This window comes from Silurus meridionalis, chromosome 6 (genome assembly GCF_014805685.1).
Source record: "Silurus meridionalis isolate SWU-2019-XX chromosome 6, ASM1480568v1, whole genome shotgun sequence".
In the NCBI taxonomy this organism is placed as follows: domain Eukaryota; kingdom Metazoa; phylum Chordata; class Actinopteri; order Siluriformes; family Siluridae; genus Silurus; species Silurus meridionalis.
In genome coordinates this window covers 20,939,763-21,011,851 of record NC_060889.1, presented here as the reverse complement: position 1 = coordinate 21,011,851, position 72,089 = coordinate 20,939,763, and the positions used below count along the sequence as shown (strand labels likewise).

The following is a 72,089-nucleotide window of genomic DNA, read 5'->3' as shown; positions in this document are numbered from 1 at the left end:
ACCCCTGCGGAGACCCGGAGCGGAACGGCGTCCTGGGCGGAGACAGGAGGCGGAGAGACGACCCCTGCGGAGACCCGGAGCGGAGCGACGTCCTCTGCGGAGACAGGAGGCGGAGCGACGTCCTCTGCGGAGACAGGAGGCGGAGGCGACCCCTGCGGAGGCCCGGGCGGGCAGCGCCCTCGGCGGAGACAGGAGGCGGAGAGGCGACCCCTGCGGAGACCCGGGCGGGCAGCGTCCTGGGCGGAGACAGGAGGCGGAGGCGACCCCTGCGGAGACCCGGGCGGGCGGCGTCCTCGGCGGAGACAGGAGGCGGAGCGGCGTCCTCTGCGGAGACAGGAGGCGGAGCGACGTCCTCTGCGGAGACAGGAGGCGGAGCGACGTCCTCTGCGGAGACAGGAGGCGGAGAGACGACCCCTGCGGAGACCCGGAGCGGAGCGACGTCCTCTGCGGAGACCCGGAGCGGAGCGACGTCCTCTGCGGAGACAGGAGGCGGAGCGACGTCCTCTGCGGAGACAGGAGGCGGAGAGACGACCCCTGCGGAGACCCGGAGCGGAGCGACGTCCTCGGCGGAGACAGGAGGCGGAGGCGACCCCTGCGGAGGCCCGGGCGGGCAGCGCCCTCGGCGGAGCCCAGGAGCGGAGCCATGCCCTCAGCGAAACCCGGCTGCTGAACGACCTCCCCTGCGGTGGTCTGGAGCTGAGAGGCGGTAGCCCTGGAGACCTGACATGGCCAGACGTCCCTGGCAGCAACCTGGAACGGACCGGCGTTACCCAGGAAGGACAGGAACAGGACCTCATTACCCACGGGGACCTGGAGTGGAGAGACAACCTCGGTGACTACTGGAAGCAGGGCATAGCTCTCGACGGGGCTTACCAGCTGGAAGGCCTTCTGGACGGAGCCCGGAGATGGAGCGACGTCCCTGACCGAGTACAGCGGTTGAGTCGCGACTGCCAGGATTCGCCGGTGCGACGTCAACTTCCCTGGAGCTCAGGAGTGACCTGTCTTCGTCCAGGAGCTTGGAGACAGGATGTCACCGTGAGAGGGGTCCCGAGGCGAGCCGTCACCTTGTGAGAGGCTGTGGGCGAGCCGCCGGATGAAGCCAGGAGCAGCGGTTCGACATCCCTTCGCAGTCCCGAACTGAGGTGAGAGCTCTGGGAATCCCTTGGGAAGAGAGACGGTCTGTGACGTGGTTTCGCCTACTGAGTGCTCGTGGGCGAGCCGTCACTTGGGAGACTGTGGGCGAGCTGTCGCCGGATGTAGTCCGGGCAGCGGCTCGACGTCCCTTCGCAGTCTTGGAGTGGAGTTGAGAGCTCTGGGGAACGAGAGATGGCCTCGCCTCAGGGAGACTGTGGGCGAACCGTCGCCTTCGGTGGAGCCCGGGGCAACGAAACGACTTCCTTCGCAGTCCAGGGACTGAGATGTGAGCTCTGGGGATCTCTCGTGGAAGCGGAGCTCTGAGATATGGCATCGCTGTCTGGGAGACTGGGGCGAGCCGAGCCTTCGGTGACGCCTGGGCGACGGGTCGACGTCCCTTCGCAGCCTCTGAGACGAGTTGTGTGCTCGGGACCCCTTTGGTTGAAGAGATGCATGGGCTTGGAACCGAGCTCTCCTTGGGACTTGGGAGCACAGAGGAGCTTACGTCAGGAACCGGGAGGCGGGCAGCGTTCTCGTCAGGGACCTGAGCAAAGAGGAGCTCTCCTGGAAGCCTAGGCGCGGGAAGGGAGCCGCCTGGAAGCCTAGGCGCGGAGAGGAGCTCGCCAGGAGGCCCTGGGACGAAGCTGAGCTCGGGACTCTCTGAGCGGGACCGAGCTCGGGACTCTCTGAGCGGGACCGAGCTCGGGACTCTGAGCGGGACCGAGCTCGGGACTCTCTGAGCGGACCGAGCTCGGGACTCTCTGAGCGGGACCGAGCTCGGGACTCTCTGAGCGGGACCGAGCTCGGGACTCTCTGAGCGGGACCGAGCTCGGGACTCTCTGAGCGGGACCGAGCTCGGGACTCTCTGAGCGGGACCGAGCCTCGGGTCGCTCAGGGACAGAGAGGAGCTCACGGGTCGCTCAGGGACAGAGAGGAGCTCACGGGTCGCTCAGGGACAGAGAGGAGCTCACGGGTCGCTCAGGGACAGAGAGGAGCTCACGGGTCGCTCAGGGACAGAGAGGAGCTCACGGGTCGCTCAGGGACAGAGAGGAGCTCACGGGTCGCTCAGGGACAGAGAGGAGCTCACGGGTCGCTCAGGGACAGAGAGGAGCTCACGGGTCGCTCAGGGACAGAGAGGAGCTCACGGGTCGCTCAGGGACGGAGAGGAGCTCACGGGTCGCCAGGGACGGAGAGGAGCTCACGGGTCGCTCAGGACGGAACGGAGCTCTTCGAGACCTGAGCGGAACGGAGCCTCTTCGAGACCTGAGCGGAACGGAGCTCTTCGAGACCTGAGCGGAACGGAGCTCTCTTCGAGACCTGAGCGGAACGGAGCTCTTCGAGACCTGAGCGGAACGGAGCTCTTCGAGACCTGAGCGGAACTGGGCCTCTTCGAGACCTGAGCGGAACTGGGCCTCTTCGAGACCTGAGCGGAACTGGGCCTTCGAGACCTGAGCGGAACTGGGCTCTCTTCGAGACCTGAGCGGAGCTGGGCTCTCTTGGCGACCTGGGACGCAGCAAAGCCCTCCTGGAGGTCCAGGTACGGAGCCGAGCACTCACGGAGGTCTTGGGACGGAGCCGAGCATTCATGGAGGTCTTGGGAAGGAGCCGAGCAGTCACGGAGGTCCTGGGGCGGAACGGAGCTCTCCTCGGGACACAGGAACGGAGCTGGACCCACCGGAAGGTTCTGGAGCAGAACGGAGAGCTCCTGGAGGTCCTGGAATGAAACAGAGCCAGCCTGGATCTCCTGGAGCACGGCGGAGATCCCTTGGAGGACCTTCGGCGGAGCAGAGCTGACCTGGAGGGCCTGAAGCAGCGTGGTAACCTCCTGGAAGCTCTGATGAGGAACGCGCTCAGCAGCGGGGGAGAGGAGATGGAGATCAGCTGTGGTTATCCCGAGTTCCCTGGTGAGAAGCTGGAGGAACTGGGTGCAGGAGCTGAACTCGCCCGCCATCGTGCTCCACAGCTCTCTGGCAAGGGAGAGATTCCTCGGTAGAAGAGACATGTGGAGGCGATTTTCGCCTCTTCAGTGGGATAACCGCTGGGTTTAACTCCACATATTGATCCACGCTCCTCAAAAATCCTCCATTCGGCTCTGTTGCCGGAGAAGCGAGCCGGGAGTCCTGTGACGTCATGAAGGGGGCGTGGCGCTGCCGAGCGTGCCCGAGAAGCGGCTGCGAGCTTCCGGGTTTTCCCGGGGGCGGAGCTTGGCTGCCGCTTGACCGCGGCAGAACGAACCCGACCTCCGAGACACGGCTCGCGCCGGGACCACGGCGTTAACCCGATCATGTCCTTTTCCTTTTTTTTTTTTTTTTCCTTGTCCGATATTCCTATTTCAGGGGTCCGTTATTCTGTTAGGCGTGGCACAGAGGCGGAAGCCGGAGTAACGGCAAACAGAGACTTTATTTAAACAAGGGCAGAGCCAACACAAAAACACCCGTGCAGTTCGGGATAATCCGGAAACGGAGCAGTTCAGATAATAAACATCCACGGTGCGTTATGGAGGAAGCGCGGCACGGAGGGAAGCGACGGGGAAGCGTCGGTAGTCCGAGGCGCGCGGGGGAAGCCGAACGCGGCCGTGGAGTGAGCGAGAAGTCCGGGCGAAGAAGGCACGTTGCGGGAGAAGCACAAGCGCGAACACACACAGCATAATCCTGCACGACCACGCACGAACGTACAATAACGGACCCGGAATGTGGGTGAGTGAGTGGTTTATATGGTGGCAGGAAATGAGAGGATAACGTGCTTCAGCTGTGTGCGATTTGCGCTGCGTGCTTGGGAGCGCGCAGCGGCAAAGGCAGCCTCTGAAGGAGGCGTGGCAGGCGGATTCCTGACACTAAGCGCCATGTTTTTAGCTCAAGCAATTGCAGTAAAATTAGAGACACTGCTTTTGTCTTTAAACATGTAAAATTCAGCCATTTAAAAGAGTTACAATAATAAGTACCTGTTGAAATTTTGTCATTTAAATAAAATAACTTTTCTCTGTAGATTTTACTGAAGTTTTACAGAAATTTACAGATTCATAGTGTTTCTAATAACCACTACACACTTTATAATAGCATGATGTTAAACACATATACTCCCCCATTCTATTTAATTATGAACACGATGATAATACTGGATATCACTCGTATTAGTTCTAAGAACAGTCATTTCCTTGTTTTCGGGATTTCAAAAGGTGTTAAAAACTTTACCTGATGATTCTGGTTGATTGCAATCACATATAAGAGGGTCTAATATGTGTCCATGTATGGCAATAAAATGTTACTTATAGCATCACACCAACACCATCAGCCTGATTAATTAACACAGAACAACTTTCCTGGTGGCACCATATTTTTGATATTGGTGACTAAAATATAGTAAGTGGTGTTTTTTCTAGCTTTAATTGTCCAGTTATGATGATTCTGTGTTCCTCTTATTGGCTGACATGATTAGAACCTGATGTCATCTTCCTTTCATCCTCAGTGTCTGACCAGTTGTTTGTACTGAGATGTTTTTCTGCTTACCAGGATTGTAAAGAGTAGTTAGTAAAGAGTGAGATGTTACCACCTGAATAATTTCTGCTCACTGGAACCTTCTTGTTTTTTTACACCATTTTGTGCAAATCCTAGAGATTGTTGAGTGTGAAATTTCCCAGAAGGCCAGTTTCTGACATTCTCAAACCACCCGATCTGGCACCAAATCTCATGCAACTGTTAAAGTCACAGAGAGCACCCATTCATTATCCCTCATTCTGATGTTTGATATGTACATGAAGCTCTTGACCTGAATCTGTGTGATTTTATGCATTGTGCTGCTGTCACCTGATTGGCTGATTACATAATTGCATGAATGATTATATATTCCTATTTAGGTGGGTGGGATTAGTTTGCTTTCCAACATTTAAACATTATGCAAGTTCATATAGGGTTTGAATAGTAAAATGTGTTTTGATTGCGCTAGATTTTACATTGTGCTAGTACATGTAATGCAGCTCATCATCCAATTGCCAGGCCCTTAATGATTAATCAAGTTTGTTAGCGTAGTAGAGGGAACACTCTGTTCTCTAGTGTTGGTCCTGATCTGAGAAATGTTGCACAAGATGGTTGATTTTGAATATTAGATTTGCTCTCAATTATTCCTGGCCTTGGCATGCCCCCTTAAATGCTTAGTCAAGAATAATGTGCAGAGTAGGATGACAAAAATACCAGAGCAGCAGAAGAAAATCATTATGGCTCATGTTATCTTGATCATTAAAAGAAATAAGAGGTAAGCATCTTGTCTTGTGTTGAAGACTTTGTGTAAATCTACATGCATCAATTAATTCAGTATTTAATTATCTGCTTTTGTCAGCATGCATACACATTTTATATATAATACATTTAGAGAAAGACTGGGCAAATCATACATCTGGCATGCTTTTGTAGCTGATCCAAAACCCAGAAAGACACAATTATAGTGATTGTTCAGAATATTCAGCTGATGCTTGGTTTATGTATCATTTTCTTTGCAGGGTTAGGATTTTTTTTTTTCTAGGTCAGGGTAAAAAGAATAGACGCAATATCTGTCAGTGAAGTTCTCATGCTGTCACTTTGTCCTATACTGTCACCATCACACAGACACTCTCAGTGCTACTCTGAGAAGATAAATAAAGCGAGACATCTGTGTGTCTCAATCTGCCATTGAACCTATGAGGAAATGAGGAGTTTGGCAGTTCAAGATGCAGCCTTTTTTATTACATATTCATTGCAATACAGTGAAATTATTTTCTTTGCATATCCCAGCTTCTTATGAGGTTGAGGTCAAACCACAGAGTTAGCCATAATACAGTATTTTGGAGCAAAGAAGGGTCAAGGGAATTGCTCAAGGGCCTTACAGCTTGAACCCCTGACATTCAGATTTTTAACCACAAGCCCTAAATGGTGAATGCTGCCCATTAAACTCTTAACAGTTGCACACGAGTTTTGTTTTTTTTTCCACACAAGGATTGTAATAAAATATAAATCTAACAATAATTCTTCTCTAAATAAAGGAGTTTGGCACAGAAATACAGCAAGATAAAGAAAAGCAGCAATTGGAGCTAATACATGTTGCTTTTTTTAAACCGCTTATAAGACAAGCCTGTATCAATTTCACACTCCATATATATTAACTGGCCATTTTAAAAGGAACTGATGTACTCTGATCAGGCATAACTTTTCGACCATTTACAGATGACGTGAATAACCCTGATTATCTCTTAATCGTGGCACCTGCTAGTGGGTGTAATATATTAGGCAGCAAGTGAACAGTGGTGAACCGGAGACAGGGTCATGAGCAGCCAAGTCTCATTGATGCACGTGGGGAGTGAAGGTTGGCCCTTGTGGTCCGATCTTACAGATGAGCTACTGTAGTTCAAATTGCTGAAGTAGCTAATGCTGTTAATGCTCGACAGGTCAATACTGTTTTGACAGCAACAAGGAGCCAACACAATATTAGGCAGGTGGCCATAATGTTATTCCTGATCAGTGTGTCATACTCAAGTTTAAATACTATTACTTCCAGAAAATGTAGTGTGAGTAGAAAATAGGAACCTGTCCTAATTACTACTCAAAGTACGTTTAATAAGAAAGCCCTTTTTAAAGGTACTCAAGAGTAGTGAGTATTATGCTGTGAATGTTATTCTACATTATACCTTGCACATTAAAAATGTAGCTTACAGTGTCATTCTTTTTTATGGATGTTTCTCTGCCATCAGCTTCAAGTTTTGATGCCTTGTGCATTTTGAGATGATTTTCTGCTCACCGTTGAAGTGGGGAAAAAAAGACTAATAAAGTTACCATAATCATTTTCTAAAATGCTCAAACCAGTCCTTCTGTCACCAAAAACATGTTATCACATGAAGCCTCCGAAATTCTGCATGTTGCAATGCTTTTCCCTGACCTCTATTATCAACTTCCACAGAATTTCCATTCACTGGCTCATTTTTGTTTTCTCACCCTTCTGCAAAAACTTAAAATAAGTTTAAATAGTAAAATAACAGTTAAAACAGTAAAACCATCTCATCTGGCACAAAAGACAATGTCAAGACTATATTTTACTTCCCATTCTAATGTTTGCAGTGAACATTTCAGAATCAGATTCAGAATCAGAAAAAGGTTTATTGCCAGGTATAGCAAAGATTTCAGCAAAGAGCACGTTACAGTACTAGGAATTTGTTTCGGTGTCCGGCGCAAACATATACACAGATACGAAATGTGTACACGGTATTTTCAAAATATATTACTAAATCTCTTGACCTGTATTTAATCATTTGCATTTTGCAGCTGCCAGATAATTGGCTAAAGAAGCTGTAGTACATTTGATCCCTCATTAGTTCCACAATGATTCTGATGTAAGAAACATACAGGAAACATACAGGAAGAAAGAACACTGGGAATTCAGTACTCCCACAGCAGGCATGTTGAGCTCCATTGCTAGGCCAGTGGGAGCAGGAACATTAAATCAGAGCCATTAGAGGTACATTGTAGCCTGCACAGATGACAAAATGGCCCAAGCGGGAAACTTGTTCCAGCATTTTAGGGCTATCAAATTCACAGAGAGCACTTCATGGTCACAAGCAACAAAAACAAGCTACAGATTACCAACAGATCAGGTTTCACTGGAAAAAGAGTGAAGCGGAAGAGAGGCATAAAGACCCGCCTGGACAGAGGGAGCGGATATATAGAAGCGATAGGAGATACTGGGGATGATACAACAGGAAAATGTCTACTCCATCAAGGATCTGAAGCCCAATTAGAGGCTGGAATGGGCTGGAACTATTCTCTGAGCTCGGATGCTGAGAGAGAAGCATACTGGAATTATACGGGACATTGATATCTGTTCAACACTAAAATTCAAATACACACTAATGCAAGCTCTCAAAAAAAAATTATTCAATATAAAAAAAGTTAATCAATATAATATAATTATGAATCACTAATTGTTAAGCCACCATTCTTTTTTTTTCCATTTACATTTTCTTTCTTTCGGTTTTATGATACCGTTTTAAAAACCTTGACATTATGTTGAAAATGTAATTGTTAAGGTCTTGTGGCATCTGCAGACACACAAATGCATTTAAAAAAAACTATTAACATATAAAACTAACACATATGGTAACATTTACATGCTCTATAAACATATATCACCCATAATTAAAGTAGGGCTACTTCTGCTTCTAAATCCAACATATGAACAAGTATTTTCAACAAGATACAGGTGCATCTGTGTAATAAATTACAATATTATTAAAATTTGATTCATTTTAGTAATTTTGTGAATTTCTAAAAGTGAAACTTGTATATTATTTAAATTCATCAAACACAGACTGATATATTTCAAGTGTTTATTTCTTTTAATTTTGATGATTATGGCTTACAGCTAATGAAAAGCTAAAATTCAGTATCTCAGAAAATGTTAATATTGTAAAAAAGTTCAAAATTAGATACTGGGTGTCATACTCTTAACAGCTAATTAAAACCAAACACCTGCAACGGTTTCCTGAGCCTTTAAATGATGTCTCAGTCTGGTTCAGGCTACACAATCATGGGGGAAGACTGCTGACTTGACAGTTGTCCAGAAAACGATCATTGACACCCTGCACATGGAGGTACAAAAGGTCATCGCTAAAAAAGGTGCTGTTCACAGAGTTCTGTATTCAAGCACATTAATGGAAAGTTGAATGGAGGGAAAAAATGTGGTAGAAAAAGTTAAAATGAAGCCCATTCAAGAATTTGGGGAGACTGCAGCTGGAGTCAGTGCTTCAGGAGCTCCTACACACAGACGTATCCATGAGCTATAACTGACGCATTCCTTGTGTCGAGCCACTCCTGAACCAGAGACAACATCAGAGGTGTCTTACCTGGGCAAAGGACAAAAAGGACTGGACTGTTGCTCAGTGGGCCAAAGTCGTCTTTTCAGATGAAAGGAAAGAATATTTAGCATTTCATTTGAAAATCAAGGTCCCAGAGTACAGAAGAAGAGAGGTCCAGTGTAAAGTTTGCACAGTCAATGGTGGTTTGGGGAAACGTCATCTGCTGGTGTTGGTCCACTGTGTTTTATCATGTCCAAGATCAGCACAGCCGTCTACCAGGAGGTTTTAGAGCACTCCATGGTTTCCTCTGCTGACCAGCTTTATGGAGATGCCGATTTAATTTTCCAGCAGGATTTGGCACCTGCCCACACTGCCAAAAGCACCAAAAGTTGGTTAAATGACCATGGTGTTGGTGTGCTTGGCTAGGAGCAAACTTACCAGACCTGAACCCCCTAGAGAATCTATAGGGTATTGTCATGGGAAAAATGAGAAACAAGAGACCAAAAAATGCAAATTAGCTGAAGGCCACTGTCAAATAAACCTGGGCTTCCATACCACCTCAGCAGTGCCACAGACTGATTACCTCCATGCCACGCCGAATTGAGGCAGTATTTAAAGCAAAATGGAGCTCCTACCAAGTACTGAGCACCTATACAGTAAATGAACAACAACAATTCACAAAAAAATTATTCTATTTTTTTTGAGAGAGTGAATTGGTGGGTTTTTAGTTAAACATGAGCCAAAATCATAAAAAGTAAAATAAATAAACACTTTATCAGTCTGTGTTTGATGAATCTATATAATATACAGTACGAGTTTCACATTTTGTATTAATTCCTAAAATAAATAAACTTTTTAATGATATTCTAATTCATCTAAATGACATGTATTTATTACTATGCTGTGCAAAACTGAATCAGGGAGGATCCTGAATGATCGGTTTCTTCTTACTGCATGAAGAGTCTTTCAGAATAGGTGCTGTTTCCTGATTTCTAATTGTAGGAACCAGCAATGCTTGAAGACAGTCATCCCAAAGGTCATGCTAGACAGAGTTTATTCACTTTGTTGGCTGTCAGTGGCACTAAATCATTGAGATGGGCACAGCTTGATGGCACACACTAACGTACAGGCTGCACCGCCTTCATATTACTCTCTAGCGTCAGATCAATCTCAAGGTGATTCTCTCAAGTGCACAAATAATGCCGCTCTTTCGACGACGCCCCCAGGTGCTTCCTGCTTTCTCGCACTGAAATAATACAGTTCCACCTCCACAAGCAGAGAAATGAGAAACTTGAGCAGGAGAAATGGAATAGCTAGTGTCAGCTGCCTGATTAAGGTGCTCTGTAAACAGCAAGGGCATATCTTTTGGGAAAAGGTTAGGATAGAAATTTGCACAGAGACTGATCTAAGATCAGGACTTCAAAACAAAGTCACCTCAACCATAAAAGCGTTTTGTCATTGCCTGTAAGCACCACGCCAAGTCACACACACAAACACACACACACAATCTATATCTGCTTCAATTGACCAGCTTCCATCCTGAACACAGAGACTGTTTATCATCTGCCAAGTTACTTTAGCAAAGTCAGTATTTGAAAGACAACATTGAGGTGCATTATAGCACCGGCCTGCAGTTGGAGAGGTGTTTTGTTTTGGGTTTTTTCCAATTTTTTCATTTCCATTTACTGAGAGAGATCATTCTCTATTTAAAAAAGCTGTACTGAAGGTAATAGTATCTTTAGCCTGCATTTTTCTTATTTGTATTTAATGAGATAAAATGAATGCCATAATTGAGATGGTGTCATATAATAATTAGGAGAACGGATGCAAGCGTGATGCAAGTGAAAACAGAACAAAATCATTTTAATGAAAACACAAAACAAAGAGACAAAGACAAAGAAATTACAACCTGGACAGTGGAAAAGAACCACTGCAAAACCCATGGGAGACAAACATGAGAAAATGAGAGCTGTGAAGGCTGAGTCTATGTGTAAGAGCTAATCAGCAGTGAATTGGAATTATGTGTGTGTGTGTGTGTGTGTGTGTGTGTGTGTGTGTGTGTGTGTGTGCCTTCCTCTTTTCCTCCCTTCTGGTGGCTCCATCCTCAGCATTCTCCTACCGATATACCCCATGTTCCTCCTCTGCACATGTCCAAACCACCCCAATCTCGCCTCCCTCACCTTGTCTCCAAAACGTCCCACATGCGCTGTCCCTCTAATGAACTAATTTCTAATCCTGTCCATCCTCGTCACTCCCAATGAAAACCTCAACATCTTCAGCTCTGCTACCTCCAGCTCCACCTCCTGTCTTTTACTCAATGCCACTGTCTCTAAACCATACAACATCACAGGTCTCACCACAGTCCTATAAACTTTCCCTTTCACTCTTGCAAATACTCTTCTATCACAAATCACTCCTGCCACTCTTCTCCACCCACTCCACCCTGCCTGCACTCTTTTCTTCACTTCTCTAACACACTCTCCATTACTTTGCACTGTTGATCCCAGGTACCTGAACTCCTCCACCTTCTTCACCTTTTCTCCCGGCAACCACACCACTCCACTGCCCTCCCTCTCATTCACACACATGTACTCTGTCTTACTCCTACTGATTTTCATTCCCCTTCTCTTAAGTGCATATCTCCACCTCTCCAGGCTCTTCTTAACCTGCTCCCTACTCTCACTACAAATAACAATATCATGCGCAAACATCATGGTCCATGGAGACTCCTGTCTGACCTCGTCAATCAAACTGTCCATCACCACTGCAAACTGGAAAGGGTTTAAAAAAAATTAAACCATACTGCTGCTCTTAGATGGTCACCTCTTCTCTCAGCCTGGCTTCCACTACACTTTCCCATAAGTTCATGGTGTGACTGATCAACTTTATTTCCCTGTAGTTACTGCAAGTCTGCAAATCTCCTTTATTCTTAAAGATATGTACCAGCACACTCCTTCTCCATTCCTCAGGCATCCTCTCATCTTCCAAAATCCTGTTATGCAATGTTGTTAAAAACTCCACTGCATCTATCCTAAACATCTCCATGCTTCTACCAGAATGTCATCTGCTCCTACTGACTTTCCACTTTTCATACTCTTAATCGCTGCTCTCACTTCCTCCTTACTGATTTTATCCACTTCCTGCTTCACAATCTTCACACTATCCAACCTTCTCTCTCTCTCTTATTTTCCTCATTCTCAACACACTCTCCTCACTAGTCAACACATTTCCATCTAAATCCTTTATTGCTCTAACTTGCAGTACATCCTTCCCAGCTCGGTCCCTCTGCCTGGCCAATCGGTACAAATCCTTTTCTCCTTCCTTACTGTCCAACTTCTCATACAGCTCCTCATATGCCTTTTCCTTGGCTTTCGCCACATCCCTCTTTACCTGCTGCCGCATCTCCTTGTACTCCTACCTACTTTTTTCATCACTCTGTCAATCCCAATTCTGTATTGTCAAATTTCTTCTCCTTATGCTCTCCTGCACTTCCTCATTCCACCACCACGTCTCTTTGTCTTCCTTTCTACAAACCCGAGGGACACTGTACAAATTGTGAAAAAAAAGGGATGCAATAATTTACAAATTTCATAAACATGTTTTATTCACAATAGAATATAGATAACATATCAAATGTTGAAAGTGAGACAATTTTGAATGTCATGCCAAAAATTGGCTCATTTTGGATTTCAAGAGAGAATCACCAATTCCCCCAATGCTGCAGCGAAAAATAGTGGAGCAATATCAGAAAGGAGTTTCTCAGAGAATAAATGCAAAGAGTTTGAAGTTATCGTCATCTACAGTGCATAATATCATCCAAAGATTCAGAGAATCTGGAACAATCTCTGTGCGTAAGGGTCAAGGCCGGAAAACCATACTGGATGCCCGTGATCTTCAGGCCCTTAGACGGCACTGCATCACATACAGGAATGCTACTGTAATGGAAATCACAACATGGGCTAAGGAATAACTTTCTTTCGGCTTCTCCCATTAGGGGAGATTTGGCACGTTTTTACGCTGGATGCCCTTCCTAACGCAACCCTCCCCATTTATCCAGGCTTGGGACCGGCACTGAAAGTTGTTTGGTTTGGTTCCCTGACCGGGGATTGAACCCGGGCAGCAGCGGTGAGAGCGCCACATCCTAACCACCAGACCACTAAACCACTAAACCGTGCCACTCGCCGTTGCCGGCTAAAACTCTATAGGTCAAAAAATAAGCCATCTCTAAAAATGATCCAGAAGAGCAGGCATTTTCTCTGCGCCAAGGCTCATTTAAAATGGACTGTGGCAAATTGTTCTGTGGTCAGACGAATCAAAATTTGAAGTTCTTTTTGGAAAACTGGGATGCCATGTCATCCGGACTAAAGAGGATAAGGACAACCCAAGTTGTTATCAGTGCACAGTTTAGAAGCCTGCATCTCTGATGGTATGGGGTTGTATGAGTGCGTGTGGCATGGGCCGCTTACACATCTGGAAAGGCACCATCAATGCTAAAAGGTATATCCAAGTTCTAGAACAACATATGCTCCCATCCAGATGTCGTCTCTTTCAGGGAAGACCTTGCATTTTCCAACATGTCGGCAGATGTTTAACGCTAGATGCCCTTCCTAACACAACCCTCCCCATTTATCAAGGCTTGGGACCGGCACTGAGAGTGCACTGGCTTGTGCACCCCTAATGGTTGGGTTTGTCCGGTTAATATATTAATAGTTATTAAAAGCATTTCTAGTTGAAGTAAGATGATAAAATGCATCTGTAAATGTACATGTATATTTATACTTATTGTATAGTATTTAAGTATAAAGCACAACAACATCAATAGTCCTTGTACAAGTACTGTGAGTTGTTATTTATTTTAGGGGGCAGGGTGGGGACATTTGGGAACGTCATTAGCACAGAAGTCAGCAATTCATTTTAATACAAAAACATAAAATTAGTGATACAGAAAGAGAGCCTGACTGTTAGAAACAGAAATAGGTCACAGGTCTCCAAGTGGCAACCTGCAATCAAGTACTGTGCTATACAACCTGAAGAGACAAACATACAGGAGCAGGTGTTCATATTGGAAAAAAAATGCACTGGCCTTGGATCAACAACTCCACTTCGAGCTTGGCTTGTGTAGCTGTTTTTCCAATCGCATGCATTTATATAAATTATTCAGCTGAAGGCAGCTTATCAGAAAGAGAACTTTTTTATAGGCTTTAATAGATTTTTTTATTTTTATTTACCCCGCCTTATTAGTGTAATTATGGTATGGCTTGTAACAAAAAATGAACTAATCACTAATTCTGCTGGGGTTTTTCAGTCATGCCAGTTGCCTATTTGGACATTTGCATGCAAGGAATTATATGTTACTGGACCATCACAAATGTAAGTTAAATTCTCCTGAAATAGATTATTCAAAAGAAACACCAGGCAAGGTGTGAAGGAGGAAGGGGAGAACATAAAGGATTAGAGATGCAGGCAGGCTGATGTAGCCTTGAGCACAGTACAGGATGTTTCTATTTAGTCTATTTTTAATTTTCCTATTCAGAACAAACCTCTTACATAAACACAGTGCTCTTGGTGTTCAAAGGGTGATTTAGTGAAGGCACAGGAGCCATCAAAGACATAATCAGCAAAGATGACAAGAAAATACACTGAATACTGTACAATTCCATGCCTGCACACATCCAACCCACACACACACACACACACACACACACACACACACACACACACACACACACACACACAGAACACTGGAACTGGTCGAAGAAAAATCTGAGAAGTAATGCAAAAAACCTTTGCAGATATTGTTGCTGTACTTGCAGTTTGACAGTGTGTCTAAAATCCAGAACTACACCCTTATTAGAAAAGTTGCAGCAAACTTATATTATATCCGTAGCTTATTAGTTGCATTTCAGTGAGTGTGGATACACTGTTGCTACAGTGTGCAATCGATTTAAACTTTCCTCAAACTTTTTTTGGGCCAAGAGACTTTAACTGTAGGAAAAAAACACGCCAAGCACAAAATCATTTTTAATAAAATATAATAATCCAACAGTACTTTGGATTTTAGTGGTGCTTTATACTGCAGCTTGTTTCGCTTAAACATTTTTATAAAATTGGATTTTTATTCCAGTTATGCCTATTTCTTATGCTAAGAAATAAATAATACATTTAACAATGTTTGATAATGGTGAGTTGCGATTTCCACTACTGTAACAAGACATTTTGAAAAGTGATATTTTAATTGGTGTTTCTGAGCTTTCTGTACATGCTGTGTAGTATATCAAGTAAATGATGTGAAAAATGGTTTGGGGAATATTGTTGTTTTTATTTTATACTTAACTATTACTTTTTTTGCTGAGTCATCCTATACTTATCCTCAGCTAGACGTGTTTATTAAAAGCTCACCTTGCAGCGCACATGGTGTCTGGGTGTCTTTTCCAGCATCGTTCCCTTTCTTTCTGGTATAAAATGGAGCTAATCTTCTTGCCTCAGATACAGTGCTGACCAATATCCAGCCTCCTGTTCTTCTCAGATCTCACATTATTCACATTGTTAAGCAAAAAAAAAAGGGCAATTTCTTCAGTGTTACAAGATACAAAATGCATTTCAAGAATTTAGAGTAATGACTTCAGTGGCTTCAATCAGTAATGAATCCACTCTGAATTTGATAATGAGTGAACACACACACACAAGAACACACAGCACATCAGACTCAGACACACTCTGAATAATGCATGGGCTGAGATTAACACAAACTGACTTCAATCTGCTGCATGATGCAGGTCTTTCAAGCAGAACTGAACATCTAATAAAACACACGTTGTCCATTGGGTCCCTCACTCTTTCATAAATACAAACACACACATATGCACAAATGTGAAGACCACAACCATGCGTAAACTCCTACAGAGATTCCATCTAATAGCTGTGTGGTCACTCGGTATGCGGCCTGACAGAGGCTTCTTCCATCAGCACCACGTCTGTCAGAGATAAACGTGAGAGAAAGACATGGGCGGGCGAAGAGGGTGTGAGTGCCGACATTCTGCCGTTCAACATCAGCAGGAAGATGAACAGAAATGCCATTACTGGAAGGAGGTAGCGGAGGTGGAAGAGGGAGGAGAAAACACAGGCTGACAACACTACTCCCACATGGAAGAAAAGTTCGGCAAGTGACAGCGTCTGGTCTGAAAATAAATTCAGTTCAAGGGCAAAAACAAATCAAGATCACAAAACATGCATGATCAGATCGCTCATTATATCGAATGTACAGCAAAAATACAGAGTACAGAGGGAGTACAAGTTCACTTACTCACAACAAAATGGTATACCAATCGATATTGCGAAGGGATTTAGGCTGCTCGATTTAGGCGTGCTAAATAACCCATGAACTCAAGCATGCATTTTAATGGTTGCTTCCTATTTCTGTATATAGCCTGGGATTCCAATCTTCTCAATGTTTTTCAAAAGAATCTAACACTGTAAAAATGTAGAAAGATTAAAATGGTGTTTAGGTTTAATACTTATGCAAGGCACTGTTCATAACTTTCAGCATCCAATGTGTACATATTCTCAAAATAATTCCATCTTTTTTCTTTGGTTAGATTTACATACAAGTGAGACATGGACAAAATCAAGGGGTTTTTTCGCAAACCTTCCGTCACTACCATCACAGATATTTCATAAGATTGAAAGCAACATTAAACACAACTTTCATTCGATAATAAATGAAATCAGTTTAATCACTGGCAAATCACAGCATTATGAGACTGAATGACTTGGCACCTGCTGTTATATATAAAATAATTCACTGTGGTTTAGTAACAGCACTCTGCTTACAAGTCTGTATGTTATGCAGTTTTACATTTTTTTGTCTTAGTAACTTCACAAAAGAGGAAAAAATACTGGTGAGAGAAAGAATGTTTATAGCTGCAATAGTGAAAGCGGTAAAAGTAATTTACTTGTCTGGAGGACATTGCACAGTATTAAATCTAACTCTAAATCATTCATGTGGTTTGTAGTATATAAAGTAGACATTGCAATCATTGGCAAAGCCACTCTAGTTGTTATCACTTCCCTTTATGCTTGGTCATATCAACATATAGTAGAATATTTTTTTAAAAAACAGTTCACCCTGTTGTGGTTTTTATTCTTTTTTTACATAATATCTACCCTGATATATACAGTCATGTGAAAATTAAAGCACACCCTTTTTGAATTCCATAGTTTGACAGATCAGGACATAACAAAATTATTCTTATGAGGTCTCAGATTTAGGCAAATACCTCAAAACCTCAGACAAACAAAAACACATGAAATATTACACAGTATCATTATTTATTTTGAAAAATAAAGCCAAACTAAAATAGAACTTTACTGCTTCCATAGGAATTAAAGAGAGTAGTAGAGAGATGTTGCTAAACACCTAAACATTGATTAACTGATCATCATCAAGCATGACCACCTTTATAAAAGTTTTTGTAGTTTGCTTGCCTGGAGCATCCAAAAAAAAGACATCAACAGTGAAGACATTGTTGCTGCCCATCAATCTGACATTGCCATTGACATAAGGCCATTTACAAACAATTTAAACACTGAGGAAGATTATTCATCAAGATTATTCACCGAAGACAGTTGCTAATCTTTCAAGAAGTCAAGTCAGGTCGTCAAGTTTATTTCCATAGCGCTTTTCACAACAGACATTGTCTCAAAGCAGCTTTACATAATTTAACAGTGAAAGGTGAATTAATTGTATGTATCCCTGATGAGCAGCCATGGTGACTGTGGCAAGGAAACACTCCCTTAGATGTTATGAGGAAAAAACCTTGGGAGGAACCAGACTCAAAGGAACCCATCCTCATTTGGGTGATATCAAGAGTGTGATTATAGTCTTTAAACAATACAGAACACTGGAGAGTGAGTAAATGAAGCTTGGCTTAAACTGGGTCATGAAACAGGACAATAATCCTAAGCACACCAGCAAATCTACAACAAAATGGCTGAAGAAAAACAGAATCAGTGTGCTGCAATGACCCAGTTAAAGTCCAGACATTAGCCTGATTGACATGCTGTTGCAGGACTGCAACTCTTTAAAGAGTGAGCAAAAATTCCTCCATTATGTTGTGAGGCACTAATAAAATCATGCAGAACATTACTTCAAGTTACTGCTGCTAAAGGTGGTTTTACAAACTACTGAATTATAAGGTGCTCTAATTTCTTCACACATGGTTTCTCCATATCAACTTGATTTCAGTAAAAATAAATAATGACAGTCTAATATGTCATGTGTCGTTCATCTGGGGTTGTATTTGCATAATTCCAAGACCTGACATGATTAGCTTTGCCAATGATTGCACCTTCTTGCAAGATCATTTTAATTACAGTATGTCCTGAAATTTAAAACCATGGAATTCAAAGAGCGGTGTACTTAAATTTTTACTTGACTGTAAATCCTGTGTATTACCTGCTTTCGTGAATAAAGTAATGAATATTGAACCAGGGATGCAGTTTCTGTGGGTCCTTCAGCAACAGCCTGGTCAATTCGTATTCCTTCTGTTCCTGCCTGAGGCAGGGCCTGAAGGTGGTTCCATTGCAAACTCTGTCTCCCACAACTGATCCCATATCCCCATACACACAAACACACACACACACACACACACACACACACACACACACACACACACACACACACACACATGCAGACCTGCACACACAGGGACTGGCAATCAACTGACCCAATCATAAAGGCCAGCAAAAGCAATAATCTGATAATAGATGTTTGTGTCCACAAGTGAGAGGTAAAATACCCCACATATTTTACACTATAAATCAATTGATGATGTATGGACACCTTTTCTCTTCAACGACATTCTATTTTCTTTAGAAACTGTAGAACATTAAGTTGATCTCAGGTGCTTTAAGCATGAACATCACAACTAGATACTGACCACGAATGCCCTTCAGAGCAAAAAAGTAAACCTCCTCATGAACCTCTCTTGCACCACACAGCTCTGCCTGGTCGTCAAATTCCTGCTGTTTTTCCTTCCTGTGAGTCTCCACTTCTCTTCTCATACAGCTAAGAGCAGCTAATTGTTGAGACATGATCATCAGCCCTGAGCTTTTTGCTTTGTTAAGCTTTTTTTGCTCAAATGCTTCAGTTCATTGGCAGTTTATGATTAAACAGTTTTTTTCTTTCTTCTTTTTTTATTTGTAGACGAAATCATCACTTTCCAGTGCCAATAATAACAGGGCAAGAGGATTCATTCTTTATTGTCAAAAAGCATTCAAAATAACACCAGTAAAGTTGTCATGATTGCGTGATTAATTTTTTTTAACCCTTACAACAGCTTTCAGGAATAATAATATGCTAGTGCACTAGCCATTAACAGCAGCCCCACTGGCTATATTGATTGCTGCTGGTGGAAAGACTGAAGTAAAATGTTTGCAGTCAATTACTGAGAAAATGACAGAGATAGAAATAGAGAATGTGGAATGTGTTTTTCAAATTTTAAGTTAAGGGAAGATTAAACGACTCATATAATCAACAAAATACTGGTACCTATTAGGAAGAGACAATTAAATATTAAGTAAAATAAATAGTAGTCAAATTTTCCAAACTAATAACTTAAGGAAAAAAAAGGTTTTATTATTGGCAGAATGACACCACTAAAGAATATTAGAAACTGATAACACTCATTTATTCATTCATTTGTCAGAGTTCAAGTTTGTTCACTGTGTTTTGACCAGAATTGTTGGATTGACACTAGACTGAGCTTACACACATGCATTCTGCAACAGTCAAATATTATACAGGCATTTTCTCTCATTAGAAACTCACTACATCCTTTATCTCTAAAGTACTTCACTGTGCTGACTTCTGGTCACAAATGTAATGAAACTCTTATGACACATATTGGAAACAATGATTCCTAGCACAAACTTGGTGAAAGACCCTTGACCAGGACAAAGACTAAAGAGCTTTTCTCTACACTTTTCTTATCACCCTCAGTAATCAATATTGACCAGGTTAAGAAATTATTATTTCGTTTTTGCTTCAAAGAACGGTGCAAATGTGTGTAAAGGTCAGCAGAGTCTCTGACAAAATATGTTTTGATTTTTGTGCCTGGTAGAAAAAAAGACGAACGGAAAGAGCTACCCTTTTGGGATTCCCTCACTGAAAGCTTGGTGTCAGGGAACCACCAGCCACGCCTCCACTCGCAGCACCTCGCCTTCATACTAATCACCTTCACCTGTCTCCAAGTTACACCCTTCCTTTATAAGGCCCCCGTTCTCACTCACACACCGGCCGATCTACAGTTCATTCTGGCGCTCATCCCTGGACTACCCGTGTTTTGGAGTATACCCGTGTTCTGGTGCATGCTTCTACCTAGCTTCTGTTTGTTTCCCAAGGCTAATAAACGTCCTGTCTGTATTTAAGTTTCCGACTCTTGATCCTAGCGTGACACCTGGAGAGTAATGTTTAAGCTCTATTTTAAAATATTTGTTAATTTCTTGTTCCCTTATACTGCTGTTCATCACCACCCATGACATGTGTGATATGATGGCTGTAAATCAGGTTCCCAGGAACTACAATCACTAGGTATTTAGAGTGTAACAGTAACATTAGCTCTATGACTAAGAGAGTCCAGGAGGAGGGTGCACTTCCCATGCCTGCTGAAGCACTTCAACCCGTTTTAGGAAGTTATGATGCAGTTCTATAGAGCCAGCTTAATATCTGCCATCTGTGCCTCCAGCACAGAATGGTGCAGTTCAGCCATCAGACATGACATTCACAAACTGCTGTGCACCATAAGGTCTGCAAAAAAGACTACTGACTAAATCTGCCCACGCTACTAGATCTGCACTCCTCCGTAACTAGAAAAAAAAACATGGCTGACCCATCAAACCTCGGCCATCACCTGTTCCAGCACCCTCCCTCTGGCAGGCACTTCAGCCAAATCAGGATTAAAACAGCCGGCCTTCAGAAAAGCTTCTACCCACACACACAATTGTACTCATCAACATTTGAACATAAAGAATTGCACAAAACAAAAACAAATGAAAATGTCTTCTGGACTTACATTTGAATTTTATTTTCCTTTATATCTATTTTAGTTTATCTACCCTATTACCTCTAATCCACCTGCTGCACTGAAACAATTACAAAAGTTGCGTGTGCGTTCAAGGTTATAGGTATAAGTGTGTGTGCGTGTGTGTGTGCGTGTGTGTGTGTGTGTGTGTGTGTGTGTGTTTTGAAGGGGCATGTGTATTGTCTCTCTTGTAGACTGTATTGTGAAATTAAAAGACAATTTTTTGTAAAGCCAAATAAGCTGATACTTTCAAATACTAGCCTTTTTATTAGAGCACCACACACACACTGCCTTGTCAATGTCAGTGTCAACTAAAGGTACAAAAGTGTATTTGTACTTGTTACCATAATGGAACCATTAACAGTACATCTTTTTCAGTTCAATTCATTTATATTTTGAATAGCACTTTTAACAATGAACATTTTCTTAAAGCAGCTTTATAGAGATAAAGTGGTAATAAAAGAATGCATAGGTTTGTTCATTATAATTGTTATAATTGTTGCTAAACAGCAAGCCAGTGGCTACTGTGACAAAGAAAAACTCCCTCAGAAAGCATGAGGTACATCTTTAGTATGTATTAGTAAGTACAGTATCTGAGAGTATTAGTATGTAGCAGAAAGTGCTGGCACTGGAGACTCCAATAATGCAATAATTCCCATTAAAAAAAAAAAAATAATAATAAACATAAATATAACATTAATAATCATCATGTCCTTGCATAACAACAATTATAAATGTTACTATAAAGACACTAATAGATTTTTATTTATTAAAAATCTAAACATCACAATTTCATTATTATTTTTAATTAGATTTAATATAATAAATACATGGATACATTCATGATGCATGTTATTAATTATATCAACAATGAAATGACATTCATGAAAATATAATATTTTGTTACATTTAATGTTGTGGGATGTCCACGTTATCATTTATAGCAGCTATAAACGGTCACTTTTCTTGAATTGAATAAAAGAAAAATAAAAGAAAAAAACTTGTCATGAAGCTGAAATGTGTAAACAGTTTCCTCTCTTTAGACTTTGTGTAAAAAAAAAAAAACCTACTGTTAGAAAGTTTTGACACTGGAGACTCCTTCCATATAACAGAAAATTGCATCATATAAACATTTTAAAAATGTCTGTAAATAACAACTTTTTCATCTCTTTATTATAAATATTATGTGGGGTACCTGTAAATTAGCAATTTCCACAAAAACAATAATTATGAGAATGGGTGCATTAATATAAAGATATTGGATGTGTTCCAGCCAAAAGCTACTTTCAGAGTAAAAAATAACCCACTCCATATTCTCAGAATGCAACACCTGCGTTGTATAAAGTCAACTGAACATCTCTTAAAACAGTGCTGTGGTGTATTGAGTAACACCAGGAGTGGAGGTGAGCGGAAGTCTTTTTCACCTCCATCTCTCCCTCCAGTATTTCACCTGATGTATCTAGAGTAATGCTTCTGAATGGCTATAATTAGGAGATATGCAGCCCAATGTCACTACAGAAGCTCAATAACTTTCTCCAAAGTGGAGAAAGAAGCAGATACAGATCTGATGAGAGACATAAGTGCTGTAAATAGCAATGGGAACCCTGCAGAGGAGCCCTCTGTGCAGACTTTGCTGAAAATGATATTTTAAATCATTCCTGTCATCATCATTATATATTTTTAATTCATATCTCAGCTTTCAGCATTAATAATATAAAAAACTGCTTCAAACGTTAACAGCATTCCCACAGGCCAGACTGATTGATGTTCCTGGTATGAAAGAACGATAAAAAGTAAAACAAAGAGAAGGTTATTTATTAGAGCGGGCTGCCAGAAGTCATTAAAGAGAAACGGCTCATAAATGGACCTCTTTTCCCAGAAGTGAAGTACGAGGGCTAAATTAGAGGGGTAAGAAACTCTGGACAAAGTATACCAGTATACCAGTGTTATGCTCACTCTTATAGAATCAAAAATATTGGGGTTTCCAAGTGCAATCAGAAACAGAAAAGTGTTCAACCTGTTCTTGAGAGAGATTTAAATCCTAATAATGCTTTCTTTCTCTCTCTCTCTCTCTCTCTCTCTCTCTCTCTCTTTCTCTCTAACTCTTCTGTCAATCACAGCAATAACCAAGCATTTGGTAGCACTTGGAGTGTTTCGTAGCCCTGTGAAATCTGCATGAGCATCAGTTTGAGAAGATCTGTTGGACACATTTGTCGCTTGTAGAGAGATGTGTTAGCCTTCACCCTTTCCAGAAAGTAGCTGTCATGTGATGGGGCACAAGACCGAACTGTGGAGAAAAGATAAGAACAAACAGTACATCCCAGTCAGCTCCCCAGTTCAGTAGTCAGGCATTGATCAGGAAGTCAGCCATTTTGTGCCCTGGAATGTTCACACCCTTAAAAATCTCACAAAACACCACAAAAACCTGGACACCTCAATGCTCATTATGTTCCCTGACGTCATATTTTTTAAGCCGTTACTCAAAAAAAAATTGATGGAGGAACTCTCAATGTACTGATTCATGAGCTTGGGAGCTGATTGGGATGCACTTAATTATTAATCCAACCATATCTGAATCCATCTAAGTAGCAGCTCTTCCCAGTTCTATACGGGGGTTTCAATAAAATGTGCAAAAAAAAGTATTATTCCAAGACTAGACATGGTAAACACTGAACTGATAGAAGAAGAACATAGTATGAATCAATATTCATCTTTATACTGTAGAGTTTTTATGGACCTGAAACCTACCCTGAAAATACTGGCTTGTCAGACTGGAATAAAACAGTCCATCATAGAGCACATACACACATGGAGACAATTAACATTCAATCCACCTTCAGGCATTTTTAGAGGTAGGAGAACCCAAAGGAAAACCACGCGGACTTGGGAATAAATATTAAATGCCATGCCGGCAGTAACGTGAGCTCAGAACCCAACCAGGTCCCTGAACTTCTGAGATGTGTGTTTTTTTATTAAATGAAACTTATGTTCCTACAGGTTTGTTTTCAGTTTCAGTAACCTTTTGGTAAAACCTGCATTGTATCATATCTCTTTGAAAAAGCACTCAGGCCAGAAATTAAATGTACACAATTCACATCTTAAACAAATCCACTTAATCAGCCAAGACACATTTGTTGTACAAAGTTTGCTTCACTGGTTTTGCACTCGAGATTTAGGGCAATAATTGTCTCCTTTATCTTTTTTTTTTTTAACACCTGTCATTTCTTTTACATAAATGGGCTGCTTTGACAAAAGCCTATTCTATCTCGTTTTCATGCGAACAATGTGCTCTTGTTTTGCGAGTTTAATCAAGATTTTGTTTACAATGAAATAAGAATTGCTCAGTGACATGCACTCAGAAGTTTTTACTTGTTCCAACTCTTTTTTTTATAATTATCATAATTAGAAGGCTATCGATTTCTTCGAATTGGACTATTCTGAGACGCTTGCTGAGAAGTGTTGATTACACATGAGTTTTCCAACACTTGATGTGGATTTATTATTCTTTTAGCACATTTGGCTGTAATTCTGATTGGCTCTGTTAAAAAAAAAGCAATAGTGGAATAAATAACACCAGACGGCGGAAAACAGGAGTAAAACAAGGTGTAGTTTATTGATCTTTGGAAAAAACAAACACAGGAGATTCAGAAACGGGAGTAGAGGAAATGAAAAACTTAGCTGTAGCGAGCTTCATGAGAAGCGTAACGAGGAGCACTGGATCACACGAGAACACAGGATCAGTAGGGAATCCAGATGATCTAGGGTAGGTATACGGTAGATCAGACGGTGAGTGAAGGGGAGAGGAATCTTTAAAAGGGGACGGATTAAGGGGAAACAGGTGCAGGTGATTAGTAGGAGGGAGAGGCTGAGCAAGAGTGTTGAGCGTTAAAGGGGGCGTGGCAGGTGGTTCTCTGACATAAATAAAGTAATTATTGGGTTAATATTGAAATAACCAACCACTTGTTAACAAAGTGTTCTACTGCAAGAATTATATCTACAGTGTAGTTTGCAAATGATTTGTAAAATCTTTATAATATCACCTTTTCATACATGCAAACATCATTAATTCTTCACAAATAGAATTAAACAGATAAATAAGTGATAATATGACTCAAATATTAACACAACATGAGTGCTAGTAGTAAGAAAATATAAATATAAATTAGGAATGAATTAAAATAGGGATTTAAAAAAGCAAATAATAATAGAAATTACATTTAAGAAAAATAGACAAAGCTGCTACACAGAGCCAGGGTCCTGGGTTAGATCCTGAGTTTAGGTTACTGTCTGTGTAGAGTTTCTTATGTAATATTGTCCCTATTTTGCAGCCAAATGAGGATGGGTTTCCCTTTTGAGTCTGGTTCCTCTCAAGGTTTCTTCCTCATGTCATCTAAGGGAGTTTTTCCTTGCCACAGTCTCTATGGCTGCTCATCAGGGATAAATACAGACCATTCACCTTAACTGTTAAATTCTGTAAAGCTGCTTTGAGACAATGCCTGTTGTGAAAAACATTATAGAAATAAACTTGACTTGACTTGACTATTGTTGGTTTCTTGTGGGTTTTCTGGTTTCCTCCCTTATCCTAAATAATACTATTATGTGGACTGGCAATGCTCAACTCACCCCTCAATGTAAATGTGTAACAGGATAACACCTGACTGAAATCCGTGTTGTTTCGCTTGTCGGCCGAGTCCCGAACTCTCTCCCGATCTGCTGTTGGGCGACGATCACTTTGGTCGTCGGATTTCAGAACAAATCGAAAATGATACTCGTTATACCCGGGCTGAACGAACTTAATCCAAATGTCTAGATATTAATACTTTCTGGGAAAACATCCCGCACCGCCATTTTTCTGTCTCTCTCCTTCTTTTTTTTCCCGCGTTCCTCCACCAAAATCCAGTCCACCTCCGAAACCTGATTGGTCAAACAGTCTGTCCCTCATACAGGGAGAAAATCCTCATTTGCTATTTTTCATGCCCCATCAAGACAATATATTCTTACAGTATTACAATAAGACAATTTTTCATTAAATGGGTTTAAAAATAAAATAAAATGAAATATATACATTGCCCTAAATCCATAGTATGTTACATCTATATATATATATATATATATATATATATATATATATATATATATATATATATATATATATATATATATATACAGTGAGGAAAATAAGTATTTGAGTATTTGAGTTCTCCCACTTAGAAATCATGGAGGGGTCTGAAATTGTCATCGTAGGTGCATGTCCACTGTGAGAGACATAATCTAAAAAAAAAATCCAGAAATCACAATATATGATTTTTAAACTATTTATTTGTATGATACAGCTGCAAATAAGTATTTGAACACCTGTCTATCAGCTAGAATTCTGACCCTCAAAGACCTGTTAGTCTGCCTTTAAAATGTCCACCTCCACTACATTTATTATCCTAAATTAGATGCACCTGTTTGAGGTCGTTAGCTGCATAAAGACACCAGTCCACCCCATACAATCAGTAAGAATCCAACTACTAACATGGCCAAGACCAAAGAGCTGTCCAAAGACACTAGAGACAAAATTGTACACCTCCACAAGGCTGGAAAGGGCTACGGAGAAATTGCCAAGCAGCTTGGTGAAAAAAGGTCCACTGTTGGAGCAATCATTAGAAAATGGAAGAAGCTAAACATGACTGTCAATCTGGGGCTCCATGCAAGATCTCACCTCGTGGGGTCTCAATGATCCTAAGGAAGGTGAGAAATCAGCCCAGAACTACACGGGAGGAGCTGGTCAATGACCTGAAAAGAGCTGGGACCACCGTTTCCAAGGTTACTGTTGGTAATACACCAAGACATCATGGTTTGAAATCATGCATGGCACGGAAGGTTCCCCTGCTTAAACCAGCACATGTCCAGGCACGTCTTAAGTTTGCCAATGACTATTTGGATGATCCAGAGGAGTCATGGGAGAAAGTCATGTGGTCAGATGAGACCAAAATAGAACTTTTGGGTCATAATTCCACTAAACGTGTTTGGAGGAAGAAGAATGATGAGTACCATCCCAAGAACACCATCCCTACTGTGAAGCATGGGGGTGGTAGCATCATGCTTTGGGGGTGTTTTTCTGCACATGGGACAGGGCGACTGCACTGTATTAAGGAGAGGATGACCGGGGCCATGTATTGCGAGATTTTGGGGAACAACCTCCTTCCCTCAGTTAGAGCATTAAAAATGGGTCAAGTCTAGGTCTTCCAACATGACAATGAACCAAAGCACACAGCCAGGATAACCAAGGAGTGGCTCTATAAGAAGCATATCAAGGTTCTGGCGTGGCCTAGCCAGTCTCCAGACCTAAACCCAATAGAGAATCTTTGAAGGGAGCTCAAACTCCGTGTTTCTCAGCAACAGGCCAGAAGCCTGACTGATCTAGAGAAGATCTGTGTGGAGGAGTGGGCCAAAATCCCTCCTGCAGTGTGTGCAAACCTGGTGGAAAAACTACAGGAAACGTTTTACCTCTGTAATTGCAAACAAAGGCTACTGTACCAAATATTAACATTGACTTTCTCAGGTGTTCAAATACTTATTTGCAGCTGTATCATACAAATAAATAGTTAAAAAATCATACATTGTGATTTCTGGATTTTTTTTTTTTAGATTATGTCTCTCACAGTGGACATGCACCTACGATGACAATTTCAGACCCCTCCATGATTTCTAAGTGGGAGAACTTGCAAAATAGCAGGGTGTTCAAATACTTATTTTCCTCATTGTATATATATATATATATATATATATATATATATATATATATATATATATATATATATATATATATATCTTTAGATGCTTTTCTACATCATGTACTGTAGAATCAGTCTGTTCTCAATCTGGTAAACCGTCCATATTTATCTGCGTAAAAATCACAACACAAGCATCACAAGATTTCACCACATCTGATCTGAGAATGCAGTGCTCTCTCTTTTTCTTTAAACATCCACTTGAATATATATTCCAGCTAGAACCAATGTGCTCCTGTTGCATTCCCTGCAGTGTGTACCATGCAGACAGGTGAAATAAGCACTGACTCAAAGTGTCTGCCTCTATTTGTCTAGCTTGTGATTAGCACTGGCAGACAAACAGAACCTTTCAGTGTTCCACCTGAAACAACTAACAACTGCACCATCACTCACCATGAAACTGCAGGGATGAGAGAATGAAGCGACAGAAGGAGATGTGGGTGTGGTACATAAGAAGGAAAGGTTTATAATAAGGAAGGGGAGCAGGGGAGGTGGGTAAAAATGGGTCTGTCAAACATAATATGACAACAGAAAATTGAGAAAATATGGAGGCAAGTGTCAGTGCAGAAATAAATGACTTCCTGAATAGTACTTGTGATGTGCTAGGACTCCCACACTCTGCATACTGGCATGGGTCCACACTTAAACTCACACCTTATTTCCATTCTTTGTGATTTCCAGCAAGCAATGAGACTCGCTGTTCTATTGTCCGCTGTCCTCCTCCTCGTTCACAAGATTCCTCAGGACAAATCTTCACGTGGCACACACACTTCTCCACAGTTAATGCCATGCTGCTCGGTACAAGCGTTGAAAATTAATTCATTGTTTACTCGTCATTTGGCCACCCACTCTGCAAAGCAAGGGCTGGGGCGAGCTGATTAACAGCACTGACTGAACGTAACACATTTCTCCAGATTAATCCCATCTGCAGGAGGCCGAGCTATTTATCGTGAAGCTACTTATGCATGTGATTATAATGAGATGACTCTTATACAGCTACAAAAACACAGCAAAAAGTGCACTACAGTTTGTGACCTGAATTGTACATAAACAATAATAAATTAAATAACAGATTAATGAATATATGAATAAATTAACAATTTTGGTCACCTAAGGTTTCCTAACATTGCTGGGATATGTGAAAAAAGAATTTAGCTGTAATCTGTATGTAAAAAAAAAGACATGTTTACCTTAGGTGAACAAAATTATTAATTTATTGTGCAGTTGTGCAGTGTAACTTATAGCACAGGACAGCATTGTAATCAATGTGTATAGTACAATACAAACCATCTGTACAGAAAAATACAGTACAACAGGTTTAAATTCATATGAAGCTATACCTAATCAACTTTATTAAAATTCAAATCTTAAACTAACCATAATATTTTTGTTGTTTATTATACTACACAAATGCCATCAGATAGCATTAATGGTAGCATTAATACTTTCCTTCACTTGAACTCGGAGATCCAAACCTGTTCCAGCATGACAATGCTCCTGTGAAAAAAGCCAGTTCTATAAAGATAAGATTTACTTGGAAGATCTTGGAGTTGAAACGTGTGTGCATATAGTGTATATATATATAGTCACTGAACAACAGCCTTTTTTTATACACCCCATTGCTCGTCTCTGCTACAGAACTGCTCAAAACTGAATTCTGTTGTGGGTAAAATGACTGTGATCAGAACAGATTTCAAAGGACCTTTGAAAAGTTGCTGAGTTGGAGATCAGTCAAGCAGGGATTTTTTCATAGGGGAGACATTTAGCTGTATTGCTCCTGTCACTAACTGTGGACCTCCGACAAGGATAAATGCAAGAGCTCACTGTGAAATCATGACAAAAAAGGTGACAGCTGGTGATCTACAGGACATTTCAATTCAACTACAATTTTCTCTGTGCCGAGTGCAACAATATATATTGGCACAAAGCAGCTTTAGGGAAATCTGAATGTAGAATTAGGTTTGTAATGAGAAAACCATGAAAAATGTAGGGTTCTACACAAGTTAAGGTTCAAACCATGAAAATTCTTCAGTTGATTTTTTATTCTTTCTTTTGCAGGACCTTTGAGACATATACGTGGTGTTTTTAGCTAAGTAAAATAGCTTTACCAGCATAAACAGTAAACCACACTACTGTTTCTTCTCTGTGATAGAGATGTGTTGAGGATGCATCTGTACCATTTTTGTATTTGGAGTATGAGTAAGTATTTTAGTACTTGTCGATGCTGTTGATACAAAATAATTAAACTCTGTAGTGTCTGTAGGAGTGACCTCTGTATCCCCTTCAGGGGCATCATGGAAACATTTACTTAGCTCTTTTTATGATGGTGTGCTGAGTTTTATGTTAAAGGCTTTATAGAATTTCAAGAGTATTAATAAAGAGCAGAAGGGTGGCCAACCTGATAGCATAGAGCAGCATCAGAAAGCAGGGATAATAAAACTGTGTTGAAAGGTGGCTTAAAATCCACCTTGACTCACAAGCAAGTTGTAGACTGTGGGTGAGTGAGGGGAAAGGAAGCAAGCGAGCCTCAGTGCTAACTGCAAACAGAACTGAAGTGCTCTCATGAACGACAGTTTATTTGAACCCCACTCAGAAATAATGTTTGTGTGTGTGTGTGTGTGTGTGTGTGTGTGTGTGTGTGTGTGTGTGTGTGTGTTTGTGTCTTCATACTCTCGAGTAGAAGATATAGATTATATATATATATATATATATATATATGTGTTATCAGGAGGTAGGATAGGAGAATTCTGAAGCTTATCCTCTTAACACTTATAAGTATAATTTGCAAAAAGCTTTGCAACATCCAGATTGCTGTTATTTTGTTTTCTTTTTATAAGCATGACACTAGGATTATACGTCACACAGTGGTGTGCCGTTTAATTCACACCCAGGCCTTCAGTGGTGTCTAATCTGAATCAATCCACCTCTTTATTCCACCATTATGATGCCCCAGTTATAGAAACCATCAATATTATACAGAAATGCAGTATAACAGAGCTCTGTATCACAGACAGGTATCTCAAACAGTGAGAATGAATTCCATTACTAAAGCAAGAAACACAAACAACACAGTTCAGCAAGTCTCCTTTCATTGTAGCCACAGCTGCAGCCATCTGTGTGTTTTTCTGTGCATTTTTGTGCATTTTTCCATGCATGTCGAGAACATAAACTTCTCTTTGTTAATAATTGGAACTGTTTCTGGGAGCGTCCTAGGTTCTTCCGCCCTGATGGCCTGCACCCCAGCAGAGTTGGAGCAGCAGTGCTATCAGATAACATCTCTAGGATACTTCACACCATCTGACTGGTAAGACATCAGGAAATCTTCGACAATGAGAACACGCATACAACAGACCAAATAGTTACAAGTTCACACACAGCCCAGTTTATAGAAACCGTATCTATCCTCGTGTAGCAAAACCAAGAAGTAAATACACAAGATCCAGAAACAATCTCATTGAAGTTAAAACTGAAAATGCCAGATAAACAAACACCAAAAAGTTTTAAAGTTTGGTCTTTTAAACATTAGATCACTTGCACCCAAAGCACTGATTATAAATGAGATGATCACAGAGAATAATCTCGATGCACTCTGTCTCACTGAGACCTGGATTAAACCAGGTGATTATATGGGTCTAAGCAGTCGACACCGTCAGGATATGTTTATAAGCATGAGCCCGTCAGACTGGTCGTGGGGGTGTAGGAACCATTTATACTGCTTCTCTTAATGTTAGTCAGATGTTAGGATTCAGCTTTAAATCATTTGAAGTGCTCGTTCTTAAAGTTGTACTTTCGGACATACATAGTAAACTCGCTCTGGTCACCGTGTACAGACCCCCAGGACCCTCGCTGATTTTCTTCAAGAGTTTGCTTGTTTTCTATCAGATCTCTTGATCAATTTTGATAAAGTGCTGCTTGTAGGAGATTTTAATATTCATGTAGATGATGTAAACGATGCTCTAGGATTATCATTTGTTGACTTATTAAACTCTTTTGGGGTTAAACAAAACGTCACCAGACCAACTCATCGCTTTAACCACACACTAGACTTAATAATATCCCACGGAGCAGACGTCACTGATATAGATATTTTACCTCAGAGTGATGACATCACAGACCATTACCTCATACTGTACACACTACCGGTAGAGCAGATTAGCCGTGTTGCACCACGTTATCGACCTGGTAGGACTATTGTTCCAACCACTAAGGACAGATTCATAAATAACCTGCCTGATTTATCTCAATTTCTCACTAAACCCATAACTACTATTAATCTTGATGAGATAACTAAGAACATAGACCTTATCCTCACTAGCACATTAGACACCGTTGCCCTATCCGGTTAAAAAGGTTAGAGACCAAGCACCTGCATCTTGGTATAATAGTCATACACATGCCCTCAAGAGAACAGCACGTAATCTGGAGAGAAAATGGAGGAAAACTAAATTGGAGGTATTTAGAATCGCGTATAAAGACAGTATGCTCAGCTACAGACGGGCGCTAAAAGCTGCTAGAGCTGAACACCTGAGCAAACTTATAGAAAACAACAAAAACAATCCCAGGTTCCTTTTCAGTACAGTAGCTAAACTAACTACAAATCAGGGCTCTGAAAATTGTGTTCCATCACAGTTTAGTAGTGAGGACTTTATGATTTTCTTCACTGAAAAATAGATAACATTAGAAAAACAATTGTGGCAGTTCAACCTCTTACAGCATCTCCTGAGACAGTGTTACCTTCAACTCCACAACTCCACTGTTTTACATGTATAGGACAGGAAGAGCTGTATAATGTTATTGCCAAAGCTAAATCGACAACATGTCAGTTAGATCCAATTCCTACTAAATTACTGAAGGAAGTGTTATATACAACTGGTGAGCCTCTTCTAAATATTATTAACTCCTCACTATCTTTAGGTCACGTCCCTAAATCCCTCAAGTTAGCAGTTATTAAGCCCCTCATTAAAAACCTAATCTGGATCCAAACACGTTATCAAATTACAGACCAATTTCAAATCTCCCATTTATGTCTAAGATTTTAGAAAAGATTGTCGCTGCACAGTTATGTTCCTACCTGCAAGAGAACAATATCTTTGAAGAATTTCAGTCAGGTTTTAGGCCCCATCATAGCACAGAAACTGCTCTAGTTAAAATAACTAATGACCTGTTTTTAGCTTCAGACCAAGGCTTCATCTCGCTGTTGGTTTTACTAGATCTTAGTGCTGCATTCGACACTATAGACCATGATCTCCTCCTAGATCGCTTACAAAATTACATCGGCATTCAGGGACAGGCATTAAGCTGGTTTAAATCCTACCTGTCCGATCGTTACCATTTCGTAGATTTGAATGGAGAGCTATCCAGGCTAATGCAAGTAAATTATGGCGTGCCGCAAGGTTCAGTTCTAGGACCCCTGCTCTTCACAATATACATGCTTCCGTTAGGAAATATTATTAGAAGGCATGGAATTAGCTTCCATTGTTATGCTGATGATACTCAGCTATATATTTCATCTAAACCAGGCGATACAGCTCAATTAACCCGGATGACTGAGTGTGTTAAGGAACTAAGAGATTGGATGACCCATAACTTTCTACTTTTAAATTCTGATAAGACTGAGATTTTGCTCATCGCCCAAAAACTGGTATACAGACGCTCCAGCATCTCAACCTGCATTTAGACGGATGTTCTGTAACCACTAGTTCAACGGTAAAAGACCTGGGTGTTATTTTAGACAGCGACTTGTCTTTCAAAAATCACATCAATCAGGTTACAAAACAGCCTTCTTTCACCTTAGAAATATTTCTAAGCTAAGAAATATGTTGTCTATATCCGATGCAGAGAAGCTCGTCCATGCGTTTATGACCTCCAGAATAGACTACTGTAATGCGTTACTAGGTGGATGTCCTGCTTCATTAATAAACAAGCTTCAGTTAGTCCAGAATGCAGCAGCCAGAGTTCTTACAAGGTCAAAAAATATGATCACATAACCCCGATCTTATCGTCCCTACATTGGCTTCCTGTTAAGTTTCGAATAGACTACAAACTATTACTTCTCACTTATAAAGCACTAAATGGTTTGGCTCCGTGTATCTATCCAGTCTTTTAACACGCTACAATCCGCCACGCCCCTGAGATCTCAAAACTCTGGGCTTCTAGTAGTTCCTAGAATAGCAAAGTCCACTAAAGGTGGTAGAGCATTTTCACATTTAGCTCCTAAACTCTGGAATAGTCTTCCTGACGGTGTTCGGGCTCAGACACACTCACCCAATTTAAGTGTAGATTAAAACGTATCTTTTAGCAAAGCCTACACATAACACACATCACATCATAACCTTGTGCTCCAGAACATCTGATCACATGCACATTATCAACTTGTGCTGTTAATATCATGAACAGCAGCTACGCTAATTCCTCTCCACTGCTTCTCTTTCTCTCCCCATCCCGAGGCATCCTGAGGTTGCTCCAGCTCCAGTCACCTCCCACCTCGTGATGATTACGGACCTTTAAAGAAGTAGATGCCGAACTCACAAACATCCTGAACCATCTAGAGACGTACCAGTGCCATTTGGATCCCGCTACATGTGTGGAGTTTTGACATTGGACCTCCTGGAGTGTTTAAAGGCTCTGGCATGGAGAAGCTGATGCTGGATCTGTGGTGATCACAAATGCTGAGCTTATAAAACTCGGAGCTACTAACCATATAGACTGTTTAAGACTGCAGAAAGAACATTACTTATAATCTTATACTCCAGTAATCATGTTAGTTCTCACTCCAGTGTTCTGTATTGTTGAAAGATTTATGATCAAACTCTTGATGTCACCCAGATGAGGATGGGTTCCCCTTTTGAGTCTGGTTCCTCTCAAGGTTTCTTCCTCATAACATCTAAGGGAGTTTTTCCTTGCCACAGTCGCCACGGCTTGCTCATCAGAGACAAATGCACACCATTCACCATCACTGTTGATTTGTGTAAAGCTGCTTTGAGACAATGTCTGTTGTGAAAAGCGCTATACAAATAAACTTGACTTGACTTGACTTGACATTACAGTTTTCCTGAGGATTTGAAATGAAGCCAGATTGTGTGTTTTTGTGCAAAATCAACAAGAAAGAAAATGCAAAAGTATAAATGGTTCCTGAAAACAACTAGTGCACTCTCTGACCAGCCTATCAAAAAGTATAAAAATTTTATTATATGCCTTCTAGCAGGCCTTGTAATAAGCAAGTCGCAATTTGATTGGTTAGAGCTAATGCTTCAAGCAAAATGCAACATAGATTTGAAGGTAACAAGAGCTCGTACTGTTAATTTCTGAAGGCCTTATGGCAATGCGTGATGTGATAGCTGAAATCTGATTGGATAGAACCCCAATGTAAATTTATACTTGATTACGCTGCTCCTTGAAGCAGCGCACCGAGAGAAACACTATAAATTGAAGGGAGAGACTATTAGGAATAATTTAATACATATTCATGGACAAAAATATATTAAAAAGTAAGTCAGTGATTCTGATTGAGTTTAGGCCAGCAGAGAAGGCCTTGCTGGTCCTGACAGCCCGCCACTGATGTCATATAGTGTCAAGGATGAGTGTATTCAAATGAGCATGGTATCAGAGCAGTATCAGTGTCTATGCACTCAAATCTATGTGTATGGTCTTGTAAGTTGTGTGATGGAGTGCTTACAGTATAAGCAACCTACAGTGGTACAAACACCACCTGCAAATATTATTAGATCCTTGGAAATTGCATATAATAGTGCTGAAAGCTACCATTAGTATGCAGCAGCATTAAGAAAGAAACACTAAACAAGACTAGAATGTAAAAAGGTGTATATCGTATTAACCATTATAATGACCGTAAATAGACAAACTAATACATAAATCAAAGGCAAACATTTTGGGAAATAAGCAGCACTTAAAGAAGGTGTGGTCACACACAATGAGAGTGTATGCCACTCAGTACATATAAATATGTACTGAGTGGCATAAACCAGATACATTTCTCATTTCAAAACAACAAAGTTAGAGTCTTGACCTTAATCACTTAAAAATGTTGTGAAATGTTGGGAGTCTTTTACAGTAGATCGGCCCAAAATACCACTTGACTGCTGTGCAGAGCTGATCAGCAGCTACAGAAAGCATTTGATCGAGGTCATTGGCAACGAAGCAGCTTCCACTTATTAAGGAACTTAAATGGTCTTTCATTTGCTAATTTGGTTTGTGACAAAAACAGTGCTGTAAAATACTATGCATGTTCATCTGTTGACACAGCTAACTGTTTATTCTTTTGAATTTGATGAATTCTTCAATCTGATTGGTCAGGTGTTGTTACTATAGTAACAGCTAATTTCAATTATCTACATAATCTACGCTGAAAAACACCCTGTTATTCGACAAAGAAACCATAATAATGTATTATTTTTGTGAAGCCTCTGTAAGTAGGCAATTATTTAAAACTTTTTGGAAAAAAAAAAAGAAAAGTAAGAGGTTACAAAGTTCTCCAAAAATGTTTCAATCCAGTTTTTTTTTTTTTTAATCAAGCATTTAGTTCAGAGAACATTGTGTTTTCTCAGGAAATATGCTGCCTTTTTAAATTAACTGCAAGAAAACCTTTGAGAACAGCTGGTAAAACATAAAGGGGTATAAAAGAGATAACAAGAAATATATTATATGGACAAATGTTTGTGGACACCTGACCATAAGTTTCGGATCTCATTTCACAATCAGTCCCTATTACAGTCAGGTACTGAAGTATTAATTCCAATTCATCCCAAATGTCTTCAGCAGGGTTGAGGTCAGAGCTTTATAGCAGGCCACTCAAGATCTTCCTCACCAACCCATGTAAACAATATCATCAAGGAGCTGGTTTTGTGCACAGGAGAATTGTCATGCTGGAACAGGTTTGGGTTTTGTAGTTCGAGTAAATAGAAATTTTGTTTTACCACATCCAAAATCAGTTGTGTGCCTCTAACTTTGCAGTATGCAGATGGAGAAAAAACACATGTAGGTAGAAAAGTCAGGTGTCCCAGTACTTAGTGTCATTTGTTTCCATGAAGGTTTTACAACATTACATATGAATAGATTTTTTAACATTCTAAGGCATAGAAGTATGACATTCTGCAATTGTTTAATTATAAAATAATTAAAATCATTGACAAATTATTGTAGTACAGGACCAGTAACACTTGCACCATGACATTGTTGATTCTTTTCTCTATGTATCATTGGATGTCAATGCAGAACATGCTATAAGGATCTATTCACAGAACAGATTTCTTCAGCTATGGTTAGTAATGTCCTTATATTTTCCTTTGACACTTTTATATTTCACTATCTGCATAAAGGAAAGATCACAGTAGTAGATATATATAACTATAATATATAAACGAAGTCTTGCAGAATCCCCCCCAACCCCCATCTCCATCTTAAATGAACATTCACAGAAGAATATGAGATCTAAGTTCCCTCTCAGAATTCTCTCTTTGCCTCGTTTAAACTCCACACACATATACGCACCCACGTCAAATGCAGAAGGCAATTCTTCCCTCACCTCGCTATCAAGGTCACTTTACCGATGACGCTATCCTTACAAATGCTGTGACAGAAAGCAAGATATACAGAATCAGTATTTATAATGAACATACAGTGCAGTGCACTTTCAGCATTAGCTGAAGCACATCAAGGTCACGCAAGCAGATGTATGCAACCTTGCGTTCTAGGACAAATATCCAGCTCCATATTACTCTGCTGAAAACTTTTCACTGTCCTAAATGACTATACTTTACTCTGCCTTGAGCAATTGATTTATTTGTTCTCTTCTTCACCAGCCCATGTGTTACAGTGGCTGTCACCAGGGCTGGTGTTTTATTGCTTGTGATGATGCTTTTTTAGCTACACTGGGGTAATGAAAGGAAAAAAAATAAATCATCTAGCAAATTGTCACAAAAAAGGTGCTTTGTCCATTTGCTCTTAATCAGACTGGTTAAAGGAAGCACTTTTGGGGCTCTACTGTGCATTAATAATGGAAGATGATTAGGCATGTTATTTGTAGCTACAGAGCAAATCCATTTGTGGAGTAAATGAATCATATACAGTGTTTAGTAGCGGATAAGGACATCTCTATAGTTACAAATAGTATCCTAGTTGGGAACGAACCAAAGAGTTAAAAAAAGGTGTGCTTTTAAAAAAAGAAACCTTAAAAAAAAAAACATTTTTAGAAATTATAAATGGCAGGAGATTTTCGCACCATTCATTATAAGCTAGTTTCCTTTAATACTTTACAGTATCCTTCTTATATGACCTTCCTTAATGTATATATACACACACACACACACACACACACACACACACACGTACATTTATTAGGTTCAATTAAACGCAAGATGCTGAGTTTGACAAAGTTATGGATACACTTTAAAGGAATACACAAGAGGGGTTTTAACCTCATCTCCAGCTCCTGAATTTGTAGATAAGAATTTCATGTTCCCTTGTATTTAGCATATCAAACTGTATTACTTTCTTATTAATGTTAAAGTAATGAATAAAAAATTCCCTTTATTGAGCAAATAAAACTGTATTACTTTCTTATTAATGTTAAAATAAGGAATAAAACATCATGGGTATGTGGTTATAGAAAGATAATTAGGACTGGATAAGGTAATACAGCCTGATACTGTATCTAGTAATTAGTAGTCCTGTGTGTAGGCCTGCTTAGTCCTTTTACTGGATGTGGTCGAAATGACAAAAAAAGCCACTTGACTTATAGTTACCGTCTGTGGAACATCCAAAAAAAAAAAGTTTCAGAACTTCTCTTGAAGTTACAAAGATTTATAAATTTAACACAGCACTAAACATCCTCTATATTCTGACTTTGACTTTCCAACAGCAGGAGGTTTACAGCTTTGCCTCTAAATATTAAATTTTTCTCAGTTAAAAAACTGAGAAATTGAGGGTTAATGGCCTTGCTCAAGGGCCCAGAGGTGACAGCTTGGTGGTGCTAGGATTTGAAAGCAAGACCTTCTGTTCAAATGTCCAATATCTTATCTACTGAGGTAACATTTCCTCTATACATGTTCTTTGTTCTATGGCACCAACACTGGAGACCCTTTCCATACATATTAGATAAACATCTCCTTGTAGGGAAGGTCGATATAACAAGAATGATATGTTTGATTTATTAAATAACAACACAATTTGAAACCATGTATCAACAGACTATTAGAATTAAAAGGTTATTATAGAAACACTAACATAGAAGGAACAATTTAATGAAAAACTCTGATTTGACGATTTTCCAGCCAGGACTAGAGATGGTATTACAAGAAATTCATCAACACCTTCTGACTGATCGTATTTAAGAATTCAATAGCACTGTAGGGAAGATAACCTATTTTTATAGAAAGCATTTATGAATCATATTTAAATCTCTTCAAATAGTTGTACTGGGAGTGCATTATCAAAGAAAATAAATTGTGACTGTGTTAAAAGTATTCTTATACATGCAATACATTACAGCATCACTCCAGTGTGGGAAAATTACTTACAGATTGGTTAGACTTTCTCTCAAGCCTAAAAGTCTGTCATCTATGTTATTCAGAGTACAGTTTTATATCTTAGTGAAGTGAACTGAGGTATTTTGGGGGTTTTTATATGAAATGGTGGTGGCCAAAATGTATATCACCACTATATAAATATGTACTATAAAAATTTACTTCATGTTCTACTTATAACACTGGAAATTGCAAAACAACCTTAATATTGACCTAAAATGCAGTATATTGAGACTAGTTAGCTTTATAACAGACTTCTAGTAGTTCCTAGAATAGCAAAGTCCACTAAAGGTGGTAGAGCATTTTCACATTTAGCTCCTAAACTTTGGAATAATCTTCCTGACTGTGTTCGAGGCTCAGACACACTCTCCCAGTTTAAGTGCAGATTAAAGCTTTTTTTAGCGAGTCCTACACATAACACACGTCACATATCATAACCTTAAACCAGTTTTCTGTTCTTTTTCTCATTACAAATGCTTTGTCCTGTATCCGGCCATGCCCAAAAAGTCCGCCGTAGAAAGATTAGATTGAAAGTGCTGGAGTATTCCTTTACTGCAGCGTTAATATATCACGCTAACTTGTTCCACTCATGTTCTTTTATTGATAACACCACTTAGAAACACAAAGCACAAACTGTTGATAGCAGCAGAAGAGCAACTCATCAAAGAGATAGTTAAGAAGCTGACTTAACACAGCACACTGGCCGCTCCTTGAATACTAAACAGAAATGAAGACAAAGGTAAGTTACATGCAACATTCAGGCAATGATTCTGCCTCTACAAATCTCAAATCAGCATTGTCTATCCTGATCCTGAGCTAGACCTCGGTGTAGAAATCACACAAAACTGATCTGAGAACAGGGCAAAGTGGCAACCTGGAGCAGCAGATGTAATGGATTGGGTCAGCACATAATTGCTCCCAGCAGTCCTAAACCACGTAATCAAGGGTTGCAGAATGCTGATTACCTGCAGTAAGAGCTTGGACAGAATAAAAAATGTGCCCTCTGTTGCTGAATACAAACGGAAGTTCTCTTAAAAAGAAAACTTTGTGGCTTCAGAATCCAGGTTTCAAGAATTTTTTTTTTGAAAAAAACAAAACAGTACTGCTTTCTGACGAAGCTGCCATGAGGAAGAAATAACGCTGCGGCCCAGTGGCTGATGATGACGACAATTTAGTGGTACTACTACTAGTAGAAATTTTCATACTTTTAATTCTCTGAAAAGAACAGTCTATAGCATCACAATCCCAGACAGTGGTAGTTACCCTGGAACTCAAGGGATAGGTTTATATTAATGATGTAGTTTTAACATTTGAAAAACCGCCTCGTTATTAGAAGAAATAAAAGTGTGAAGTTTGGAGATGTTCAGGTAATGCCTATCGGGGTCTCGAGTGTCCGCACTATGTAACAGTAAGTGTTCTTCCATTTTGTGTATTGTCAGTGGTTAGAGAGAGAGAGAGAGAGAGAGAGAGAGAGAGCACACAAACCTTGTATCACAAAAATTCCATAAGTGTTACTATAAATCCTGACATCCTGTCAGTCATTACTAATATTGCAATTGCAGGCAAGTTGCTGTGAAAAAGAACACATTATGGGATGATGCATTAGTAAACTAGGCTTTGCAACAGGCTGCCTCACACACACACCGAGATGTTTTTTTCTTTATTTTAATAATGGCACACTGTCATTTTTTTACTTCTGCGGTAACTCCTAAATTACAAGGTACCATCAGAGTACCAGGGAGCAGAGATTATAGTAGATAAGCATTCTCTCACGATCTCTTCATTTGAGGAGAATGGGGTGTTCTGTTATTTTACACAATTACTCAGTCATTTTAATGAATGTTCCAATAATTCTAGAGGGTTCTCTGACACAACACATGGTCTACTCTCAGTAATTAAACTACATGACAGGTTCTTCTAATTGCTGTAGGTACAAAGTGTGTGTACCTAATAAACTGGCAATTCAATATACATCGTTCAAATAGATGTTGCCCTCTTTTGGATTAGCCCTGTTACTACAATACATAAAAAAATACAAATAAAATCAAACAAACTACTATAAAGATATATTATTGGTTTTAATCAAAAGACTAAAAAATAGAAACATTACAACCAACACATATAATAAAGGTTGTTATAATACTGAGTAAGGGAAAAAAATTATTTACAGAAATACATTTACAGGGTTTAATAACAACATGGTTTAAATACAGAAAACAGATTTTAAGAACACCACTTCTTTTAAAACATTGATCAACAACCTGGAAACGGTTTAATAAAATGCCTTGTAACAATTTTTACCAACATCTTCGTACATTTTATTACATCAAGGTTTTGCTGGTTTTCGTTCTCTAAACATGCGCTATGAAAACGCGAACATGCGCAAGCTTTACAAAACAGTCTTTTATCGCATGAGGACGTTATAATATTAAAAGTACAAATATTTACAGATTACAAACGATGATCTCGAGCTCACTTCAGAAACCGCTCGAGTTTCTCCATGCTCACTGTAGGCATCAGGGCGACTTCAAAGAAAACCCTGTCAGAACAACAACAAATAAAGAGCGGGATGGTAAACAATGTGGAGGAGGAGGATCCATGTCAACATGCCAACTGTCATCTGTGCCATCAAATATGAATGAACTGCAGCGCTAGTCAAAGCGCTCACAAATTTTCAAATAACATCTGCAGGAGGCGTGAGAATGTAAATTATGAATGACGATAAAGATTGATTTTTTTTTTGTAATTGTTGGAGCTAATCTAATTATCCCACAGTACCATTAAATCCTTCATTCTGATTGGTCGGACGAATTGGATTCATTTTCTAATAGCAGCAGCTCTGATAATCATGTAGCAGTGATATGATGAAGTCTACCAGGAGAAATGTATTTAACATTTATAAAAGGAGACTCCAGTGTCAGCAAGACTGTAGCTGTTATTGAGGAGCAGATGTATACACTTGTTTAGCAGATTTTTTTACAACCTTAGAAGGAAAAAACATGCTGTGTCATTCATTAAAAAAAATGTACAAAATGTTTTATTAATGACATTTGAATTTGAATGAATTTCTGTGGTAAAAAAGGACAAACACCTTAAAGTAACTGCACCAGATGCATCGTCATATTACATAACTTGCCCTAAAATGTTCAAAGTGACATAACTAGTAATGGGAATCAATGAATTAATAGTTTGTCTCCCCATTCATAGTGATCATGAAGAACTGCTAGTTGTAGATTTTGGAGCTGAACGGCAACATATTTTAAATGTGTCTAGTCAAATCTACCTAAATGACATAAAACACTATCTAGAAGATTATATTCAATTTCCTCTGACATACAGTATGGGGCTAGTTCTACTATTTAGAGCACAAGCATAAATTATAGGTAAGCCTACTTGTGAGCGTATTTGCTGCGGATGGTGGCGAGTTTGCTGTCTGAAGGACCGTTCAGCATGTGCTGGAGATTTCGAGCCACGGGCACCAGATCCTCTACACTGTAGCCTGAGTGGAACTGCAGAGACGGCGTCTGAGAGAGAGAGAGAGAGAGAGAGAGAGAGAGAGAGAGAGAGAGAGCATAAACGTCAACAAGGCTTCTAGGACCAGCAGTGGTTAAGCGATTTAAAGGTCCATTAGCTATTATAATAGATTTTGGTATGTGATTAGGTACTGATGTAGGGTAAATAGGCCTGGAATGCAGTCGGCTTTCCAATTCATTCTAAAGGTGTCCCAAATAATCCCCCCATTTGTACTATCGAATCCAGCATGAGGTCAACTGAGGGTTGAGGTCAGGGCTCTGAATGGCAAACCATATTTTCATAGAGCTCACTTTGTATACAGGGACATTTTCATGCTGAACCAAGTTTCGGTCTCATAGTACAAGTGTAGGGAAATTTTAATGCTACCACAGCTAAAGACAACTGTGTACCTTGAATTTGTCATAACTGTGTGGGGAAAGAGCACATTTGGCTGGAAAAGTCAAGTGTCCCAGTTCTTTTGTATTGTATTTGTTACAACAAAAGTGGTTAAAGGAACCAAATATTTTTAATGGCTGTTCCACCACATTTAGCGTAGCTATAAACTAATACAAATGCACAATATTTAAAAAAAATTTAATAATTTCTAAGCATTGACAAACTAAAGCGATCAGAGCAACATATTGTTCCTGATTATCTACTTGGATATTAACAAAAATACAATAGCTACGCAACAAGACTAAAACTTCTTGAAGTTACACAAACTCACAGCGCAAAAATAAAATATATGCATGCAACACCACAGCACAGTTCAACCGAACATCTGATACATCTGAGAATCAGAAATCAAATGTGCATCCTTACTACTAAAACGGGCGTTTTAGCACTGATCGAGCGTACCAGGTTTCAAATTCCACCCCAAAGCTATGCAAACAAACAAACTTCACGATTCACATGTTGAATAAAAGACGGTAAGAGCCACAGCTAAACTGTTGTAGTCACACTGCATCGCTGAGCCAAGAGAAATAACACTTCCTTCTTCATTACACTCGTGTGAAGGACCATAAATACCTCAAAACACAGGGAGATTTTCTGTCAGGTGTATTATTTAGTGTCAGGCAGTGTGCGTGTGTGTATGTGCGTGTTATTTAGCGTCAGCGTCACTTTATATCACCCTGAAAAAACACTGTTGTCTGTACATAAATAAACTCAAAGACCTCGAGCACCAGGAATGAACACACAAGTTGGTGCACATTTCATAAACACACATCTTAATAAGTCACTATTTATGCCACCGATTCCTGCATTCCACAATCCCACAAATTATATATATATATATATGCAATATTTTTCTGCCTCCTTGCTGTATGACAAAAGCCTTTCATTGCACATCGTACTGTGTTGGTTGTGTAAATGGCAAATGTTTTTTTTTTTTCTTATCTGAAGTGTTCCAATGCAAGCAGCCGTTATTTACATGGTACATGTATGTGGCAAAACGTGACTATGTGTAGTTTACATGAAGCACAGTGTGTAAGAGAGGCACAGGACAAGCACAATCAAAAGTATACATTGTAAGAGATAAAAGTCCCCATTGTATTTAAAAAAAAAAAAAGAACTGCAGCAGGTTCTCGCAAGTGTACATTTGAAACGTGGAAGATACTTTGCAAATGCAGAAATTTGCATGGAGATGTTTAGTAAATTATCTTTTTCTTCCACTCCACTTTCGGATCATTTTGCTGCACATCACAGCTTGATACTGCGAATATTTCAACCTATTTCTTCAAATACCACACCATTATTGTAGTAGCAGAAGACCTTGTGAATTTAGTGAGACTTCTTTTCAACCAGAGCCTCCAAAATGCTACATTACTGTATGCAGGTCAAAACTGTCACAAAAAATGGACACCAAAGAACCAACAGAAAAGATCTGTCCATGAAATATCCAATTTGTACAGATAATCCCCGAGTTACGAGTGTATGACTTCAGATTTTTCGATTTTACGATGACGATAGGAAAATTATAAAAGTAGTTGAATTTTGCGAGGCAGCCAAACGTAACAGCGTATACGCGTACGCTTCTCCCACCCTGTGAGATGCCCTACTCTCACCAGCAGTAGAAAAAGTTTAGTTGTTTCGGCATTAGAGCACCTATTTTGCTGTGTTTTTGTGCTTCAAAGAAATTTTAGCTCGTCTGTCTGCTTTTTTTTTTTATCTGCATCGCCCGACACTGAAACAGAGGGTGTCCAGTTCCGCCCTCCACTTACAAACCAACACTCCTCCATGCCCCCGCTGCCACATATAAATATACTATAAAGTTTATACATCACAGTACTGTAAATTGCTTTCTTTTGTTAAATTGTGTACTGTAATTGCTTTAATTATTAACCAATTACAGTATGCTTCCCCATAATGAGCACCGTTTTCTAGGGTGGGCTCCTGGGTAGACTAGGCCACGTCTCGCCTCATGATATTTTCAAGTTACGATAGGGGCATTGTATCTGCACCGTAACTTGGGAAACACTTGCTATTTTAAAAGTCGAATCCAAATAACATCATGTTCTATAATTTTGCATTCATCATCATTACTACAGTTAACCCTTTTAGCGCTGTAATTATTATGGACGATTTAACTGCACGTCATTCCCACTTCAACCTTCCTGGTCAAATTGAATCAGTTCTCAGCAGATGCGGTTTGATCACACAGATGAGCCAGTAATAAACCTGATGAACAGTGACTTACTCAATCTGGTTAGATGAGTGGGGCATAGAAAGCGAGATCAGGTGAATTCGGATACTAAGATGTGTGTGTGTGTGTGTGTGTGTGTGTGTGTCCGGTAATGCGAGGTGCTCAGATACACTTACCCACCCCCCCAGGTCCTTGGTTACCAGGGCGATGAGTAGACAAGCAGAGGCCAACAGAGACGCACGAACTGGGACAAACTGCATCTCCAGGAGACTGAGTTCACACACGAAGCGGGCCAGCGTCAGGGTGTCCATGCCGGCATTCACACACTGTACACACAAATACACACAAGTGAATATATAGATATCTAATATCTAGAAACTGTATCCAGTTAAATGAATAGAGGGCTATAATCTATTCCACAACAATTATTAAACTGAAAGTATTTTAGAGGATAAAGGCAAGCATTAAAAAGAAATAATAAATAAAATAAAATAAAAAACACCCAAACCAGGTGTCAAAATGTGTCTAGACAGATCCTTTCTATAATTCTGTAAGATATTTTTGCTGCAGAAACAATCACCTCAAAGTGAAATGGAGCATGATGGTGGCAACAAACTGTGTAGAGAGTTAAAGGTGATGAAAACTTCCAGCACAATAACAACCCTAAGCACAATTTAAGGTCTCAGTCAGAACCTGGATCCAAATCATGTCAAAAAATTTTTGTACACGTGATCATCTCATAAAAGGGCAAATTAAGAAATGCAAGCCAAAAATGCTTTTCGAATATATTAGAATATATTAGTTAAATCCTCACACTCACACCAACTCCAGGACTTTCCATCTGTTTTACCACTTGAATTATATTAGTCGCTATAATCACATGGAGGCTGGGAAAAGTTCCGACCAGCTTTATTTTGGCTTCATTTGTATTGCCATTTTGACAGGATTGTGTAAAATATCTCCACTTTCATGCCCACTGCATTTAGCAGAAACTGTTAAAAGATAGGAAAGTGAAATCAGAATGTTTTTGACTACACAAAGGCTTTTGTTTAAGGCATTTTATTTAATAGTATTACTTTTAAGCACCAATCAAAATGTGCAACACGAAGCACCAAAAACATGAGAACCACTTTAAACTGATGCATTTTTTCCTCTATGGGGCTAGAAACTATTCACTAAACTTTGAGGCATTAAAGCTGAAAATGTCATCATTCATCCATGTTACTCATCCTCACCTGTGTGAGTCAGACTTTTCATAAAATTTTGGTGAAGGCCAGGGTTATATGCAGTCTTTGTTCACGCCTCCCTACTGAGTAGTTGTACAAGAAGATTCTCTCAAAAACCATCCCACACACACACACAAACACGCTGTTCACACACTCCCTCATGCAGCTGTACCAAACCAAAAGAGCTCCATCTCTGAATAGCGAGTTTACATTTAATAAGCGATTTTCCTATTGAAACTGACAAAAGAAGCCTCACTATCAAAGCTGCGAAGCTGCCGGGTTCTGCTTAAATCACTTATTGAAGTTATTATACAATCGCATGGCAGTTTTAGCAGGGAAGCGGCTTCAAAGTGTCAAATCACATCTCGTTAACAGAATAAGCAGCGTATGGGTTTTAATATGCGCGTAATATACTGCGCAGTCGGGTTCTGTCACTGCGACTCAGCTTTGATCGGTGTGCAGGAGTTTGACAGCTGGATAGAGTTGTATTGAGCAGAAAGGACGACGCGGTCCCTCCCCTAATGTCTATAAACGGCAATGTCATTAATGTCTTCCGTGTCATATCTGCAAACTAAGCATTTACAGTATGAATGATTGACTAGACAAGACACTGAGGAAACCTGTCAGTCCTTGAAAGCTTTAAAACATCTAATTAAAATTTTAGAAAAACTTTAACTCCAATTCATTAAATTAAATTTCTCAGTGCTCTAAGCATATCCACACTATGGCTATATTTGGTTCAATGTTGCTCTGACTCAAGTCCTGAATGGAGGCAAATTGTATTACCATTTTCAATTCCTTTACTTATTTAACAATGAAACTGATTTTGGTGAACTGAACTGCCTGCAAGTTATTACAACAGTGTTTAAACAAGTCCAGAGCAATGTTAGAGCTTCGCTTTAGGAATAAATTATGGATTCTGGTGTTTGCTTGTGGAGATTTGTGCTTATTCAGTCTCAAGGGTTTTAGTAAAGTCAGGTACAGTGAGGTGAGGAGGTCTGGGGTGCAGTCAGCATTCACATTCATCCCAAAGATGTTAAATAGGTTTGTGGTCAGAGCTCTATAGCAAGATTGATCTTAACCCATGTAAACTATATTTTTATGCAGCTTGGGTGCACAGGGGCATTGTTATGCTGGAGCAGGTTTGAGTCTCTTAGTTGTAATGAGGGGAAAAGTTCAATGCTACTGCATTGAAAAAAAAGAGAGAAAAATAAATAAACACCTATACAATTGTGTGCCTCCAACTTATATGGGAAAAACCACATAGGGCTGGAAAAGTCAAATGATTTTCTCTATATAGTGTTTTTTCCAGCTAAATAGCTATTTCACAGCAAAATCCATAGCAATCAGTCATTTAGTTGACATTTAAAGATATTAAAAAAAGAGTAATGCTCTTCTACACACAATGAAAACAAAACGACGTAGAAATACTTTGTGCTGCAAACCTACAGCCAATATCATACATTTGGTTGGTTTCAGAATTTACAAATAATCCCAATTTCAGTTCCATGCAGTCGTGTGATGTATGTAAATGACTGCTATACATGTTGGCCTGCGTGCCTTATATCCGTCTGGTGGATTTAAAAGCAATATCCACAAGTGGGTGGATGGGGAATATCATAAGGGAAATGAAAGCTGGAAGGCAAATCCCTTTCTGACAAGTTTCCACATCAATATAGAAAAAAGGTTTAGTGATTTCATGTCAGCCACTCTTCGAGGACGCATTTGTCACTAAGCAGGAACATAAGATGCTAAAAGAAAATACAAGACCACTGACATGAACTGTGTCTCAAATCAAAAAGTGTGTGCTCGGATTTAAATGTGATTGTTAGTCTGGAACATTCAGAATACCTCTGTATAATAAAGCTTTCAAAAATGAACCATAATTGGATATTATTAATATAAAAAAAGATGAATAGCAGTAAAGTATAAAACATGGTTCTTCTTGTTTTTTTCAGCCTGTTCAGGAAGTTGCAGCACATCACACTGTACCAACTCAATCTACATCAATACATATACATACTTCTGAAGATTTATTCAAGTCTCTACATAGTCATATTTTTGCAAAGCCTTCACAAGTCATAGCATTTATTGAAAATGTGTTGTATGCCCATAAGCAATGTTCATATCTTAATATGAATATACGTTATTTAATAGTTCGTTTTGACTCAACAAGTGGCATTCCAAGTGTTTTGATATACAACAGCACTGCTGCTCGTGCAATATCACAGTGACATGCAAATGAAATTCTTACGATTGGATAATTGCCAAGATTTTCTCTCAAAGGTCACATGATCAGATATGTAACCTGTTACAATTCACAAAATCAGTCATTAAACCTGCTGCTGTAGTAAAAATAAAAATCGACCTGCTCTTAAAAAGGTCACCACTTTTGCTACTACAGAGCTAATCTAGTGTATCTAGCGCAGTATCTCGCTCACCTTGGCATATCTTCGTAGGAATCGATAAGCGACAGGAATATTGAGTTCGAAATTCAGTGCCTGTAGGATTCTCCCTTCCATGGCGATGAGCTGAGTGCGCTTGTACGCATCGTCACATATATACAGGAAGTCATCGACGCAAGGGGGGAGCCGCTCCTGAGACAGAAAGCTCAAAGAGTGACTATAGAGCATTTATAATTAAGTATAGAAAAAGAAAAAGTACATTAAAATTAGTTCAGTTAAAAAAAAAATAAAATAAAATACGCATATTACACAAAACGTAATCTACTACTAAAAAAAACATGATTTAGTGGATTTAAAAGATGCATCACTGATATCACTGTAGTCTGGCTACATAATTGTGTGCAGCAATTTCAAAAACGGTGTACTATTCTGACCATGGCAAATTACTATCAGATTGTTCATGACTGTTTCTAGAGGTAAAGAATTCACCTATTAATATTTCAATATTCAGGCACTGGTGTTTGGTCAATCCGTCCTGGTACACTCCAAAAGCTTAATCATTATCAAACACCTGCACCATTACCCTGTGAACATGCACCAGTACATTCCTCTATACAAACGGTATAATGCATAGGCATAATGCCGATCTGAATCGGTGCACTAAATAATAAACAGGGTGTGGAATGTGAGTAGAAGCTGCAGAAAGAGTGAATAAGTGCATCTCTCACCTCAAACTTGCAAGCGAGCAGCATGGCTGTGGAGCCGATGAGCTGGAGTGACTCCCTGCTGGCCTGAGCTACAGCCAGATAATGATCGGTAATCTTCACGGCCAGGTACAATGTCTCATGATTCAATTCGAAATTCTCCTGCAGACAGGGAGAGCAAGTGAGGGGAGAGGAGCGAGGGGAGAGGAGGGAGAAAGAAAGGTTAGATGGGATTATCTGATCTGGTGAGACCAAAGTGTATTTCAGACAGATATAAAACATTACAGATCTACAACAGACCCATTTTATAAAACACACACATTATAGCACTCACCTGGACCTCAACCAGCCAGTCCACTAAAATCGCTCTCATGCTCGGGTTCAGGCTCAGCTGACTATCCATGTAGTCACGCAACACGAATTCCTCCTGGAGGATAAAACAATCAGTTCGATTTGTGGTATGAAAAACACCGACCAGTTATTCTTGATAAGTCCAAAGCGTTCCCTTTCGCTCCCATTAGTCCTAATAGTCAAACAACTCATCGTTAAAAACAAAAGAAAAATCTTTGGCTGAGGTTTGTGTAGAGATAAAAACATTCTTGTGAAATGCTCTTCATAAGTCAAAAAGACAAATGAAAAAAGGTTAAACAACCGCCAGCAGCAATGGTGTGTAGAAAAATCACAAAATTCCCCTCAAGTACTGAGAATTGATAGTTAAATAATGAAACAAATACATAAATAAATAGTTAAAAATATTTTATCATATCCATATATTTTTCACATTTCTACAGCACTGGGTTAAGTTACTTCCTCATGGTTCAGTTTGAAAATCAAATCAATTCAATTAAAAAAATAATAAAAATCCAGCTAAAAATCCAATAATCTTTTTTGTTAAATCCATAACAGGCAGATTCAGATTTTACTGCAATCAAACTGCCCTAGCACCAAGATGGCGCCCTGGTGAGGTCGGCTGCTGTCTCGACTGCTCCAGCTACGCTTTGTCTTTTTTTTTATATTATATATATTTATACATATATTTTGTATAGATTGTACTTTTTATTTATCTACCTTTTTTTCTGTTTTATTTTTATCCTCAATTCTATTCCTCTTATGCTTAAATGCTGGACAGTCGTAAAAAGCATTTCACTGCATGTCGTACTCTGTATGTATCAAATAAAATTTGATTTCACATGAAACCCCGACCATGACCCTCTTTGTCAAATGCTTACTGGGTTCAAATCTGTATAAAGAACCAGACTGATGTAGAGCAAACAGATCAATACAACCTGATCAGCAGTTTGACACACATGTCAAACTGCTAAAATGTAATAACCAACAAAAAAACAACAACAAAAAAAAAAAAATGTGCATAGTCTTACTTCTCTTTTCTTCAGATAATCAAAAATGTCTTTGGCGTATTCTGGAGTCTGTGTGTGGTCATTCGAAGCATCTAAGTCAATGTCAAACTCTGGGGGTATCTGCAAAAATGTGTGAATTTTAAAGGAGTTAAATAATTTTTTTAACATTTAAAGACATTTAGATACTAAATTTTAAAAAGATCATGCCCCGCCCCCTCGCCCCACTCAAAGTTGTGATTTATATCCATAATCACTATGAACCGAGCACATGCCTCATTCAAATGATCAGAGTAACAAGATGAATAACTTATGAATGATTTAGTTGATTGATAATTGAATATTGGCTAAAACATATATCTAGCAGACAATCGAATGAAGGCTTGGTGATAGAAAAATCCTGCCTGTGTCTAGCAACAACAAATACATTCGAGAAAACATATTGTAGCACAGGATGGAAGAAAGAAATCAATTGCTGGGTGGTGCAGTCTGATGAACAAATGTCTAATAGTAAACTGAAGGACCGTAGATTTGTTTTATCACTAGAATTGTTACTCAGAAAAAGGAGGACCTTGACTTACTACGATAACACGTTTAAATAGTCTCTCAGTAGACATACCTGTGGAGGCAGAATGTGTGCAGGAAGGGGAGCTTTGGGAAGGGGCTCCTCCAGTTTCTCTACTGGGGATTTGTCCTTCTCCTGTTCCTCAGGAGAACTCTGAGAAATGGCCAAAGCCAACCTGAGAACACAAATGACCGGGCTGGAGGAAAGGATGGACAAACCGCTTCAAAGAAGATTTGTCTTTTTTAATGTATATATAAATAAGTAATATTTCTAACTGGTATGAAGACATTACTTTTTTAGGTTGGCTTCATTCTTGTTGGTCACAGAGGTCTTCTTTTGCACCTTCTTGGTCGGATCTTTCTTTTTGATTGGATTGCTAAACTCCACCTTATGAGCCTGAAAGACAAGGGGAATGTAACGTGGGGTATTAGTGAGCAGATAAAACAGAGACGTTTTCATCAAAGTTAGGACTATTCAGACCCGTAGCTTTATCACATGAATAGTTGCCGGGCTTACCATAATCATAGAAAACAGAAATCTAGAAAAAGTGTTTTAGACATCAATTAGCATATGAAAACAAATCTCCAGGAAACTGAGGTTCAGTAAGGAACGATCCACATTAGCAGAGTGATCAAGTACAATAAAGTGCACTTCTTTCAAATGTTAAATAAGGAACACCCACACCACAGTCACACCTTCGGCCTTCTACCTTTGCTTTAAATAAAAATAGCTCGACCACGGGTGAAGGGCAGCTTTGAGCAAAGCAGACTTTGTACAAACGTGACTCACAGCTAAAGACAAGCTTGTACTGCTTTTCTTGGGCGTCTCATCTCTCACAATACCTCCTATATGAAAGGGTTTGTGCAATATTATAATAACCAGTAGCCTATTTTAAATATCTAAGCAGGTTTAAACATCTGTCTAAAGTCTGCCCGACTCACACAGCACCAGTTTTTCCCCAGGAGAGAAGGAAAACATAGGATTGTACTGGCACACATTAAGCACTTACTCTCCTGACATCACCATGATCAGCATCGAACTGAAGCGTCACAAAACACTGAGACACAGCCTGGGTCGAGCAGATGAAGAACACAATGAGGCATGTACACAACACACGTGCAAAAGGTCTCGCCACCAGAGACCCGACTTACATTAGTGATGTCTATAAACGCAGTTCTCTTCCTTGGAGCCCCTTGAGGAGGAGAGGACGAGCGCTTGACATGAGGGCCATCGTCCTGAAACGCACAGGTCACAGTTGGGTTAATGTGCACAAACATTGTTGTATAGTCGTCACTTTAGTTTAATCTCTACAGTATTTAGTGTCCTATGCTGGCAAATGTGCACCTACTGACTCAGCAGGTATGAATATTTTCTAAAACTATTGACAGTATTTTGAAATACTGTCTCATACTTTATTGATTGTTGTGTGACAAAGAAGAACCCTTTTTGGAAAGTGATGCATGCTGGTACATACTGGTAAACTGAAGCACACAATGATTTATTATGAGCAAAAGAGCATTTAACGGTGACCTTATGATGTATTATAGTGCATTCATTGACAGAGACGTTATGGTTAAGTGCAAGTGCAATAAATATAATATCAATGTAGTTGATTAATACTGAAGCTGGCAAAAATCTGCAAGTTTTAGGAACAGGGCCTGTGTTTTCATTGCACTCACCACATTCTCTGAACTTTTAACATGGAGCTTTGGGATTTTGCTGACCACCGGCTTCTTTCCTCTTGAAAAAGGCATCTTCTTGGATACTACCAATGATTGAAACTGAAAGAGCAAACAGATGATGTATTACAGGGAGAAAGAGCTGGAAAGGGATCAGACTTCCTGCTGAATGCGCGTGCACGCAGCCGGTAAACTTCTTCTGACTTTGCATGGTGGAAGCTCAGGCTGAACACACACACAGGCATATCTAAGAAAGTCTGATCTATACGTTAGTAAACAGCACGAGGCAAAAAATCCAATGCACAAGGATCTACTGATTCCTCCAGAACTCTTTCTATATATGCAAGTGAAGTGATCATCTTCAGCGAAAAGTCACACAAGTACTTACCTTCGTCCAGCGAACTTAAAATCTCCCAGTGATCTCAAACATACATCCACACAAAGGTCTGCTTTTTGGTGTTTTACTTCTTTCCTGTTTTGTTTTCCCAATGAGATTTTTGAAACACTGCACTTTTACCAGCGTGCGTCTAAAATACACGCGCTCTGATTGGTCAAAGCCCTCTATAAACCGACCAATCAGCGTGTTTCTAAGATGCGGTTGTTATGGGCGGGGTTTGTGAACATTTCAAAAAATCGTAGTAGCCAATAGAAAACCACGCGTAGCTTCTGTTCTGCTTCATATGAATGGAATTTCCGTTCAGGACAATAAAGAAGGGCATAAATACTACTGGATTCTTCAGAAGAAATATGATTTTCTCTATTTGTTAGAAAAAACTTTTAAAAAGTTACCCAAATAAACTTTATTAATCAATTGATATTTTTGAATCTCAATACATTGTCTGCACATATATGGGATATTCCTAACACTAAACATTATGGTCAAAAGTATGTGGACACCTGTGCTGTTATAATAAGCCCCATTGTTGTGTGACTGTGGGGTTTGCGATCATTCAACCACAAGAGCATTAGTGAGGTCAGGAGCGGATGTTGGGTGAGAAGTCCTGCCACACAGCATTTCAGTTCACCCATAAGTGTTCTTGCATTTGAAATTACCAAATCATGTCTTTCTGAAATATTTTTAGTGCACAGAGGCGTTGTCATGATGAAACAGGTTTGACTGGTCTAGTTCCAGTTAAGGGAAATTATAATGCCACAACAGACAAAGACATCGGATTTGTGGCAAAGCAATAAACGGATTAAGAACACACTCCCTGCAGATATACATCGACCAGGCATAACATTATGACATTATAACATATTATAACTGGTAAGTAAGTAACACTGATTATCTCTTTATCATGGCACCTGTTAGTGGGTGGGATATATTAAGTAAGTAAACATTTTGTCCTCAAAGATGGTGTGTTAGAAGCAGGAAAAATGGGCAAGCGTAATTTGCGATAAAGCGATTTGAGTGAGTTTTATAAGGGTCAATTTATGATGGCTAGACGACTGGGTCAGAGCATCTCCAAAACTGCAGCTCTTGTGGTCTGTTCCCGGTCAGTGTCTATCAAAAGTGGTCCAAGGAAGGAACAGTGGTGAACCAGTGACAGGGTCATGGGCAACCGAGGCTCATTTATACACGTGGGGAGTGAAGGCGCGTCTGATCCAACTGACGAGCTCCTGTAACTCATATTGTTGAAGAAATAAATGCTGTTAATGCTTGATGGGTCAGGACTGTTTTCTGTTTTGGCAGCAAAAGAGGGGCAACCCTGATTGTTGAACATAAAGTTATGCCTGGTTGGTGTTTATATATATCCTGGGAGGGATCAGGTGATCAGGAATGTCTCTGTCTTATCATATATATATATATATATATATATATATATATATATATATATATATATATATATATATATATATACAGTGTTGTGAAAATGGTTTGCAGATTACTTATTGTTTTGCATGTTTGTCACATTTTAATAATCAAACTAATTTAAATATCAGTAAAAGATAACACGAGAAAACACATGCCATTTTATTTTTAAATGAAGATTTGTATTATTGAGGGAAAACAAAATCCAAAACTGCATGGCCCTGTGTGAAAAAGTGTTTGCCCTCTGTTAAAACCTGAGTTCAATTTCTCAAGCCACACCCAGGCCTGATTACTGCCACACCTGTTCGCAAACAAGAAACCCAGCAAACCACAGTGAGAGCTATTATTCACAAATGGCAAAAACATGGAACAGAAAATGAAAAAGGAAACTTTTTGAAAGGTGTGTGTTCCGTTACATCTGGTGTAAAACTAACACCGCATTTCAGAAAAAGATCTTCATACCAACAGTAAAATATGGCTGACGGTTTTGGAACGTAACCACAGAGATAAACAGGGATTCGATATATATATATATATATATATATATATATATATATATATATATATATATATATATATATATATATATATATATATATATATATATATATATATATCAATATCAGAGATGGCAAAAGTACACGTCATTCACTCAAGCAGAAGTACAGTTACTCATATTTGAAAAGACTCTAATAAAAGTTGAAGTACTGACTACACTTTTTCATAAAGTTAAAGTTGAGTGGGTTCTGACATGTACGTAAGTTTATCAGTACAGTAGTCATTACTACTGCCTGTTTTAGTGTCATGCTGGTAACTGGACCTTACATCATATTAATATATTAATACAAAATCATAAAAAATGTTGTTATCTGAATACATAGGCTGAACATCCACCATATAGAACACAAGCAGAGAACAGATGATGATCAGATGATCAGGAATGTCTCTGTCTTCTCAGTCATGTTTACATCGCTGACTCCCTCTGTCTCATCCACATCAGCCATATTACTTGTTGCCTTCTGCTTTGCTCGTTCTTAGCTTTGTAGGCTAGCCTACGTCTGTGGTGCCTGATAGCCAGGAAATTATACACGAGTGGTAGGTTGAAAAAGCAGCGCAATGACAAGAAATAAGTTGATGGTTTGAAAGCGCACAGAGAGTAGAAAAAATACTGATACCAGAAAAATCTACTTAAGAACAGTAACTTTGGGTGCATTTTTTAACTTGAAATCATGCACAATAATGGCAGCGTTATAAAAAAAGCGCAGTTTCACTGTGGCTACTCACTCTGTACTAAAAATAAGATTTGATTTTCACATGCATGAAAATGCTAAAGAATCCATAGCGCTTGTAATATGGATTATTTAGTGTTTTATGTCCATTTCCACAGGAAACGTTGTATAATTATATACTGTGGTATATCCAGATATAAATGAAACTAGTCGTATAGTACACAGTACATTTAATTTATTATGCCAGTACACAGTTCACACACACATATTCACATGAACTCCTCTACACCTAGGGGATTCAGCAGAGCCAATTCATCTAACAACATGTTTTTGAAAAATGGAAGAAAACCAGAGAACCCAGAGGAGCCACACTCACAAAACTCTGACACTTCAGAAAAGCTTTTTTTGGTGTGTTTTCCAGCTTTGTAAGGAAAATATTCACTTATGGACATCAAGTCAAAGTCAAGTGTTTTTTTTATTGTCAATCATCAATGTTGGTTGCCTAAGACCGTAGTGCAACACATAATACAGCAGCACAGCATACAGGAGTAGATTAAGTGCAGAAACATGGCAGTGTGGGAGAAGTGCAAACATATAAAAGTGGCCCATAGCAGCATTTTAAAGTGCAGATGTGCATCGAAGAGTGTTTGTGTTGGAAATGGTTTGACTAGTCCAGGTGTCGGGAGCGTCAGAAGGCAGCAGTGTGTTGTGTAGCGTGACTGCCTCAGGGAAGAAGCTATTGCAGAGTGGGGTGAGAGGGGTCGTCCAAAATGCTGCTGGCTTTGCAGATGCAACAGTTGTGGTGAAAAGCATAAAAGATTAGTAGAGTTGTTTTAAACAGTGAATTTGCTCTACACACATGACTCTATAAAAATTCAACTGTTTAAGAAGAAGGTTTTAAAAATGCTACATCATTCTTGCTTCCACATCAAAAACCTGGCCAGACACACCGTGTTGGTTGTTTTCCTCTACATGAGGAAAAGAACAACAGTTTGGAGAGCTAAAACTTCTTCAGTAATGTTATAGTGAATATGATTTTGAATAATACACTAACTACAGTGTAATACAACAATGTTTACAGGTTTTATATGATTCTTCCACATACTGTTACATGCTCACTATATTTTATTATTATACCACAGTATCTAATTCTGGAGTGCTCTGTTCAACTGATTTTGAGATTAAGCAACATAGTACATTTCCTGCCAATTTTATTAGTTTATTTTCACTATTTTACCAACTCTTACAAATTATTCTCTGTTTATCCTACCCACAAACACAAAAACATCTCTTTAAATATACATTTTTATTATTACTCTCAATTGGGAGAATGTTGACCTTATGAATGTTTCTATAAATATCTCATTTCCTGTCTCTGTCTATCCACATAAGAATACACAGTACAGTCAAATACATTTGCATCTAACACATGCACACACAGGAAGTAAATGTAGGCTGAGGAAAGCAACTGTAACCCAGTTTTCACTTCTGCTTGGTCTCACAGCAACATCAAGCCCACCTTTTAACTTTCCTGTTTGAAGGTAGGATGATTTTATTATCTTCATTACTCCTCTTATAATATTGGCTTATATGGTTTCTTTGATATTTTAATAGTTAACATTTAAAAATCTCAAAGCCTCAGCAAACTATACTTGGTTCCCTTATATTATTAAATGAAAAAAGTGCACGTGAAATGTTGTAATGTCAAACCATCCGGAGACACAGAATAACACCGTCGTGTGATTGGATTTGATACGACGTTCTGCTTTCAAAGACGATTTGTGGCATTTTAAATGATCTGGACTTTTACACTTGGACCACCTCTTGCCATTTTCCAGAGCCATTAAAATAACTAATCTCTGAATCTTAGAATCTTTATTACGAAATCCTTCAAGCTGTCGCTACAATATCGCCTTACTGATATAAAAAACCTTCTTATGTCCTGAACAAATCTGTTTTTCATGATTTTACTACTCTAATTCTTAAAGGGTGAATAAAATGTGTTCTGCTTCATAAAAATGATCTAAAACAGCATTAAAGCAACCCTGATGTATATAATTTGTTGTTGTGTTTAATGTTGTTATTATACTATATATAGAATATGGTATGAGCATAGTCACATAATCAGTAGTTCAGCTGACATTCTTTAATAATTTCTTGTGCCGTTACCAAATAAATCAGCACACAATTATTTCTACAAGCCCAGATTATGCCACCTTGCATTTTCTGTACACAAAGCAACCCCTGCCAGACCTCAAAAATGCAATTTGTTTCACATAAAATCCTGCATGAGGTCTCGCTGAGGGTGCACCAGGAGAAAATAAAATGTCAGTTTCTCATTCAGAACTGCAAATCAAGGTCATGCAGCCAATTCTGCTCTTCTTATTACAAGGATTTCTATTATCATTCTGATCAGTGCTTATTCGAATTAGTGCATTAAACCTAAGAGTCACCTCCACGTCCTAGTTTCCCAGTAATCAGTTGGTACGCCGTTCCTTTGTCTGGTCATAATCCCATATAAAATGCGATATATTAAAAATCTCTTACAGTATACTTTATCTGTGAATTCTTTTAAAGAGAACATGGCCCCTCTCACAACCTCGATAGACGATTTCAGATTAGCAATCACCACCAAAACCTAGTTTCTTTCCTGCCAGTCACATGGTCGACTTCCTGGAACCATATTTATCCTGCGATCAGTTGTGGTTCCGAGTTAAGCTGTAAGTTTCTTGTTTACACAAACCATGCTCGGTTTTCGTTTTGTTTTTTCAGGTTTTAAAGGTTATGGTTATAGTGAAAGTAAGCAAAAACAGGGCAAGCTTTAAAGCAAAGAAGAGCAAGAGTCTTTTGCTCTCGCACTCTTTTCTCTGATAACATCTTCACAGCAAGACATATCGCAAATACACGAGGCTCAGATATCAGAGACAGCTTTCATGGTGGTGTGTTTGTGTGGTAAATGTGATAGAGGAGGTCTGTGATAAAGTACAAAGTCAGAATGTTATTCATGTTTTGCTGGAGGATCATTTGTATGTGTATTGCAATACGCAGTTTAAAATGATTTCTGAATGTTTGTTGTTCTGTTGCTCTAAATTATTTTCATATTTCTTGATTCTTTTGATAGATGATGACGGAAGATTGGTTGTGCAGTAGAGTGAAACTTTGTCAGCTGATCACTGGCACAAATGTTTGTTCATCTAATGTTCAGGTAACATAAAATTCAAGTAATAAGTATTATAGAATGCACAGAACATACAGTATATGGACAGAAGTATATGGACACCCGATCATCACGCCCACAGTCGTATAGATTGTCTCAGTATGCTTTAGATTTAAAATTTCAATTCACTGGAACTGAGAGGCTCAAACCTGACAGTGACATGACAGTGTCCCTGTGCCCAAATGAAGACACTGTTTTTAAGATTGGTGTGAAAAGCCCAGATCTTAACCCTACTGGAACTGGAAGTCTACACACACCATTTTAGGTGACACCAGTACTCAACCTTATTTGTGCTCTTGTGTCCATACTCAAAAATCTGTTATAGCATTAAATAAGGACCAAGTCCATGTTAAATCCTGCGGTTTTGAAAAGGCCTTTAAGAGCACAGATGGGTATGATAGTCAGGTTGACCTCTGTCAATCCTTTTTCTTGTAATGAATTATTATTTTATTCTAAACATTAAAAGTTCAGTCTGTTGGAAATTCATCTGACGTACATTAAGTCCTAATTACTTCATTATTTTAAGGGTGCCGAAAATGTCACACACAAAACTTGCATATGTGTATTATATGTTGCTTCTTTCTGAGGATATATTTATTTTAGAATTTAAAGTCTATTATAAAAGTCAGTTGTATCATATAAAAATGTTCTAACCAAAATATTTTGCATCAGTTTAACTGTGGACCATGAATGACCCTAGATTTAATATATTATCAGCAGTTGCTGAAGGTGCCCCTTTAAAAACAACCTTGTCTGAATAAAATTATTGTACTTTCTAGGATGCCATGGAAGTGGTGATTAACACCCAGTCATATCCTCACCCTTACCATAATCCATCCTCTCTCCTGCTGACATTGGAGGCTTTCAGTAATGCCTTCCGTGAATTACGATGCGGGAGTTCCGATGTGAAGATGACCTACATGGATCAGAATGCCTTTGGACCCAACCCAGTTCAGAGAGACGTTGTTCACCATTTTGCTGAGATGTTATCCAGAGACATTCTGCATGCAGCTGTGGGGAAACAAGAGACTCAGTTCACTAAAGATGTTGATCAAATATGTAACACCGCTCAGAGTGAGATGAGCAGGTGGACAGTGAGTGTTCCGATAAAACTAGCTAACAGGCTAGCAGCTGAGATTTATTGCAGTGCATTGGAAGATCTAGCTAAACATGGTTGCCCTTCTGGTGGGACATCTGACGATCTAGCTGATTTGGAAATGAATACCGAAATACACAGTGAGTCTGCATCATACCATTACCATCATTCAATGCATCACTGTGACCAAGAAGGACCTGCGATGGAAATAGATCATATTTATCACAGAAGATCTATCACAAATCCTACCACTCTGGATGATATGTCCCAGCAGGTCTCACTGGACTACCCTGATGCTCCTCCAAGCACACCGTTACTTCCAGAGATGATAAAAAGCCGTGCAAGCTTCACCAGGAAGCTAAAAGGTGGACTTGCTATGGAGTTCCTACCCTCAACCCCACCACCTACCCCTAAAGACCAACAATCTCACCTGGAAGACAAAATTACTGACAGCACCGAATACAAAACTGAGTTTATGGTTCGGCTGATGCGTTCACTCTCACTAGCGTGCTCTCTGCCTGGGGAAGAAGGGAATGGCACAGAAAACAAAATTAGGTTTCAGAGTGAGATTTCAGACTATGCGGCACAACTCTCAGCAGATATAATCCAATGCATCACTGCAGCCCAAGCAGACAGCAATAGAAATATAGAAACGCCCATCAGAGACATGCAGGTCCTGGCTGACCAACTGGCAGAGAAGATCATTATGACATCTATAGTCAAGAGCAAGAAAGAGGAGCGAACAAGCCAAGAAATCCCATCTCATTTTGAAAACACATCCAAATCTATGAATGATTCCTTATCATCAGATTCAATCATAAATCTTCCTCCTGTGGAGGCTCTGGGAGACATGGCTGGCAAATTAGTCACTAAAACACTCATCCAGGCATTCTCTGAACTGGGATGTGGTTCATTACAACATGCCACAAGCAAACAGATATCTGATCCAGCATCAGATCTAATGGCATGGGAACAAGGGAAAGATCAATCTTTAAACACAGACTGGCACATCACCAAAACCAATGGGTGCTCTACTGGGAAATCAGAGTCTATGACACTTGACTCCAGAACTGAGGCTGTAGAGCATTTTTTGCTGAGAACATTGTGCATGAAGTGCTCAAGAGCTCCATGAGAGAAGCTTCAAGCTATCATCTAAGATGCAAACAAAGTTCCATTCATTCAGATAGCTTGAAAACCTCAGCAGCATCGCAAACTGTCATCAGGGCCTTTATATCTGAAACACTGTGCCGGGATACACAGGAGATACAGTGTGTCCTGCTCTGGGTGGCAGCATCTCGAATGGGAACTTCAGTGTTACAGATTGACCAAACTGACAAGCACATTCAGCAACAGGTATGAAATATTGGGGTAATAATTATACACAGGCTGCAATCCACTGTAATACAAGTTGTGACGTTTGATATTGCATTTCTTTACAGAATTCTTTTAAAGGTTAAATATAAAGACTTTTGGTCTGGAAGGTTCTGCATGCAATAGAAGGTTCTCCTTTCAGAGAGCATTCTAATAAAAACATTGCAAGTGAAGAACCAAATAAATCACTAAAAAAAAATAGTACTGTATAGAGTGTAATACACTGGATATAATTATACTATATTACTTCTGAAGGAATGATAGTACAGGTTATATCTATAACAAAAATACATCTTTATTGAATAAGGAATAAAAGTCTTGGCAGTGTGCTGCTACAAGAAAATAATCAGTGACCAGGTGGTTTGATGCAACCCAACATGAAGCTGCTTCAAAAAATTTCTATTTCTATTTTATTTTCATATAACAGCACATCCCTAGGAGGTCTATTCCTTTAATACATTAACAACTTGGTGACATTTAGACTTTATTATTTATTAAAGAAGACACATCATAGATTTTTAATAGAAAATTTCAATTACATTTCAAGTCTGACAACAAGTTTTTCACTTTCGCAGTATAACAGCTAGAAACATTTGGTCCCTCAGCTTCTCTTGAAGTTAATCAAATGCAAATCCTCCATCCTTAAGACGTTCGGTTGGTGGAAAACATTAATTTGCTTCTTTAGCTGTAAATGTTACACTATAAACTTTTTGCAAGAATGGTAAATAATTGTCTCTTCTCAGAAAGTTTCACCATATTAATTATTATATTTTGAGTTTTTTTTTCTCCCATTAATACTAGTCTTTTGTGGCGCATCTGCCATAGTCCAATTGAACAGGTTGTAACTATAAAAACAAGCACATTAATACAAACCTGTAATTAAATTGCAGCCTGCATTACTGTTCTTTTTTGCATTACTGTCCTTTTTGCATTACTGTCCCTTTTTGCATTACTGTTCTTTTTGCATTACTGTCCCTTTTACATTACTGTCATTTTTGTATTACTGTCCTTTATGCATTACTGTCCTTTTTGCATTACTGTCCCTTTTACATTACTGTCCTTTTTGCATTACTGTCCTTTTTGCATTACTGTCCCTTTTTGCATTACTGTTCTTTTTTGCATTACTGTCATTTTTGCATTACTGTTCTTTATGCAATACTGTTCTTTTTGCATTACTGTTCTTTTTGCATTTTGCATTAATGTCCTTTTTGCCTTACTGTTGTTGTTTTTGTGTTTTTTTTTTTTTTTTTTTTTTTTTTTGCATTACTGTCTTTTTCGCACCCAAATCAGATGTAAGGATTCAACAGTGCATGTTACATGCAAATTTTATTTCTATCAGAAAAATAGATTTAATTATAGAGATTAAATTATACAGTTGTTTAAATTGTATAAATTGTAAATATCAGTATACGTGTTTTTTTCATACATATGTTAATGATGTGTTTGTTGCACTTCAGCTCTGCAGCGTCTCTCTGCAAGCTCAATTTCACGGCTGGACCGTGGGCCATCTGATGACATCGCTCCTTCAATACTGTGAAGACCTGCAGACTGCCAGTAGAGGGCACTCTGAGATTTCCACCTCTCTCCTGGGGCATCTGTTGCTCACACAGTCATGAGCAGTATGACTCTGGAGTAAAGCTTGAATCAATTAGGGTTGAACAGCGAATTTGAAGAAAAGATTCTCTGTTATTATGGATTATTATGATTGACAGTGTAATGTGAAATCTACATATGGGAGCATGGAAATGATTAGGAACTGAAATGTATCGAACTAGGAAAAAAGCTAGCTGGTCTAAAAAAAAATTGTGGTTCAATTTGGTACAAATCTAACACCGTACTAATTCCTGAAGTAAGACTTTTTAAGATTTAAAAAAAATGTGTTTTTAATTTTATACCTAAATCTGCAACAATATTTAAAGTTGACATCATTAGCTGATGATCGTGATAGGACATCACTCTATGGACAACGCTCAATAGGAGCAGTCTGCAGGGGAGAGCATGAATATGACCCAAACTGCATTACAACACCCGGCTGATCCAGAAAGATGTTCATCAACGTAGCGCAACATCCAGCTGGACACTCAGCTGGGAGGAAACAAGAGTCAAGGCCAACAGTGTTATGAACATCTGCTGAAATTGTGCTCGCCTACGTAACCATGACATTATGTTAATAAAGGCTGGACATCAGCTCAAGGATGAAATAATAAAACCCAGATGGCTGCTTAGTTTTAATCCATCTCATATTAGCACATTAAGATGTTCACCCTGACATATCTGCCCAGCTCCAAATGCGAATCCCACCCATGACAAGGTAACACTGAGCTTATCTCAGTGTCCAGTTGTAAACTTTGTCTATCAGTATTGAATTAGCAAATATCATTTAATGCATCAGTGATGTTCTAAATATATTGTATTGTTATGGAGAACAATAAAAATGCAACACTGAAGTGTGTAGTATGACGCCATGGCGTTCCCCTTTGTGATTCAAATGGCTGTTTGGAGCCTGTAAAAGCAGACTTTTACAGCATTCCATTAATACTCCCAGAGCAGAGATACCTAACATGGCAGGAATGTGCTTTAGTGAACTCTCGCCTCCCACTCGCTCCCACTTTTGGCGACCACTGCTTGAGTGTAACACAACCATACAAACACACACATACACACACGGGCTGCTGACACTGCAGCTGCGCTTCAGAGAAGACACAACGGGTCCACGCCTGTTACTGCATCTGGAGAAGTGTTTATTTCAGTTTCTTAGGGATTTCCACTGCCACAAAAAGAGTAAAAGGAGCAGGAGAGCAAGCAAGAAGGACTGGAACGAGACTGTGAAGGGAGATGAGGGAAGAAGGACAGGGTGATTACAAAAGAGCTAAGATGTATGAGGCTGACTGAATGACTGGAGCCTGGAAAATCTCCCAGCTCCGATCCCCACTTTTCCTGGGAGCTATATCACACAGATTTATTTTTCTCCACCGAGAGCCAAAAATATCTACGTAGGAGCTCTCTACACCAAAGCAGGCCTCACAGACGGCTGTAAATACACATTCACTTACGAAACATTTGTGTGTGTTACATCTGATGGAAAGTTGCCATATCATAATATAATATGATCATTTATCAATCATACAGGTAATGGGGTAAAAGTCCACAACTACAAATAAGTATTAACAAATGAAATAAAATGTATTTGTTAGTGAGAAAGACATTTTTGTGAGTTGTTTCCTATTTGGAAATGATCTGCAGAATCTTTTACAATAGAATGAACACAGACACAAAAACACGGTTAGATTTATAGTCTGAGGAACAGACACTAACATGGACGGTTGCCAGAGATGGTTTTACCACCCGTGTAGGTGATTTTTAATCAGAGAAAAAATGCCTGGGAGGGATTCTTTTGAACTTGTAGATATAATTTGGACTTTTGGTGTTTTTTATGGTCTTTCATTCACTTGGAAGGTTATGGACTGGAAACAGTTCGACTAATCTGGCAGCTCAGATGCCACACACGTTAACCAGTGAGCTCTCTGTTGTCCCGTTTGACCAAACATCTGTCTCCCATTTCCATCCGTTTAAGACAAAGGCTATGTCCCAAACCACATTTTGCTGTATTATTAAAGTGTGTTACCTCAAACATAGTCTTTGGTGATGCCAACTTCAAAAGGCAACAGATCGTTTTTACTAGAGCTCAGGAGCCATATGACTGGGAAGAACCTAATAAAAAAAAAAAAAAGACATTCTCAGTTACTAACACGAGCAGCATAATACTTGTTGGTTGGAAGAACACAACCATCCCAAATAAACTTGTTAACAAAATTTGCTTTTAAATATGCTGGCCATGCTAGATGCATGCTTCAAGCTAGAATGCATTACGCAGTTCATGGATGTCTAACACTTTGTTGCTGTTGTTGTTGTTTTCCCTTCGACTAGTCATTATTGATCAGCCAAACTAGGACCAGAAAAGCAGCATCTAGCATTAACTAGCTCAACCATCAGTAAACTCATTCTAGCCTAAGTTGTTTTTTTCTGGCAGGGTATTTACTGCAAGACAATACCGTTACTGGTGCCAATACCAACAGCATTTTATGTTCCTTTCACATGCAACATCAGCATATCAGCATCAGTATTCATTATAATAAAAACAGAAAAATGAGACAATATGCAACGTTATCCAAATTCCAATATGAACTGTATCATAAATGACAGAACAATTTGCCGGCAAAGTTATTAAATTATGGTAGGCCACGTGGTTCCATTTTCATCCTCAGTGTGTTTCTGCTTTGTGTCCCACAATGGTATCTGGTGCAACCCTGAAAAGGATATATTAGTCACTGATTAAATGAATAAATGACAATACAATCAATAAATAAGTTACAGGATTCAAACAGAGAATGAATTTAAGATTTAAAAAAGTTGAAAAAAATCTTAATGGCTTCAACATTTCCTGGTGTTGGATGGCCAGCTTTGACAAATCGGGGAAAAAACTTGAGTAACCAACAGAAAGCAATTTTAAGTTCAAATCTGATTTTCTTTTGTATTTTGTGTGTGTGCTATTCTTCGGTATAGGCTCCTATACTGTAATGTACTAATGTAGGCCAATGTTGTAATCATAGCTTTACTTAGGCCAATCTGGAGCTTCCTGCTATTGGAAGTTTTTTATTTTATTTCACATAGCCAGTTGTCATAGCCATGTCCAGTTGTCAAATTTGTTACGGAAACAGTGACGTCCAGATAATGCGATGGAAGAATGTAGACTATTTTGTGGGGGAACCAAACATTGATTCCAAGAGTGCACACTGACCACTGATGGCTGGTTCTCAAATGATCTCAGAACAGCTGCAGAAAACCTTTATGTTTGATTGTACACTTAATCATTAAGGCACTCTGAAGGCACTATGAGATGGTGTCTTGCTGATAGCTATACAACTTAAATATTTATTAGCTAACATTTGACAAAGCTATAATATAAATGTGTTTATGGGACAATTCCAGGTTTCAAGTCAAGTCAAGAAGCTTTTATTGTCATTTCAACCATATATAGGTGACGCAGTACACCGTAAAATGAGACAATGTTCCCCCAGAACCCTGATGCTACATTTAACAACATAAAGCTACATAACAGAAAACATAGAGCGAAGGACTAGTAAGTGTCCTCGCCACATTAAGTGCATCGTGTGCAACCTGGTGCAAACAGTGCAAGATAGACAGTGTAAGACAACACAATACAGTGTAAGACAACTCAAGACAGTGTAGGACAACACAAGACAGTGTAGGTCAACACAAGACAGTGTAGGACAACACAATACAGTGTAAGACAACACAAGACAGTGTAGGGCAACACAAGACATTGTAGGACAACACAAGACAGTGTAGGACAACACAAGACAGTGTAGGGCAACACAAGACAGTGTAGGACAACACAAGACAGTGTAGGACAACACAAGACAGTGTAGGCCAAATACACAAAATACAAAATAGGGCCACACAGTGCAGTGTGCGGAGAGAACTGAGTACAGGAGTGTACCTTTTAATTCACAAAATGTAAACAAAAATGCTTGTGCTAAACAGAAACAGCAGTAGTTAAAAAGATGTGAAAAACCAGCATGTAAACAGCATGTAAAACAGTTTGTAATAATGAGGTAATATAATAGGGGTGGTACTGAAGACATGGATGTGTGAAGTGAGTATGTGTTGAGTCCAGGTTGTACAGATCAGTCACACAGTTCAGTCACACAGTTGTGTGTGTGTGTGTGTGTGTGTGTGTGTGTGTGTGTGTGTGTGTGTGTGTGTGTGTGAGTTTCAGTTCAGTTCTGTGTTGAGAAGCCTGATGGCTTGAGGGAAGAAACTGTGACACAGTCTGGATGTGCTGGACCAAATACTTCGGAACCACTTTCCTGATGGCAGGAGGGTGAAGAGTGTGTGTGAGGGGTGTGTGGGATCGTCCACAATGTTAGCTTTGCGGATGCAGCATGTGGTGTAAATGTCTGAGACAAAGGGGAGAGAGACTCCGATGATCTTCTCAGCTGTTCTCATTATCCTCTGTAGGGTCTTGTGATCCAAGACGGTGCAGTTCCCAAACCAGGCAGTGATGCAGCTGCTCAGGATGCTCTCAATGGTCCCTCTGTAGAACGTGGTCAGGATGGGGGAGGAAGATGGGCTTTCCTCAGGAAGTAGAGACGCTGCTGAGCTTTCTTGGTGATGGAGCTGGTGTTGAGTGGCCAAGCGAAGTTCTCCGCCAGATGAACACCAAGGAATTTGGTGCTCTTGACGACCTGAAGTCAACAGCTATTTCTTTAGTTTTGTCAATGTTCAGAGACAGGTTGTTGGCTCACCACCAGGCTGTTAACTGGTGCACCTCCTCTCTGTATGCTGACTCATCGTTCTTGCTGATGAGACCATGTTCGTGTCATCAGCAAACTTGATGATGTGATTCGAGCTGTGCATTGCTACACAGTCGTGAGTCAGCAGAGTGAACAGCAGAGGACTGAGCACACAGCCCTGAGGTGCCCTAGTGCTCAGTGTGGTGGTGCTGGAGATGCTGTTTCTGATCTGGACAGACTGAGGTCTCCCAGTCAGGAAGTCCAGGCCCAGTAGGTTCAGCTTCTTAATCAGGTGCTTGTGTTGAATGCTAAGCTGAAGTCTATAAACAGCATTCATACATATGAGTCCTTATTGTCCAAGTGGGTGAGGGCCAGATAAAGGGTCGTGGAGATGGCATCGTCTGTGGAACGGTTTGGATGATATGCGAACTGCATGGGGTTCAGTGAGGGTGGAAGCTAGGTATGATGTTTGTAAAATGCAAAAGTAATTCTAGCTAAAAAAGCTTGAAAATTTAGTTTGCTATAACTTACATTTAATGTTAGATTTTAAGCTGTTGTATTATTATAAATATATATTTTTTAATGACATACTTTTTTTCTAAACCAAAATATTAAAGACAAAAGACTCCAGTCTAACTGGAGTAGAGCTGTTAACAGCAGGCATAATTAGTGACTGATGTACTACACTCTTCTTACTGTGGTATTTTAATTAAAAAATGAATGAATCAGTATGGACTTTACTCAAATTTGGATCATGATTACAATCCTATTTGCATTTATTTACTTAATGTATTTCAAACATGCTTTGTCTTTTGAGTATGTTTGTGTGAAAAGTTTCCTTTTTGATCTGTGCTAGTAAGTATTTATGTATCTTATGTGTGGGAGTAACTTTTGATTCAGGCCCCCATCAAGGTTTATAGCTCTGAGGCCAATCACAGTCTTAACACAGCTCTGGCACTGGTTCTGTTTTGGCAAGGTGGCTTTTGTTCACAGCTTTTAAAAGCACAGCGCATAAAACAGTCCAAACTAAATAATTGGACCTACACTAGGGACTGCAAAAGGGAAGTGCTTCCAAACCAAAGCAATTGTTTTCAAGGGCACTTCCAAATAGTCATTAACTGGACTGAGCAACGGCCAACTTACTCTCATAATAATTGCAAGTCATTCTCTAAATATTAACTTCAATTTAGATACAATTCATACATACTGCCATGTCACTGAGTTGATGTGAGTCCGGTCCTCTATACTGTTGAGTAATAATTGACATTTTAAATGAAGATCACCAAAGCAACACTAAACAGCTGAGACTGATGCCATGTATTTTGTATTCTAGTTAATTCAATGGTACCAACTATTAATGTTGTATTTCACTGTAGCTCACTTTGAATTTACTATTAACATAATGCGCAATGTGAGATGCCAAGCTCAATGCCATACATTTATAAGTTCATTTATACCCTAATATTTTTTATAGGAATGGTCATAAAAGTGGCTGCTATGTGTACTCTTTCTGTAAACTCATTTGCCTGACCTTCAGTTGTTGCACCACACCAATATCACGAACAGAAGGATGTCATTTGTACAATTTTCCATTTACCCCAATGCAAACACATGCTTTGTCTCCTTTGCTGAAGATAAACTAAATGCTGATTACGGTATTTAACTCTCTTACTCAAACCATTATCTATAACTTCTGCACTGTTTCTTGCATTCAGCATTATTTAACTACTAAACTTGAAATGGACTATTTGTAAAATAGTTGAGTAACTTATGCTTATTTTTAAATATAATGTCGAATGTTGCCATCCACTTAACTCTGGAATGTCGAGGTGTATTTTTATGTAATGCAATTACATAATTGTATTTGCATTACTTAATACCCCCCCACACCACACACACACACACACACACACACACACACACACACACACACACACACACACACACACACCTAATTATTTATTTAAAGTTAGCTTCTAGCCAAAATAAATCTAGGCACGCAGGTCTGTTTTCACCTGGCAAGTTGACGATATGACCACATCTGTTGATCCTTTCAAAGCCACTTCATTTCTGATGTATTGTGTTTCTACTCTGCCAACTTTTGGGTAATTAGCTCACTTTCCATGATTGAAGTTACAAAATATTTAGTGACAGTTCCATTCATGCATAATAAATGTAATATTTTGTACATGGACATTCTGCATGGGTGTCACGGCAGGAAGATTAGAGAAAATGGTTTTTTTAGAGCCCCTCTGAGAAGGAGACTAAAAATGTTGCATGTTAAATATATGGCAGGATGACCTTAGAGAAATCCAGATTCTTTAAATGCAATCATTTTTGAGAATGCAAGCATAATCTAGTCTTTACTCTAACTGGGAAATTTTTGATGCCGGCCATCAGTTGTGTTCTATTTTGACCTTTTGCTTAGTGCAGTTGCATATAGTTTGGTACTCTGCCCAAAACTTTCCCAACCCGCCTCACGATGCTCGTGTCCAGCTGTTTTCTCTCCAGCTCTGACAGGGATATGGAACAGACTGATATTTGCAGTGTGCGGACAAGACCGAGGAAGCGTCATGGTTCCTCCAACAGAGAGTTTATCTTAAATTAGGAAGAGTATCTACACGTTGTGAATTATAAACTTTAACCTTTATCTTTGTGGAGATAAAGGGTTTTTTTTTTTAGGTTAATGGAAGGGGGGAAAAAGATATCTGGTATTTTTACTTGTTTTTGTCTCTTGGCAACACAACCGGCTACCAAATGCATTATTCAATAAGCCATTTATTATAAAGTCCTCTGGGATATAACATGGTAAATTCATAGACTTCCTTTTCTTATTTCCTTTTTTCTCTTTTTTATCCATTGTTTTTATAGTGTAGATTTTTGTAGTGTCTGGATTGGGGCTATAGTTATTATTTAGTGATCATTTAGTAATTATAAGCTAATTGCTCACTGGAACTGAATGTTTTATTTCATGCGAATGTGTTTGCTCCATAAATCTGATTTCTGAAAGCACAATAACCTGAATGCAAGTACTGTATAGGTAGTGTTTGATTAAATCTACCTGCTATTGTATTAATACCTGTTACTTTCAAAATAAAACACAAATGAATCTAATTATTAGTGATGTGCACAATACAATGAATAGTCTGATTCTTATAAAATGATGTAATGATGAAAAGTTTTTGACATTTATAATAACGTAGTTTGCAAAAGTATTTACCCCCATCAACTTTTCCACATTTCTTTTCTACAGTTACAGTTAAGTTACAGAAAAGGTTGTAACAGTAAAGTTACAGTCTACAACTAAAATGGACCTAATTGTCAACATCAGGTTGGGGAGGTAATTTGAAAATGTGTGTGTGTGTGTGTGTGTGTGTGTGTGTGTGTGTGTGTGTAATAATAATTATATAGAATCCTCAGTCTATCTTTAAAACTGTGTGTTAATTATGTGTGCGTTCATGACACAAATTGTGTATAATTAATATGCAAAACAAAACAAGGTAATACATGAAAAGCTTGTGAAGCCTTTTTTAAAGAAAGAAGAAGAATTGATAGAAAGAATTCTTAATTCTAGAAAGAAAAAAAAGATCAGAGCAGATCTCAAACACA

The 72,089-nt window shown here is 39.3% G+C and overlaps 2 protein-coding genes across 8 annotated transcripts; one reads left to right on the top strand and one right to left on the bottom strand.

Moving 5' to 3' along the window:
* Positions 1-41,405: 41,405 nt before the first annotated feature.
* ccnb3 (cyclin B3) lies at positions 41,406-53,986 on the bottom strand. 2 transcript variants are annotated; one of them, XM_046850631.1, is made up of 13 exons: positions 53,826-53,986; positions 53,438-53,539; positions 52,910-52,993; positions 52,768-52,827; positions 52,051-52,154; positions 51,813-51,933; positions 51,218-51,316; positions 50,173-50,265; positions 49,863-50,000; positions 49,171-49,326; positions 45,680-45,829; positions 42,740-42,870; positions 41,406-41,885 (listed from the first exon to the last, which is right to left on the bottom strand). In XM_046850631.1, the coding sequence occupies exons 2-13, from the start codon at positions 53,510-53,512 to the stop codon at positions 41,819-41,821; spliced, it is 1,278 nt and encodes a 425-aa protein (XP_046706587.1). In that variant the 5' UTR covers positions 53,513-53,539; positions 53,826-53,986; the 3' UTR covers positions 41,406-41,818. The 2 variants fall into 2 exon arrangements, with proteins under 2 accessions (XP_046706587.1, XP_046706588.1); XM_046850632.1 differs by lacking the exon at positions 52,768-52,827.
* A 606-nt stretch (positions 53,987-54,592) lies between these two features.
* On the top strand, positions 54,593-64,623 carry si:dkey-171c9.3. 6 transcript variants are annotated; one of them, XM_046852816.1, is made up of 5 exons: positions 54,593-54,704; positions 57,984-58,020; positions 59,601-59,684; positions 60,476-62,145; positions 63,621-64,623. In XM_046852816.1, the coding sequence occupies exons 3-4, from the start codon at positions 59,601-59,603 to the stop codon at positions 61,922-61,924; spliced, it is 1,533 nt and encodes a 510-aa protein (XP_046708772.1). In that variant the 5' UTR covers positions 54,593-54,704; positions 57,984-58,020; the 3' UTR covers positions 61,925-62,145; positions 63,621-64,623. The 6 variants fall into 6 exon arrangements, with proteins under 6 accessions (XP_046708772.1, XP_046708771.1, XP_046708775.1 ...); XM_046852815.1 differs by having other exon boundaries at positions 57,872-58,020; XM_046852819.1 differs by lacking the exon at positions 57,984-58,020.
* The last annotated feature ends 7,466 nt before the right edge of the window (positions 64,624-72,089 follow it).

Coding starts and splice junctions, on each gene's coding strand:
- ccnb3 (XM_046850631.1), bottom strand. CDS start 53,512: ATGCCTTTTTCAAGAGGAAAGAAGCCGGTGGTCAGCAAAATCCCAAAG. Junction 42,871..45,679: donor CCAAGGACCTGGGGGGGTGG/GTAAGTGTATCT, acceptor TCTCTCTCTCAG/ACGCCGTCTCTGCAGTTCCA. Junction 41,886..42,739: donor CGCAGCAAATACGCTCACAA/GTAGGCTTACCT, acceptor TTGTTCTGACAG/GGTTTTCTTTGAAGTCGCCC.
- si:dkey-171c9.3 (XM_046852819.1), top strand. CDS start 59,601: ATGATGACGGAAGATTGGTTGTGCAGTAGAGTGAAACTTTGTCAGCTG. Junction 59,685..60,475: donor TTTGTTCATCTAATGTTCAG/GTAACATAAAAT, acceptor TGTACTTTCTAG/GATGCCATGGAAGTGGTGAT.